The sequence below is a fragment of the Hemitrygon akajei genome, chromosome 11, assembly GCF_048418815.1.
Source record: "Hemitrygon akajei chromosome 11, sHemAka1.3, whole genome shotgun sequence".
NCBI lineage: Eukaryota > Metazoa > Chordata > Chondrichthyes > Myliobatiformes > Dasyatidae > Hemitrygon > Hemitrygon akajei.
The window spans coordinates 45,002,835-45,074,923 of record NC_133134.1 but is presented as its reverse complement, the minus strand read 5'-3'; the positions used below and the strand labels follow the sequence as shown (position 1 = coordinate 45,074,923).

General features: G+C 40.1%; 1 protein-coding gene and 1 non-coding gene across 2 annotated transcripts; one reads left to right on the top strand and one right to left on the bottom strand.

Annotated features, from left to right (window-relative positions):
* The first annotated feature begins 41,073 nt into the window (after positions 1 to 41,073).
* grifin (galectin-related inter-fiber protein) lies at positions 41,074 to 66,642 on the top strand. The gene is made up of 4 exons (XM_073059893.1): positions 41,074 to 41,178; positions 54,086 to 54,165; positions 61,809 to 61,971; positions 66,189 to 66,642. Exons 1-4 carry the CDS (start codon positions 41,167 to 41,169, stop codon positions 66,351 to 66,353), a joined length of 420 nt encoding a protein of 139 aa, XP_072915994.1. The 5' UTR covers positions 41,074 to 41,166; the 3' UTR covers positions 66,354 to 66,642.
* Positions 43,747 to 43,853, bottom strand: LOC140736397 (U6 spliceosomal RNA). Its single transcript, XR_012100931.1, has one exon. It is a non-coding gene; the product is annotated as a U6 spliceosomal RNA (small nuclear RNA).
* Positions 66,643 to 72,089: the final 5,447 nt, after the last annotated feature.

Below are 72,089 nucleotides of genomic sequence, written 5' to 3'. Positions count from 1 at the left end.
ATAGAGAATTACAGGGTAGCTAAGAAGGAGCTGAAGAATGGCCTTAGCAGTGCAAGAAGAGGTCATGAGAAGACTTTGGCAAGTAGGATTAAGGAAAACCACAAGGCATTCTACACACTTGTGAAGAACAGGATGACTAGAATGAGGGTGGGACTGATCACAGACAAAAGAGGAAAAATGAGCCTGGAGTTGGGGAGGTAGGAGAGGCCCTTAATTAACTTTGCTTGAGTTTTCACCAGCGAGAGGGTCCTTGATGAAAGTGAGGACAGTGTAGAACAGGCTGATATGCTGGAACATGTCAATATTAAGGCAGAGGTTATGCTGGAACTTTTGATCAGTCCCCAGGCCTGGACAGAATATACGCCAGGTTACTACGGGAAATGAGGGTAAAGATTGGGGCAGTTTGGTGATGATGTTTGTGTCCATACTGACCACAGGAGTAGTACCAAAAGATTTCAGGTGACAAGCGTTATTCCTTTGTTCAAGAAAGGTAATAGGGATAACCCTGAGGATTGTAGACCTGTGAGTCTTAAATCAGTTGTGGGAAAACTACTTGAGAGGATTCTTAAAGGCAGACTTTATGAACATCTGGAGAAGCATAGTCAGATTAGGGATAGTCAGTATGGCTTTGTGAGGTACAAGTTATGCCTCATGAGCCTTACTGAACTCCGTGAGGAAGTGACAAAACAAACTGATGAAGACAGATCAGTGGATGTGGTGTATATGGAATTCAGTAAGGCGTTTGACAAGGTTCCCCGGTGATAGGCTCATTTAGAAAGTCAGGTGACATGGCATTTCATGAAACCTGGCTTTTTGGATTCAAAATTGGCTTGCCTACAGAAGCTGAGGATGGTAGTAGGTGGAAAATGTTCTGCCTGGAGGTTGGTAACCAGTAGGATCCTGTAGCGATCTATTCTGGGACCCCTACACTTTGTGAATGAAGACTTAAATGAGGAAATGGAAGGGTGGGCTAGTAAGTTTGCAGATGATGCAACTTACATACATCATGATGTTGGCAGTGTTTTGGATAGTGTAGAAAGTCTACAATGTCTACGATGGAACATTGATAGAATTCAGATCTGTCCGAAGCGGCAGATGGCGTTCAATTCGGAAAAGTGTGAATTAATTCACTTTGGAATATCGAACTTGAAGGCAGAATACAGAATTAAAGGAACAGAGGAATCTCATGGTCTACATCCAAAGATACCTCAAAGTTGCTGCTCAAGTTTTTAGGGTATTTAAGAAGGCGTATGGTGTGTTGGCCTTCATTAGTTAGTAGATTGAGTTCAGGAATCATGAGATAATGTTGCAATCTATAAAACACTGGTTAGAACACACTTGGAATATTGCGTTCTTTTCTGGTCCCCTCAATATGGGAAGGATATGGAAGCTTTCGAGAGGGTGAAAGGAGATTTAGCCGAATGCTGCCTAGATTAGAGAGCATGAGGATACCTTGAGTGAGCTATGGTTTTTCTGTTTGGAACTATGGAGGATGAGAGGTGACTTGATAGAGGCGTATTAAATCATAAAAGGCATCGATAAAGTGGATAGACAGAGACTTTTCCCCGGGGTGGAAATTGCAGTACGAGGGGGATGTAACTTTGGTGAGGCTGTCAGAAGTAAATTTTCTCCACAGAGAGGTGCGTGGAACACACTGTCAGGGTGATGGTAGAGGAAGGTACATTAGGGACACTTAATCCTGATTTTACTGATTTTGTTTTTGGGGGGAATGTTTTCTCAGACACTGGGAAATTCTCCAGCCCTTCCTCAAGCAACGCCACAGGCTATTTTACCTTACCTTATAGTGCAGAGTTCAGTTTAACCTCTTCTTTGGAAGGTCTCATTTTCTCCATTTGCTGTTGGCTGACAGTCTGGAAAATAGACCAGAGCCTACTGGGAGTTGTCAATGGTTTTGTGCAAAGTCCCAAAATTGTTGGCAGAGTTCCCTGGCTGTGCTCTGCCTCATGGTTTTCAGCAGTTGAAAGTGAACCTATGCAATCTTCAATGGCAATGCAGAATCAGAATCAGGTTTATTATTACTGATATACAGTATGTCATCAAATTTATTGTTCTACAACAGCAGTACAGAGCAAGAGAGAAAATTGCAGACAGAGAATAAACTACAAGAACATTTATATGGCACAAAAGACAAATAATGAGGTGGTGTTCATGGGTTCATGGGCCAATCAGAAATCTGAAGCACTCTGAACTGTCAGCTTAGACCCTGCAGAAGAGCGACAACTACACTAATTTCAAGGTGGACATCCATTCAAGGATAGTTTTGATACAGTTTACTATTTTTGAATTGATGTATTTTTGAAAATATGTGACTTTTCTTTAACGTTTCTAGTGGTCATTTTATTTTAGTCTTTTCAATGGTTTTTAATAGTTTTCAGAAGTTTCTAAAGCCAAGTGGCTTAATTCAGCTATGGTCTTAAAAGTCAGTGCTTCTAGAAGGCAGCATCCAATTAACTCTTTAACAGCTGTCAAAACCGTGAGCATGGCTAGCCCAGTGGTCAGCTTTATTTTGTGTAGGGCTTGTTCAGTCACATACATGAAGGCATCGGAATCTGGTTTTTAATTGCTGATATATGTCATGAAATTTGTTGTTTTGTGGCAGCAGTACAGTGCAAAATGTAAAAATTACTATACATAAGTTACAATAAAAATATAACTAAATAGTGCAAAAGGGGAATAACAAGGTGGCATTCATTGGTTCATTGCTGTTCAGAAATCTGATGGCAAATGGGAACAAGCTGTTCCTAAATTTCAAAATTCAAATTACATTTATTATCAAAGTATGCATATTATATAGAAACTTGAGATTTGTCTCTTTACAGACAACTACACACAAAAAAAAGAAACACAATATAACCCATTAAGAAAGACCATCAAACACCCAAAGTGAAAAAAGATTAAATTGTGCAAACAAAAATGTAAACAAATAACATTCAGGACTAAGTTTCATACAAGTGAGCCTGTACAAGGAAGTTAATCATCACTGCAGCTGGGCCACAGCCTCACTTCAGTGCAAAGGTGAGTAAATCTCACCGAGCTGCGAACTGAACACCCTCGACTCTGGCCCCTCCATATCCACTCCATCTTGGCCTTTCAATGTTTGGTAGGGTTCAATGAGATCCCACCTCATTCTTCTAACCTCAGAGAGTATTGGCTCACAGCCATTAAATGCTCCTCATCATCAACCCTTTTATTCCTGGGATCTTTCTCGTAAACATTCTTTGGACACTGTCCAATACCAACACATCCTTTCTTAGATACGGGCCCAAAATTGCTCACAACTGTCCAAATGTGGTCTGACCAATGCCATATAAAGCTGCAGGATTACATCATTACTTTTATATTCTAGTCCTTTCGAAATGAATGCTAACACTGTGTTTGCCTTCCTTACTACCAACTCAAACTTTTGAAAATGTTCTCAACAGTGGGAGCTTGCGCCTATTATGATCTGGCTGAGTCTATAGCCCTCTGCAGCCTCTCTTGATTCTGTGCTTTGGATGCTCTATAACAGGTGATGATGCAACCACTCAAGATGCTCTAAGTGGTCTTTGGTAGCATGTCAAATCTCATTAAACTCCTAATGAAATGTAGAATATAGCAGCAGGAATGGGCCATTCAGCCCTTGATCCTGATCCACCAATCAATGTTCTTGGCTGACTACTCATTTTACGCAAGGCCCTGTTACATCAGAGTTTTGTCATTTTGAATTTCAATAGCTTCAGGCAGCATGCTGACACTAGCAGATCCACAAAAGGCAGCTACTCTTGGTACGTGGTGGGAAGGGGTAACTCACGACAGGAAACATCACTTTCTGATCTCTGGATGACAAATAACAACCAATAACCAGGATACATGATGGCTTCCATTTAGCCATATCTGAGGAACAAAATATTTAATGAATGACTGTGCCAGATTGCTGTCAAACAGGCGTGTTGTTTGACACATTCCAATTGAGAAAACTTCCTCAGCACGACAGTAGGAATAGACGCTCACAATGTCAAGGACAGTTTTGAACCCAAGCCCAATTTTGCAGTCATGTTGTGTTCAGTAGCAATTTGTAATGGTCTTACTATAGCCATAACAGTACAGTGCATAGCATTCTTGTCTCTGAACCGCAGGCTGTAGATATAACAATGACTTCAGGTCTTGACACTATTATAGTTTGATGTCTAGAGGGAGAATTCAGGGAATCCAATGTTGGTGAAGGTCTAATCCATTAAACTAAGTTGTTACTTTGATTGACTAGGCAGAAACACTCCATGTCATAAATGGCAAAGATCAGAGAGTTCATTTAGTGACTTGGTTAGTATTGGTTCATCAATTAACTCCACCAAATGCCTAAATTGACTTTTCATCTCATTTGTTGTTTGTGCACATGAACACAATGAGCTATGGTCAAAAAATTAATTGGGTGTAAAGTCTGGAAATCCCTGAGAGTTTGGACAAAAGCATTGTTTCAGAAGGGGAGCTTTAAGGGTAAGAAAATGCTATGGTTTAGATATACTGTATGGCAAAATATTTTAAAGGGTGTCAGGGTTAAATATCTAGGAAAAACCCAGGTGTGTATCTAATACATGGTGGTCCAGTTTGTTCTTAAATGCACTGCTAAGTACGGCATTTGTCTAAAATTTGTAAAGTGAATCCAAAATTAATGAACCATTGTCTTCTATACCCAGATGTGTGTGTGTGTGTGTCTCTCTCTCTCTCTCTCTCTCTCTCTCTCTTTCTCTCTCTGTCTCTCTCTCTTCTGTAAATGTAATGAAGTAGTTTCACATCAACTACTCTTGGAAATGAGTCAGCATTACACGTCTGAAGTCATGCCAGATAGCTTATCTCCACTATTATTCCATAAACCAATATGGTATTAGAACATATTATAGCACAGTGCAGGCCCTTCAGCCCATGATATTGTGCCAACCTTCTAGCCTACTCTAAGATCAATACAGCCCTTCCCTCCCACAGTATATAGCCCTCCATTTTTTAATCATCTATGTGCCTATTGAAGAGTTTCTTTAAGTTAATGTGTGCTTATTTGCAGTCAGATTGCTAATACCCCAAACATCATTTAAAGATATCTACCTCCTTGTTCTTCCAGAGTCTATAAATATAGCTGTTCTTTTGGACTAACTTGGGTGAAGGGGAGTAGAGTGACTCTATGCGATAGAATTTTAGGACAATTACCAGAAATACCCAAAATGAAGATCAGCATCTTTACCATTAAAACATAGGCCAAGCAACTAAATACACAGGGGCATTAGTGCAGTGGTTGTGTTACCGGACTAGCTGAGTGAGCCTGAACTGACATGCAGCACCTGTGGCTAACAGGGAACATGAAAGAAATAGCCTTAACAACAGTAACTTTGAATGAACTGTGAGAAAACGGCAATGTGCACTTTTGCTTCTTTTCAAAAGTTCCAATTCAGCTTGTTCATCTAATCTCTGTTACACTGCAGTGAGCCAGGGCAATAAAAATGTTATTGTACTTTTTAGAGCACATTCATAATCTGCTGCAGGTGCCCCAGCGTTATCAATGCTTCAGCTCGCTGCTGATGTTTGTTATCTCAAGAGTTTGATATAACAGGGTCAGAAATGCTTGGTTGGGCAGGTGTTAAGGTGCTATCAGAGCTGGCAGGTGTTGTGTTATCAGGCTGCAATCACGGCAGCACACAGTTTAATTAAACTTCACTAAAGTGAGATCGAGTTGGTATACGCCCTGTGGAACACTACGGTGAGTCAGAGACATTCAAATCTTATCAGAGCTAGACACACGCTTGGAGTCCGCTCAATCACTGCCACAGACATGACTACAGAGTGGCTGCCATATATAGATTATAGTTAACTATTAACATTAAAATTACTAATCCCCAAGTGGGTTATTACTAGACTAGAAGCCAAGGAATTCCACATAATTTATCGCTATTGCAATAATTATAGATCTACTTTACTGATTTGCAGATGTCAAGACCTGTTTAAAGCTACAGGACACTGTTGTAACTGAACTCCTAATTTAAACCACTACTCCCACAGCCATAGGTAATTACCAACATCTCTCCTTTCCCCAATCAACACTTACTTCAATCCTGACTGTTGGTAAAATTTGAATGATATATAAACTTTATATTATGGACCTTTACATATATGGACCATGTTATTCTATCTGTATCTGCGTATGTTGGTATTGTAATTGCAAGTAGAGAGGGGTAGTGTGTGTGGCCATGTAAAATGGTCATTGGTCTTTAAATTGCATATAAAAGATAAGTTATTTCAAAGCATTCAAGAAAATATTAAAATTGATGGCAAGGATGGCAATTCTACTTTGAGAAACTGTGAGATATTTGGTCGAACATATAGAACATAGAGCAATACAGATGAGAGGGGTTATTCAGACTATGATGCTGTGCTGACTGGGATGACAATTTATACTGAGCATGCACCCCTGTGTATCATTCATGTGAATACCTAATTAAATTCTATCAAATTTCTAGATTTTACCATTACCCCTGGAAACCTATTCTGGGTACCAACCACTCTGCATAAAAAACGTGGCCCTTACATTGCCTTTAAACTGCCCCCATCTAACCTTGTCCTCTTGTTGTTTGACATTTTTACCCTATAAACAGATTCTGACTAACTTATCTGTGCCTTCCATAGTTTGAAAACTGCTATCAGGTCGTCCCTTGGCCTCTGACACTCTAGGCAGTCCAAACCAAGTTTATCCAATCTGTCTTTATAGCTCATGTTCTAATCCAGGCAGCATTTGATAAATTTATTCTGCACCTTTTTTACTATCTTCACTTTCTTCATATAATGGAGTGATCAGAATTCCACACAACGCTCCATGTGTGGTCTGACTAACTTTATATAGCTGCAGCATGGCCCTGATACTCAACATCCCTCCCAATGAAGGCAAGTGTGCCAAATGTCTTCTTCATCACCTGATCCGCTTGCATATCCACTTTCAGTGAATTATGGACCTATATCCCTCTGTTTCTCAATGCTGTTAAGGTGTCTGCCATTAACTGTATACTTTCTCCTTCCATTTGACCCTCCAAAGTGCCACACGGGTCATTTGCCCTGATTAAACTCCAGCTGTCACTTCCCTACCCATTTCTCTCACTCCTTTATACTGTCTACAATTCCACCAAACTTGATGTCATCCACAAACCTGCTGATCAAACCATCTACATTTTTATTCAAATCATAAACAACAGACATTCCACCACTGATCATTTTGAATCATAGGCCTCCTGCCAGAATTACAACCTTCCACCCCTATTCTCTGTATTCAATGGGCAAGCCAATTATGAATTCACTCTGGATCTCAAGCAACACACACAAAATGCTGGTGGAATGCAACAGGCCAGGCAGCATCTATAGGAAGAAGCACTGTCGATGTTTCGGGCCGAGACCATTCGTCAGGACTAACTGAAAGAAGAGATAGTAAGAGATTTGAAAGTGGGAGGGGGAGGAGGAGATCCGAAATGGTAGGAGAAGACAGGAGGGGGAGGGATTAAGCTAAGAGCTGGAAAGTTGATTGGCAAAATGGATACAGAGCTGGAGAGGGGAGAGGGTCATGGGACAGGAGGCCTAGGGAGAAAGAAAGGGGGAGGGGAGCACCAGAGGGAGATGGAGAACAGGCAAGGAGTGATTGTGAGAGGGGCAGAGAGAGAGAAAAAAGGGGAGGAAAATAATAAATGAATTAATGAATAAATAAATAAATAAATAAATAAATAAATAAATTGGGTGGATGGATGGATGAATAAATAAATAAATAAATAAATAAATAAATAAATAAATAGGTGGATAAGTGATGGGGGAAGAAGTGGGGAGGGGTATTAACAGAAGTTAGAGAAATCAATGTTCATGCCAACTAAGTTGGAGGCTACCCAGACGGAATATAAGGTGTTAGCATCCAACCTGATGGCATGAACATTGATTTCTCTAACTTCCATTAATGCCCCTCCTCCCCTTCTTACCCCATCCTTTATTTATTTATTTATTTATTTCTCTTTTTTTTTTTCCCCCCCCTCTCTCTTCTCTCTCTGCCCCTCTCACAATCACTGTTTGCCTGTTCTTCATCTCCCTCTGGTGCTCCCCTCCCCCTTTCTTTCTCCCTTGGCCTCCCGTCCCATGACACTTCCCCTTCTCCAGCTCTGTATCCCTTTTGCCAATCACCTTTCCAGCTCTTAGCTTCATCTCTCCCCCTCTTACCTTCTCCTATCATTTCGCATTTCCCCCTCCCCATCCCACTTTCAAATCTCTTACTATCTCTTCTTTCAGTTAGTCCTGACGAAGGGTCTCGGCCCAAAATGTCGACTGTACTTCATCCTATAGATGCTGTCTGGCCTTCTGTGTTCCACCAGCATTTTGTGTGTGTTGCTTGAATTTCCAGCATCTGCAGATTTCCTCGTGTTCACTCTGGATCTCATGTACTTTTACATTCTGAATCAACTTACATGAGGGACTTTATCAAATGCCTTACAAGAGTCCATGTCGATACCACCCACTGCTCTACCCTCATCAAGCACCCTTTGAAACCTCCTCAAAAAACTCAATCAAGTTTGTTAGACATGGCCTGCCCTACAAAAGACCATCCCTAACCAGAGCCTACCTTTCCAAATGTGCATTTGTCCCATTCCTCAGTATCCTCTCCAATAACTTCCCTACCTCTGACGGGAAGTTCACTACTGGCCTATAGTTACCTGGATTATTCCTATTTACTTTCCTGAGCTAAGGCACAACATTGCTACTCTCCAACATTCCAGGATCTTGCCTGCTGCAATTGAGGACACAAGCATCTTTGTCAAAGCCCCAGAAATCTCCTCACTTGCTTAATTCAACGTGCTGGGATAAATGCCATTAGGCCCTGGGGATTTATCAATCTTAATCCTATACAGAAGAGCCAATACTACCACCTCCTTAATCTCAAAATACCCCAGCACATTGGCCCAAGCTGTTTTCACTATCCTCTTGGTTGTCTCTTTGATTAGTAAGGATGCAAAGCACTCATTTCGTAGCTCTGCCATTTACTCTGTTCCAAGCACAAATTCCCTCTTATGTTTTGTAACTCCAAGAAGAAAAGACAGGAGCCCAGGAGAATGAGTCTTAGTTTCATTTTTACTTTAAGTGAGGCACAAATGAATGACGCAGTGGTGTGATGGTGTGTGCCATTCACATATTTCGTACATATAACCATAATGAATTACTTAAAGAATGATTAATCAAACACTATACTTATAATATTAATTACTACTGAAATGTTAAATACACAACACTCCTCCCTGGTAAGCTATAAACTCCAACTCAGTACAGAATACATCTCAACTCATTTTCATCCTCAGCATAGTAAATTTTAAATTGGCCCATTCATGCCTAAAGATTTAATCGTTGTGGAGGCTTTCTTACACTTGTAGGATAACGTCTTTCCTGAGGAGGGGGATCACTCTGCCTGGCTGTGAAACAATCTCAGGTTCTGGGTTCTTCTCTGTGATAGTTGTAGGAGTTGACTGCTGTGGGCACCTTTCTTCTCCTTTTCATGGCTTTTCTCTCTGGATCTCTTTCAATCCGTGCTACTCTCCCAGCCACAGATTCTTTCTCTCTCTTTATCCCACTCTTTTTCTTTTTCACATTCCTCTTCCCTTTCACAATTTTCTCTTTCTCTCCTTTGCTTTTCAACTTCTGATCTTTTTTTTCTCTGAATTTGCTAATTTCTTGAGAAATTAGGTCTCCTTTATCTTCTTCCATTTCCATAGTAATTATGTCATCCTCTTGCTTTTCCTTTATCTTCTTTCTAGGATGTGCATCTTGATCTTGGCAAGATTCATTTAATTCGCTGGAGTATTTCCTTATTAATCCTTCTATTGCTCCCTTTATGATCTAATCTCTCCTCTTGGTACCCTTATCTACAACATCATCTGACAAATCCACTGTTTTCATATCTCTATTAACTTCTTTCCTTTTGGCTTTCCATCATCCAGCTGGGCTTTGGTCTTTGCATCTACTTTTACAAGTGTCTCCCACTTGAAGCTCATGAAATAACCTTAATGCATGCAGAGTAGATTCTGGTTATTTACACTCACAAAAGTTGAATGCTTGCAACTTTCTTGAAGTTCCTTGAACTCTCTTCCAGTTCAAAACCAATTAGCCACATTTCGCAAGTAACTACCTGAGAACATATCAGAAGCTTTCTCAGTTATGTTGCCTACCAAAACTGTTAGAAAACAGTTCATGGTATGTGGCATGGAGACAGATGTGACTGTCCAGTAGCTTTCTTAATTCACAATAATTTGACTTTATTACAGGGGATGTGGTGGACAGATCTCCAATCAATTTGTTGTTATCTCAGCCACTATGCTGGTGCTTCTATTTTTACCTCATACAAGCCCAACGTGGGTTGATGGTTGTTGTATTTCACTATTACATACGTCAATCCCACAAGTTATCTTTTCTCCAGTATAAGTTCTTGGTTGTACATCCGCAGGCTTCAGTTTAGTATCTTTGAAGTGCCATTTAATCTCATTATGTGGAATGACTAACACAGCTGAGACAGTGTCCAATTCCATTTTGAGTTCTTAGATGTTCACTTCTGGTTTAAGTCATATTGCTTGTCTCATATTAGTCTTCACAGGGTAAATCTCAAGGCCACTTCGTTCGGTGTCACTCTCCTCGTTATCAGATTTTTCATCAACAGCAAGAAGAATAGTGCTCTCTTTGAAACTGCAACTTGACTTTTTAACTTTCTCTCTTTCCTGTGAGGTCCATTCATTTTTGCCTGCCCAAAAATGGTTGTTGTGTCCTACTTTGTTTCATATTCTGCAAGTTTCACCTTTACACCCGCATTGGTCTGGCGGATGTGAGCCCCTGCTACGACGGTAACACAACTTGTTCAGCCAGGCTGCTTTATTTTTTGACACTGCAATTTTGCTCACACTCATTTTCAATCCTAACTGCAACTCAATTGCCCCTCTATCTGTTGTTTCCATTGATACAACTCTTTTAACTACTCTTTTAAATGTAAGTTGTGCTTTAGTGTTGTATTCTTTCTTGTAAGATTCCATAAAACAAAGATCTCTCAGTACATCATTAAGCTCATTATTGAACTGACAATGCTCAGACAATCTCTTCGATTGAGCTACATATGCCGAAGTGGACTCCCCTTCCTCTTGATTCCGCTTCTGAAACCTAAAGCATTCTGCAATCAACAATGGTTTTGGTTCCAAATGTTCCTGCATTGCTTTCACGATATCAGCAAAGCTAATTTCGGCTGGTTTGTCGGAGCAGTTAAATTTTGAAGTAAACTGTATTCCTTTAAATCCAATGCACTCAGCTAAACTGGTAGTCATTTCTCTTTGGCAATTTCATTTGATTTCAAATAACGCTCACTCCACTCCATATATAACATCCGCATATCTGTTGTGTAATAAAATGTTTTATGATTATTATCAAAGTTCAAAGTAAATTTATTATTGAAGTACTTATATGCAACCCCGAGACTCATTTTATTGTGACATATTCAATAAATCCACAAGAGATTAATAATCATAACAGAATCAATGAAAGACCGCACCAGCTTCGGTGTTCACTGAGTGTGCAAAAGACAACAAACTGTGCAAATACAAATAGAAATTAAATAATAATTAAAAAAATAAATAAGCAATAAATATCAAGAATATAAGATAAAGAAACCTTGAAAGTTAGTCCATAGGTTGTGGGAACATTTCAATGATGGGGCAAGTAAAGTTGAGTGAAGTTAAGAGCCTGATGGTTGAGGGGTAATTATTGTTCCTGAACCTAATGGTGTGAGTCCTAAGGCTCCTGTACCTTCTTCCTGATGGCAGCAGTGAGAAGAGAGCATATCCTGGGTGGCGTGAGTCGCTGATAATGGATGCTGCTTTCCTGCAACAATGCTTCGAGTAGATGTTCTCAATGGTGGGGAGAGCTTTAGCTGTGATGGACTGGGAAATATCTACAACTTTATGTAGGATTTTCCAAGGGCATTGATGTTTCCATATCAGGGTGTGTTGCAGCCAGTCAATATACTCTCCACCACACATCTACAGAAATTTGTCAAAGTATAAGATGTTATGTGGAACCTTTGCAAAGTAGAGGCAGTGTTGTGCTTTCTTTGCAACATCACCTGATAAATTCACTATTTATGAACCAGTGAATATGTCTGCATTCTGCCATCATTTAACTTGACAGTCTCTTTATGCTCCTGAAGAAGCACATGCTGGACTGTTTTTTTAACTCAACTGTTTCTCAATGGATTTCAACATGTTGGTAGTCATCTCGTATTCATTTAAAACTTACTCATCGCCACTGTCATGTTTTGTAACTCCAAAACATAAAACTAATTGCAAGAAAAAAATAGGAGTCAGAAGAATGGGTTTTAATTTCACTTCTACTTTAAGTGAAGCACAAATGTATGACACAGTGGCATGGTAACGTATGCCATTCACATATTTCACATATATATATAACCATAATGAGTTATTTAAACAAGAAAGAATGCTTAATCAGACAATATATTTACAATATGAAAAAAAATAATACTGACATATTAAATATACAACTGCCTCCTTTTTCCTTGAATGGACCTACCATCTCCTTAGTAACCCGGTTTTTCTGAATAATAATACTAAATGCTTTGGGATTCTCATTGACCCTGCTTGCCAAGTATATTTCATGACCTCTTCTGGCTTTCCTATTTGCTTGCTTGAACACTTTCCTGCTACCTTTATATTCCACAAGGGTCAAGTCTGATTTTAGTTTCCTAAACTTTATGTATGCTTCCTTTCCCTTCATGACTAAATTTAGGAACTTTCAGGTCATCCAAGGTTCCCTTAACTCATCATCCTTTTCTTAACTCCTTTTTGGAACATGCCTGAACTCTGATCAGTTGGTCTTTAAACAATTCCCACATGTCAGATATGGACTTGCTCCACAGCTGCTGCTTTTAATCAATGCCCCTTAGCTCCTATTATAACCTACCGTTATTTGAGCTCTTCCAGGTTAGTGGCCTTCTGCAAGAACTGCATTTACTGTTACTCATAATATCTTAAAACATAATGAGTTGTGATCACTATTTCCAAAGTATTCTCCTACTACCAGGTCTGTAATCCGGCCTGGCTCATTTCCCAAAACAATGCATGTTCTTTCCTCTAGTTGGACTGTCCACATACTGTTTCAAGAACTGCTCTTGGATACACTGAAGAAATCCCACCCCATCTAATCTTTTATATTCAGGAAGTTCCAATTAATACTATGGAAGTTAAAGTCCCACTATGATAACCTCGTTGTTTTTATACATTTTCATAATCTACCTATATATCTATTCCTGGTGGTCATTGGAAGCCTACAACATAATCTCATCAATGTAATTACACCTTTCTTAATTGTGAGCTCCACCCAAGTTGCCTCTGTGGATGACCTTCTGGTATGCCCTCCCTGAGTACAGCTGTGGTATTCTTCCTTAGCTATAGTGAACTGCTCCATCTCTTTCACTCCCTACTCTCTATTGCATCTAAGACAACAAACCAAGGAATGGTGAACAGCCAGTCTTGTCCCTCATGCAGTTAGGTGTCTGTAATGACAACATCATAATTCAATGTACTGATCCAGGCTTTAAATTCATCCTCGATCCTGCACCAGCAACTTAGCCGCATATTGAACTTCTCACCTCACTAACATGTGGGCCAGGTAATAAACTTGAGATTATTACTCTGGAAGTTCTGCTTTTTAACTTCCAACTAGCCCCCCCCCCAAAAAAAAATGTTTGCAGGTCCTCATCTCTGCTCCTACCTCATCATTAGTACCTATATGGATGACGACCTCTGTCTTCTCATCCTCCACTCTTTGAATATCCTGTACACACAGTGAGACATCCTTGACTCTGGCACCAGGCAACACATCTCAATTACAGCCACAGAAACACATACTGTGTCCCTTACTACTGGGTTCCCTGTCACTATCTCAAAGCCTGAGTTCTCTCTTCCCTTCTTTGCTGCACAGTACAACTGACCTGTTTACTGGTGCTGGCCTCTGAAAGGTCATGCCCCCCCTTCAAATCTATACAAAGGGGTGTATTTGTTAGTGAAAGGATTGTCACAGGAGAACCCTGCTCTCTATGCCTACTCCCCTCACTTCTTGTGGTCCATCCATCTATCTGTAACATGCAAGTGAGGTGAGGTGAGGTGTGAGGAATTCTCATCAATAGTTGATTACAAGTTGATTACAAAATGGATTGCTGTATCCAAACCAATGCTGAAATTGATTGCAAACTCCAAAGCACTCATGTAAATCCAAATGATTTCTTTTAGAGATCAATAAAGTTTGGATCTTGAGCAACTTCATCATGAAACTAAGTCTGAGTTGAATCCGACAAAAGTGAAACCCCAACTGCAAATTAGTCTGATAAAGAAATGAAATTTTCCTTGAGTTCATATTCAGAACCAGTCTAAAAGCAAATACAGCAACAAAATCTGCAAAGAGATCGGGATGATTCCAAACACCTGATTTATAGTTGTTGCTCAGTGTTTGTGTATGTTGATGTGTTACATGTTTCTCATTGCATTATGGTATATTTTTAAGCATGGCATATGCTATTCCTTTCATATTTATGTGTGTGGGTTCACGGCATAATCCTGTTTGGATAAAAATGACTTGAGATCTGCCTGTTTTGCAGCAATATAACATTATTTTAGAAACTCAGATTGCACCAAAGATTAAAGAATCAACATGGAGCTTAAATGTTTTGTTATAGATAATAAACCTATATATATATATATATATAAGAAAATCTGCAAATGCTGGAAATCCAAGTAACACACACAAAGTGCTGGAGGAACTCAGCAGGCCAGGCAGCATCTATAGAAAAAAGTTTCAGGACGAAACCCTTTGGCAGGACTGCAAAAAAAAAGATTTTTTTTTGTGATTTGATTACTACACTGTGAAGTCTCTTCCAGGGATGCCTACCCTGAAGAAGTTTAAATATTCTCCTCGACGGGAGTTCAGTGAAATGTTCTCTCACTGCCCCCCCCTCCCCCGCTGTGATCCCTGTTGCTCTCCCGCTCCTCGGCCACATGCTTACCCAGACCTGCTACCATTTTTTATATATGTACAGTTTATGTTATTTCAGTGCATTCATAAATTTGTTGCAATTCTAAAAATACAAAATTATCTATTTTACTTAGTTAGCCCCTCTGTGAGGCTGCTACAATATAATGGCAGTGGTCTGCCAGCAAGCAAAGGTCATGGCTTAATGAAACTATTGATAATACCTCAGATATTTTAGCTTAGATCAGAGAGTATCTTGCATTTCTAGTACCCTAGCAATAGATTCAGGCAGGCAGTACCAAAAGAATGAGGGAAGCGTCCTGGTCACTTCCAGCTAGTGAAGAGGAGCAAAAGATTCCTCCAGATCCACATCATGTCCTTGTTCCTGAAGGACTAATTAGTGTCTAATGATGCAAATTCATAATCCCCTGCCCCACTCATCTCTCTTGGTTGCCTCCACTTCCAAAATTCCATCCCTACTCTCAATCTATTTGCTTGCCTGATGATATTCAGTTAAATGAAGCCATACCAATCACCCATCCCTAGCTTAATCTGTCCTGTGTATTGATCCTACTTTTCCTGTAAATCCCATGCAAACCATCAGTTGAAAGAGTTGGAAGAGGGAATTGCTAAATTAAGAGTCTATCGAATGTAAGTTCTGCATGGATCATCCAAGTTTTCCCGAGTTTTGTTAACTGGTATGATTCTTGCCAGAAGACACAGTTTTCATTGAGGAATTGTTCTTGGGAGATGCATAGATAGGTTCCCTGTGACCTGCAACAAGTGGACTGCTGAATCAATGGCTGTGATGCCTGCAGTTGTGAACTTCGGTTCTGAATGCTCTTCGCTGCTTCATTGTTTGCATTATTTGGTTTTTCTCCTCTTTCTGCACATTGGGTGTTTGACGGTCTTGTTTTTGATGGGCTCTATTGGGTTTCTTTGTTTCGTGGCTGTCTGTAGGGAAACAAACCTCAAGGTCATTTTAAGTATACATACTTAGACAATGAAATGTACTTTGTACTTTGAACACAAGAACAAAATAATAACTATGTGCTACACACACACACAAAATGCTGGAGGAACTCAACAGATCAGATAGCATCTAAGAAGAGGAATAAATAGTCACGGTTTCTGTCTGAGACCCTTCTCAGGCTGCCACGGTAGTGTAGTGGCTAGTGCAATGCATCAGAGTTCAGAGTTCAATCCCAGCAATACCTCTAAGGAGTCTGTACATCCTCCCCATGGAATGGTGGCTTTCTCCAGGTGCTCTGGTTTCCTCCCACAGTCCAAAGACATACTGGTTAATAGGTTAATTGGCCATTGTAAATTGTTCCATGATTAGGTTAGGATTAAATCAGGGGTTGCTGGGCAGCAGTCTCAAAGGGTCAGAATGGCCTATTCTAAATAAGTTTAAAAAAATCAGAACCCTTCATGACCTACTGAGTTTCTCCAGCATGTTTAATGTGTTACTCTGAATTCCCAGTATCTGCAGAATCCCTTCTGTTAATAACTATGTGTTACCAAGGGTAATCACTTCATTAACTATCTAAAAAAGCTATACATGAACTGCTTCCAAATATTGCATATCAAAGCAATACTAAGAATCTTTTTTTTAAAGCCTCCTTATTTACAGCAACATGTGTACTATTGGCTGTTTCCTCATTTGGATTATCTATATCTTGGTGCTGTTATGTTATATATGCTTTTGGAAAAAAAAATTACTTCAGAATTTATTCAGAAAAAAATTCAGAAAAAATGTGGGTCTAACTTTTGTCCCATGCAAATAGGCTTGACCCTTAATTGTGCAGAACCCAGAAAGTCACCATGGCAACAGCTTTAAACAGGCCTCAGCTGTTATTATAATAATGGTGCCTCCTGCCACCTCTGATAAATGACATGGGTGTTTGAATCAAATGGGCAACTGTTTAACCAACGATAAATCTTAAAAATTTACCACTCGAAGTGGCAAAAGCTTTAAGCAACTGATGGACAGGTACAACAATGGGCTGACCCAGCCCATTCATCTCCACGTTGAAGGATGGTTTGGTATTCTTCTGGTCCTTTTGTACCTTCTTGGGATCACTCACAATCTTCAAGGCAACTCAGTCCTCAGGCTGTTAGTACCTCCCTGCAATAGACCTTTAGTCTCCTCAGTTGTGGTCACTAGAAGCCTGATTATTTTGCTACCCCGGCTCGTCTGTTCATGCACCTGTTGTACCGTGGAAATTCCAGCCAAGTGTGGAATTCCAGGTTGAGCAGGATATCAGATCTGGGCACTTCTGGCGTCATATCCTGCTGGACATGTCCTTGAGCCCAGTGATGGAGCAGAGACTGAGTGAGGAGTGAACTAAGAAGGAAGTTCACATCGTGCCTTTTATTTTACCCAAAGGAGGGCTGGCATATGAATGGCAATGCTATTCACCTGGATGTGGCATTGACCCTACGCAAAAGGTAGAAAAGGGTCAGAATCAAAATATATCTGAATCTTGTTAACTTAGCAGCAGCAGTTCAATGCAATACATAATACAGAAGGAAAAAATGATTCTTTGCATTTTATGCAGAAATTATTTTTTCAAAAAGTTATTTAATAACTGTTTTGTTTGTCCTGCTTTTAAATGACCCCATAAGGAGCATTTAATAACAGTTCTAAAGCATCTGCCCAAGTTTGTCCCAGAAGCAGGCCTAGCCACCAGTCAGAGCCTGTCCTGCCTTGGGGGCTGCCTCTAGGGTGCAGGAGGTGAGATCACTCAGATATCCACATTTGGAAAAGACCATGTAGGCACCACGAGTGTTGGGTCAGGATAGTGGGCTGAGGATAATCACTAATGTTCACCTCCTCCAGTGACACCACCTCACATTCCCGCTGATGCATGAGGAGCATGTGAGTTTACTGTCCCTTGATGCAAAGGAGCCAGTGGCTAGCCAACTTCAGCAACTGCACTTCAACTGTGAAGCACTTTGGCCTAAGGCTATGAAAGGCAGTAAAGTACTACAAGTCAGCAAACAACTTCATCCACCTCCCGTGAACAGACACAGCCAGCAGGAGAGAGCAGTAATTTTTTTTCTGGAGGGTGTATTTCCTACAGAATCCAGTGAATTCCCTTGTTCCAGGATACTATTAATGTCAGCAGAGATGAATCCGACTCTTCTGACAGCCAGCAACATTGCTGCTACTCTAGCAACATGATGTTGTACATATTTTACTACCCTTTCACAAAAGTTACTCAAGGATTGTGTCATCATAGATAATAAAATAAAATACTCAAATAACCATGCCCAGAACACAGGCACTCCTATGACTCAGGCATTCTATTATTTTACTTGTGCACAAGGAGAACAGCATGGCCCCTGTCACCCACACTATTCTGAAGTCTAAACAAAAAAACTAATGCTTTTATACAGAATTGGCTGATTAGTTACAAATATTGATCATTGTGAATTGCATATGAATTCCTTACAAGCAAGATCAATTGCCATTCACAATAGAGATGTTAAAGTTAATTGAGACTTCAAGGCAGCTAATGATATTTTGAACTTGGTAAAGACAATAGAGATTTGCCTTGTGTACGTTTCACATCAGGCTGTAATCTCTTCCGTCTCCGGCATCCCCATTGTGCAAAGGGGTGCTGAGTTTTAGGAAAACGGTTATGGGGAAGTCTCATCTATTTTTGTCATCTGCAGTCCATCTATTTGTCTGGCTTGCTTTTTATATGTGCTGCACATTCTGCAGTTTTCACCTTTAAACCTCTATGTGAGCCCCCGCCACAATGGTAACACAATTTCTTCACCAGGCAGGTTTCTGTTTAGATGTCGAAAATTTGTTCACACTCACTTTCACACCTGAATGCAACTCCATTGCCATTTCGATTAGTACAGTAATTTCGACTGCTCTTTTAAAAGTAAGTTCTGCTTCAGTTAGGAGCCATTTTTGAATGTTTTCTTTAAGATTTCACAAACTTCACAACTTCTCAGTGCATCATTAAGCCCATCACTGAACGGACAATGCTTGGAAAATGTCTTCAATTCAGCTGAAATGGACCACCCCCCTTTTGATTCCGCTTATGAAACCTAAAGCATTCTGCAATCAACAATGGCTTTGTTTCTAAATGTTCCTGCATCGGGTACCATGGTAGTGTTGCGGTTAGCGTGATGCTGCCACAGCTAGGGACTTTTCTGGAGTTTGGAGTTGAATTCCAGTACAATTCTGGAAGCAGTCTCTGTATGTCCTCTAATGGAATGCATTTCCCAGGTGTTCCACTTTCCTCCCACAGTCCCACTAAATACCACATAGGTTAATTGGTCATTTGGTCAAAATCATTGGCACTCGTTTCTCATTGGCAGTTTCACTTGCTTCAAATTACTGCTCAATTCATTCCTTATATCTCATCAGGTTATCTGTTCTGCAATTGAACATGTCCATCTTTCTGATGTAGCCAGCCATTTCTGTTTTTTGTTGTTTATTATAATTATCACTTGATAATTACTGTTTATGAATCTGTGGTCATACTCATTGCTTATTAATTTCATCCATTTTCTGCTTTATCTTTTAACTCCAACGTCTCTCTCTCTCTCCCCTTCCGAAGAAAAACGAGCTGCACTTCAACAGGTTGTCTCGAGTTCATTTTAGAACTGCCTCATCACCACTGTTACACTTTGTAACTCCAGAAATTAATTGAAAGAAAAACCCAGGAGCCAGGGATACTAATCTATTTATTTTTTATCCAAACTTTTTAGTGAGGCATTCATATATGATATGCTGGTATGACATATGCCATTCGTGTGCTTCTCACACATTACTTGTAATGAATTATGTAAGCAAACAAATAAGTCTTAATCAAACAATATATTACTCAAATATTACAAAAATATTAAATACACCGCAACTGCAACTGTCCCGACTATTATTGTCTTACTGCGAATTTCACAATTTCTCTGCAGACTTTCCTTTGTAAGAAATTCTGAACTCTCAGATTTTAAATTCCCCAGATTCTTGAGACTGCACATAAATACCTTTTGCGAATGGCTGCAAAAGCAATTAGAGCGTTGCAAGAGAGAACGACATTTGACATGAGCCCTGTAATATGATGTTTGGAGGAGCAAGCAAGGTGGAGAGTTGTAGGAATGGCTGGCAGATGAATGAAAATTTACTGCTGAAGAGGAAGCATTTCTTGTGAGGTTGTGCCCCCTAGAGGAAAATTCTGGGAATTTGTCCTGAAAAAAATCCAATAACATCCTGTCCTGTAAGTTCTGTTTGGATTTTGCCAATCTCTTGAGAAAATTATTCAGTGACAATGGGAATCTCTGCAGACTTGACGAGTACTGGTTAGTCAACTGTATCTCCATTAGGTAAAACACACAAAACTCTGGAGAACTCAGCAGGTCAGGCATCATCAATGGAAATGAATAAACAGAATTAGAGTCAGAATCCAGTTTAATATCAGCGGCAGTAGTACATTACAATACATAAAAATAAAGGCTGAAAATTACAGTAAAAAGTATATATATATATTTTAAAAGTTGAATTAAATTATTGCAAAAAGAGTAAATAACAGTGAGGTGATGTTAATGAGTTCAATGTCCATTCAGAAATCTGATGGTAGAGGGGAAGAAGCTGTTCCTGAATCATTAAGTGTGTGCCTTCGTGCTCCTGTACCTTCTCCCTGATGGTAGCATTGAGAAGAGGGCATTTCCAGGTTGATAGGGTTCCATAGTGATGGACATCACCTTTTTGAGGCATCGCCTTTTGAAGTTGTTTTAGATTCCTGAGAGGCTAACACCCATGAATTTTCTGCAGATTATTTTGATCCTGTGCAGTGGCCTCGCCATACCAGATGGAGATGCAGCCAGTTACAATGCTCTCCGTGGTACATCTGTAAAAATTTGCGAGTGCCTTTGGTGACATACCAAATTTCCTCAAACTCTTAATGAAATATATCTACTATCTTGCCTTCTTTGTAACTGCATTGCTATGTTGGGCCCAGGATAGATCCTCTGTGATTTTGATGCCCAAGAATTTGAAATTGCTCACCCTTTCCACTTCTAATCCCCGTTTGAGGACTGGTGTGTGTTCCCTCACTTTACCCTTCCTGAAATTCACAATCAGTTCTTTGGTCTCACTGACATTAAGTGCAAGGTTGTTGCTCGACACGACTCCAACAAGTTGATCTATCTCTCTCCTGTGTGCCTTCTCATCACCATCTGAAATTCTGCCAACAATAGTTGTGTCATCAGCAAATTTATAGGTGGCATTTGTGCTGAGCCTAGCCTCACAGTCATGGGTATAGAGAAAGTAGAGTAGTGGGCTATGCACACGTTCTTGAGGTGCACCAGTGTTGATTGTCAGTGAGGTGGAGATGTTATTTCTGATCCACACAGACTGTGGCCTTCTGGTGAGGATCCAATTGCAGAGAGAGTACAAAGGCTTAGATTTTGGAGCTTTTTGATCAGAACTGTAGGACTGATTGTGTAAAATGCTGAGCTGTAATCAATAAACCACAGTCTGATGTAGTAGCTGATAGGTGATCAGTGAAGATAGTTGGATGGGGGAGGGATGAAATAAGAAGCTGGATGGAAGGTGGGTGATAGGTAGAAATGTAAAGGGCAAGAGAAGAAGGAATTTGATAGGAGGGGAGAGCGGACCATGGGAGAAAAGGAAGGAGGAGGAGCACGGGGGCGGGGGGAGGTGATAGATAGATGAGGAGAGGAAGAAGCAACAAGGAGGGCCAGTGTTGGGAATTGAAGAAGAGGGAAGGGAAAGGGGTAAATGACCAGAAGATGAAGAAATTGATGTTCATTTCATCAGATTGGAGGTTACCCATACTGAATATGAGGTGTTGCTCTTCCAACCTGACAGCGGCCTCATTGTGGCAGTAGAGGAGGCCGTGCACCAAAATGTTGGAATGGGATTCGGGATTAGAATTAAACTGCTTGGCCACCAGGAAATCCTACATTTCTGCTGGTGGAATGAACGTGTTCCCCAATCTAGCAGCTCCCAATCTATGTCGGATTTCACTAATGTAGAAGAGGTTGCATTGGGAACACTAGATGCTGTAGATAACCCCCAACAGATTCACAGGTGAAGTGTTGAATGATCGTTTGGAGCTTAGATTGGAGATTTGTGAGGAGGGGAATGGGCGGGTATAGCACTTCTTGTGTTTGTAGGGTAAGTGCCAGGAGGGAGTTTAATGGGGAGGGATGAATGGACAAGGGAATCACAGAGGAAAGCAGAGAGTTGAGGGGAAGTAAAGATATGTTTGGTGGTAGGGTATTGTCGAAGATGGTGTAGGTTGTGGAGAATGATGTGTTGGAGACGGAGGCTTGTAAATGTAGGTGAAGATGAAAGGAATACTATCCCTGTTAAGGTAATGGGAAGATGGGTGAGGATGAATGTTTCGGAAATGGAGATGCAGGTGAGGTCAGCATCAACTTTTGCTGCTCTTCATTAGGAAGACTCTTTTGAAGGAGTAATATTGACAATTTATCACAGTAACTTATTATCTAGTGTTTCTGGCCTCTGTCACCTCCCCGAAATTCTGGTGCATATACCGTACATTTATTAATGGTCAACTTTATAAGTCTATACTCACCAGCAATGTATTTCAGAAAATCTATCACATGATTTTCTGCCCTTCCACATGTTGACCTTGAATGCTTGACATGCCCAATCTCCTCATCACCTTTTCCATTTGATCTGTCGTAGCTTCCTGGGATCTGAGCTGAACTTGCATTTATTGGCTTTGCACGTCACCTTGGATTCGTAGCTGCGTTTTACTGATTCCTTTTGCAAACCTTGGGCTTCCACTCGTCCATAGCACTGGTGACGTATGAAACACGTGGTTTCATTTGCCTCAAACTCTCTATCATGTAGCCAGAGTGTTCTCCTCAGGCCTGTGTTACTTAGCCTTCAAGAGCCGCCACTAGCCTCCCACAAGGAATTTTACTGCAGAATCCATACATTAACTAACACACAGTATTGCAAATTGGACAAAAGTCTTATGCATACCAAACCAGACAAATGTAACCAGACCAGTAAGGCTCTCCAGCTTGGTGCATCATTCATCTAGATGATAGTTGTCCTGCTCTTTAACCCTACCTTTCCTTCGTTCCTCAGTCACTGACATCCTTGCCTGTTACCAATATTTTTAAAAAGTTTTCTCAACACAAATCATCCTTTTGTAGGAAGGTGACTCCAGCCCCCACTATCCATGTTTCTGTTGTGATTCAATCCCTCCACTGTCTCTCAGTTCAGGATGGGACATCTTATTACACCTTTTGAGCATTGTAGTTGCCAAGTGCAGTGTAATGATGAAATAGAAGCACACTGCCATTTTATGACTATGATCAATAGATGGGGAACAATGTGGATTATCTGGAGTAGATAGGAATTAATATTTTTTTAAGCTTGTTATACAGGTCATTTTGCTTTGTCCAATGAGAAGGAATATAGTGGCAATGCTGGCAAAATAAGGAAATGGCATGGCCACATAAAGGTAACTAGAGTATACATACAAGTCATTAATCAACATATCAACATAGAATCAGTGGCAATAAATGGAGGTTAGGCTGTCGAAGTGTCAAAAGATTAAGTAGCATTAAGCCTTAGGTTTCTGAGTAAGATACAGCGTTCAACATTGAGGACTGGGGTGATGTGAGCATTGATCATTACTTGTATGTGTCAACATGCCTGAAAATCAGGGGAAAGTAGCAGGACTCTCAAAAATGAAAATAAACAAGAGATAAGGAAGTGAAGGTTATCTGAGGCAAATGCAATTGCTTGAAGATGGAAAAAGCTTTGAGGACAAACAACGACTAGTAATAACAAGGAATTTGTTACAAGGGGAACGCAATGTATTTTGCCATTCATACTGTATATGGCAGGACATATACTTGCATACTATCTTCATGATATCTGTTCCATCTTAAGCATGGGCTGTGTGAGAGACATGACTGATCACCTTACAGACTCCAATGAGTCATCTATCTCTTTGGCTCAGGCATGTTGTAGTAACACAGTTATTGATGAAGACATTTAATAAGAGGTGCATCTAATTTGAACCAGGGAAGGTTCATCCACTAGAGGGAGCTGTCAGAGTTTTCAACTTGCCTGCAAGATTGAAATTCCCTGGATGTACGAAAATCAAAACCTTAGCAACTCAACTGGACATATAGCATCTTCATTCCATGAGTTATACTTTTTTATGTTAAAATGCACTGCATAATTATTGATATTTGAAGGTTAGAATATTGCTGAATAATGGATCAATAACAACACAAATTAGAAACAGAATGAAAACTCAGTTACGTTTTGTACGTGGTGAATTGAAAACCAATATATATTACTTAATTAACTGATAAGATTGTGTATTTTTTGTGTGGCTTTGGGTTGATAATAATGCAAAATGAATCCTACTTTGTAATGTTGGTTTCAAACTAATTGAATTAATTTTCTTCCCTACAGCAGTGATAAATATATTTAGCACATAATGTAATTCGATAATATTCGACATATTCCAATTTGTGTCAGAGTTAAATATGAGACAGAATTTGGTTAAAACAATTCACTTTAATTCTGTCAATATTAAGCTACATCATTGGGGTAATTCAATTTTTGCTTGTAAGGAGCATAACATAGTGACACAAGAATGAAACGTACTGTGAAAATGGATATTAGGAGAAGATCAAAAAGCTTGATATCAGTATGAGGAGAAATACAGGATTATTAAAGTGGTAGCAGGCCACTTATAAAAATAACAATAAGATTTGGTGAATTCAACATAAATTTATGAACAGGAGGTTGTTTTGACAGATCTACTAGTGGTTTTGATATAACTAGGGAAATAGATAAGAGGGACAGCATGGTAGCATAGGGGTTAGCATAACGCTTTACTGTGCCAGCAACATGGGTTCAATTCCTGCCATTGTCTAGAAGGATCTTGTACGTTCTCCCTGTGACCTCGTGGGCTTTCTCTGGGTGCTCTGGTTTCCCCCTACAGTCCAAAGACGTACTGGTTGGTAGGTTAATTGGTCATTGTAAAATGTCCCATGATTAGGATAGGATTAAATCAGGGGATTGCTGGACGATGCGAATCAAAGGGCTGGAAGGCCCTACTCCACACTGTATCTCAATAAATAAAATAAATGAAGAAAAATCTGTCGATGTGGTGACTTGACCTTTCAGAAAGCTTTCGATCATGTGCCACACGAGAGATTAATTGAAAAAAGTAGAATGCACAGGATAAGGAATAATATATTTATGAATATTGATGATTGCTTAAGGAGTGGGAATAAAAGGGTTATTTTCAAACATTACCTGTGGGTGCTGCAGGGATCACAGCCGGGGCCTCATTGTTCACAATCTGTAATAATAATTTGTTTGTGTTGGGGGGCAAGTTTAAAATATCTAAAAATTAAAATAAATGCAGCAGGTAGTGGAAATAGAAAAAAAAGGAAGATGATGCAAATGCTCAGCAATTCAGGCAGCATCTGTTGAGAAAGAAACAGAATTAGAATTTCAGGATGTGTATTGTATACATTTCTCTGACATCAAATGTACTTTTGAAATCTTTAAAACTTTGAGTTCACATTTCAGGCCTACAACTTTTCATCAGAAATGTTTGATCAGTTCTGACAAAAGCTTATCCATCTGAAAGGTGAACCTTATTTCTCATCCCATATATGCTCTCTGACGTGCAAAATATGCTGACATATTCTGCTATTATTCCAAGTTTGTTGCTAATATTATGCTTAGGGGCAAAGCATACAGATAACTTTCAGGAGAATTAGTTAAAGAGTCCATCCCTACATGATTCACTATTTGATAGTCCACTCTCAATCATTACCAGTGGTCTAATATCTCCCAGATACAGCTAATTCCTTCTTCCTTTGAGGTATTCTTATCCTTACCCTGTGCATACCCTCTGAAGTGACAATGATGGAGCTGTATCCTTGCCCTTCCCATTGCATACTGATTCCAACCAAATCAGCCTTTAACTGGCCTGGCCACCTGAAGTAACAGTTCCTGTTGGGGACCACAACTTTACGAGCTACTACCATTAAGAGAAAATGTGGTTTTCACATTATTTAGGAAATTACTTTCAGCTGAAGTGTGTTAACATGCAGGGTACTGAAAATGTGTGATTCTAATGTGCATAACGCATTGCATTTTATGTGTCAGAAAATGACTATATTTTCATCAGGTTTGAAATTGGAGTGGTGTATAATGCTGTTTTAATAAACCAGATTAATTTTAGCTGATAGGCTTCCAACTGCCACTCAAAGTTTTCATCAAAGCTTTGTCACTGACAATCATCTGGCTGCTTTGAGAGGAGACCATCCACTGAAGTATTGTGGAGCTTCGTCACTACATGCAAACAGGAAACCTAAGCAGCAATCAGCAGTCATTCCCGGCACAAGTTTCAGCTCCTGTACAAGTGAGGCATTTCATGCTAAGCACAGCCTCTATTTGCTTTACAGTTTAGCTGTGCATCTTGACCGCTGCAGGGGCTCGTTATTGTCCTTTTGTAAACTTTATTCATCCGGGAAATGTGAACATCACCATCAATGTCTGTGCCTAATTGCTCCTGAACTGAGGAGACAGTTACATGTCAACCACATGGAGTGGATCTGAAATCAGTTCTAAGCCCACAGGCATAAAGTAGTCATCCATGTTGGAGACTGGCTATCTGTGATGTCCCACGGGAACTTCTGTCAAGATCTGCATTCGTTAATAGCCTGGGCAAAGGTTTTTGGAAGAACAATCTGAAAGTTATTACGATATCGCTGAGGTTGTAGAGCTCAAATGACTCCAGACATTGTCTTTGGAGAAGCACTGGTCTGCAATGTAAGCAGGACTAACATTAAGCATTGTTACACTTAACTTTCTGGTTACAATGGCTGGTAATCCACTAAAAGCTTAACTTAAACTTTTACTTAATCTAAACTAAAACCATGAACTATAACCAAAGCAAATTGGGAACAGGACTGAAATTTATAAGGTGAAAAGTGACATTTGATTTCATACTTGACATTTGTTGTCGACATTCAGGAAACCCTGTAAAATATTTGGAAAAAGTTCACAGTTGGGTCCTGGGAATGTTGAGCATTGTCAAAAATTTAGCTACTTATACTTGTTTACATAGCTGCATCTCATATTTTGGTAAAGCATGAACTTAAATGTGATATTAGTGAGGACTTTGAAAAAAGTTAAGTGGTGCATTATGTGAATTTTGCTAGAGTGGACTTGCGTACATTAACTACACATTGAAAAAGGAAAGTTAATATTCTTCTACAGAACAATATCATTGTTTGTATCCAGTTGCAGGATGGTGAAGCAAATGCTAATGACCACTGCACGTGCACCTGAGAGCTGGTTTGGTCCCGAGAGTGAGAATTGTAACTAATATGGCACTAGTACCAAAGCATGATCCACCTTGTTTCTCTGGATATGAGCATAATTTTCCAGATTGCTTATTTCCCCTGCATGACCTTGAAATTTTGATCTGCTGATTAGCCTCTCACCACTGCCCTCATCAGAGTTAGTGTGTGTCCTGATGCAGAATGTGTCACTACAGCATGGGGCAGGGTGGTCGGATCATCTGAGCTTTCCCCCGTCAATTGTTCTATGCAATTGTTTTATTTTGGGATGACAAAGCAGACAGTAGAAGCGTCACAACATTGAGATAACAGCTGCTGGGGCTGCAATCCCTTACTGCCCTGCAGTTTCCCAGTTAAAAAAAATGACACATTCCTTTCAAATGTTTTTAAAAAAGGCAATATTTAAAATATTTGCAAATCTCCCGAGCCATCTGCACAGCTACTTGTTTGCTTGAGGGTGAAATGGATTTTGACAGAGGGATACGGCAAGGTTACAAATCATTAGTTCCTCACACTGTGAAATTCTCCAAAAGATGAGTTTCATGCTATTTTGGAAAAATCCCTTAGCATTTATTTGTTTAGATTGAATTTATAACTTCCTTTTATTTTTGTATTAATTTTATATTCCTGGTGACTTTTAGTTATCTTCTGCATTTTCTTGCTTGTACAATCCTTCATTTGTGACCTTGGTATTTGTGGGACTGACATTTTTGACAAATACTTGTGACATTTTCATTATTATTCATTTATTGAAATAGAATAATTCCATGGGGATAGGGAGGAAAAGGAAACTGTGCAAGGACACTGAAAATAGCAAACATAGGTATATATGGAAACTAGAGAATAAATTCTTTATAGGTTAGTATTAAATGGGAATCACATTCTACTGAAACAGTTCAAACTTTAAATGTAAATATAACAAAAATGACAATTTCAACATATATTTGTTTTATAAAGCATTCTTATGGTCAACCATCGGGCACAAACAGTTTAAAGAAAACCTTTCATTTATATAATGCCTTTATCATCTGTAGGCTATTGGAACCATTGAAGTTCTTTATGAGGTACATTTATTGGTAGAGTGTAAGAATTGCAGTGACGATTTGCATGCAGGTTCCCCACAAATAGCAAATCATGATGACCAGGCAATTTATTTTTCAGATGTTAGTTGGTGTTATTGGGGAATAAGTATTTATCGGGTTGCCAAGGAATATGTTTTAGCTCCTTCTTTGAAATAATGCTGTGGTTTGAGTGCATCAATAAGGCTTCTATTAAACATCTCATCCGTAAAACAAAATCCACTGTGACTTTAGAGCAGCTACCCAGTAGAGAAGTGAAGTGCCATCCAAGCTCTAGAGCTGGACCTGAATCCAGAACTTTGTGACTCAGAGGTGAGACTAACACCAGTGAATCCCAAAATGAGACAACTTAAAACATTGCTAGAACACTGTGTGCATTTGAAGAGGAAGTAAGTGCATTTTTGTTTTATCAGGGAATTGAGGGCTAAATGGAAATGGCACAGAGGAAGAGATGAGGCTTGGCAGAGGTCAGCTGCAGTTACAATCACTGGCAGGGCAAGTTTGAACAGCCAAGTGGTCTGCCCCTGTTCCTGTTTACTTGTGTTCTGTTACTGCTAGATGTGTAACATGTCTCCCCAAACAGATCCTTTACACCCAGTTGAAAGAAGGTCAGTGAGCCCTTGGTGAGCAAAGGAACCTCTTCAAAATAAAACATCAAAATCAGCCTGAAGAAATATAACATTACATTGGAAAACTGGAAAGGCATTGCACGCAGTGCCTTTGATGCGTGTTGGTACGTGGCCAAGTGGTTAAGGCTTTGAGCTGGCGATCTGAAGGTCATTAGTTTGAGCCTCAGCCAAGGCAGTGTGTGTGTCCTTGAGCAAGGCACTTAACCACACACTGCTCCTGCAGTATAGCCCAGTGGTGGCGGTAGCTGCAGTATGGACAAGACAAGATGATAGATATACCTAGTGGAAATCTACTCAAGAGGGAATTGTGTTGCATGTGAACGACCTCTGCTGTGACAGAGCACAAGCGGCAGCTGCAAAAGGGAAGAATGAACAACCAAAAGACCCAAATACTAACTCCAGTCACCACTTACTCTTGCCTACACAGCATCAAAATGTGTGGATCACGGATCGGCTTTGTCAACTACCTGAGGGCCCGCTAATAGACAACCTCTTAGGAGAACATCATACTCAACTTGAGTGACCACACTACTACTGAGCTGGTAGTTTAGAGAACATGAATTGACCTTCCCAATTTAAGAAAAATAAACCTGGAAATATCATGAAAGTTTCAGATTGCTGTAAGAAACTCAGCTAGTTTCCAAATTTTCTTAAGGGACAGCATATTGCCTTTGTTACCATCTGGTTTCTATGTGATTCTCATCCTACTATTAATATGATTCACACTGAACTGTTCCCTGAAGCAAGCTAGTGGACACCACAGCTTGTAGTTAATGCTCAACATTTACTACTTGAATTACATTGTTTAGGAAGCAGGTGCCATTCTCTTTAAAGTGACCAGAGTTGGCCAGTGTTGATCTAGTCATCACTGTACAGATTCTGAAATGATTTTTTTTAAATCTAGCTCTTCTGTGCAAACTTTCATAAGGAGCCTCTTCTGACTAAACACTGTAACATAAAACAAGTTAGCTTACATTGCTTATCTTAGTTTTTATTTCCGTTAACTTTAAGCAAAAGAAAACACAATATAGTTTGAAGCAGACTGCAAGCAACATGCAGTGTAACAGCAGCAACGATATGCAGGTAATATAGCACGCAAAGGTGTTCCATACTGTCATGATGAAGCAAACTTTGAGCCGTAGGATATAATGGCGAAGGACTGTGTGTTAGAGCTCAGGTTCAATAGTTCAAACTGGTTAGTGCTGAATTGGGTGTCACAGCTTGAGAAAAGGACATGCACAAAGTCTTAGCTGATGACCTGCCTCACTGTATATTTTACAATTTGTGTGAAATAGAGAGAGAGATGACAGATCTAGCTACGGAGCAATGGTTCAGATAGACTAAATGCCTTACTTCTACTCTATTATTCCAGCTCCAGAGTTGTGCATTATGCAGCTATGTCCCCTTGTAGCCTATTGTAAAGATATCATCCTATCTTGATCTCACTTGTATCATGTCTCCCCTAGGCTGTTTATAGGTAAAATATATTTTGTTGCCAAAGGCAGAGTGTATTCTTTACATTTTAATGGAACTTTGTGTTCAGTATTCATTTGACGAGTTTGTGAAACCTGTTATACAGCTTTTACATAAATTTCTCTGCACTTCCTACATTCTAAAGACTTCCGGCTGTCTATGAGCTGCTTTTTTTAAGCTTAATGCACTATTAGTCTTGACATCAAATCCTTACAGACCTTTTGCTTTCACTTTTCACAAGCAGCTTTGTTAATCTTAAAACATGCCTTGATTAATCAGATAGAATATATCCAGGTATAAGAGTTATTATCTGAATAAGAAAGTCAAGTTTTCATTCCAGACATTTGAGCATGTAATCTAGGCTGACAGTCCTGGTGCAACAGTGCGAGAGTGAAGCACTGACAGATGGTGTTACCTTTCAGAAGCAGTGTTAAGTCATGGTCCTGAATGTTCACTCAGTTAAATGTAAAAACTTCCATGGTGTTACTTGTAGATTTGTAGAGTTTTCCCTTGGAGCCTTGCTCATTATTTTCCTTCAGTGTGACATCCCTGGTTATTACCCCTTTGTGGTTTGTGAGCATTTGTTGAGTACAAATAAGCTGCCACGTCTCCCTGTGACCACACTTCTGAGGTGCTTTGTCTGGAGTAAAACAGTTGGAACATGGTGAGAATGTGAAAAGCACTAAATAAATACAGGTCTTCTTTTATTTGGCACGTACTTAAGAGATTGGGTACTAATTATGCACTCACGAATGTCAGTGAGATTGTGCAGTTCTACCATCCTCTCTTGCTGTGTTTTCAGTCCTGTGTGGCTCCACATTAAAACAGTGAAAGACTAGGAAAAAATGCGATGTAAAGGTGTGTGAAGTAACAGGGAGCAGAATCATGATATAGGAGTGTTGCAAAGAGTTTGCAATCATTTAAAAATTAATTTACTCACGGGTCAGTTTCATAAACCACATAATCCAGGCCACAAATATCTCTTCAGCATTGACCATAATCTAGTAAATCCCAGCATTAACTGGGACTGAAATGTCAGAGGAGCATTCAATGAATTCTAGATCCTGGACTCTAGGAAAATGACAATTTAATGATTCATGCCTGGTTCCAGGTATATCATGAGCAGAGATACCACCTGAGTGCTGGATGCCAGCTCCTGGGTCATGGGGTCAGTGCCAAGCAAAAGACATGTCATCCAGAATGTTCATAATAAGAATTGGTGAACCATTAAACAAAAGTGTTGGTATCTGAAAAGAAGACAAATCAGACCTGGATCCCAATGTGGGCATCAGAGCCAGTTCTCCTGAAATTCCCATCCCTGTTCTGTTGGCCTGGCAACCCTTGTTCCAATATCAGGCCAATATCCATCCTGCCCTGGTCTGTGCAAGCAGCAGTTGGAGTTGGAGAAGCGGGTGGCAGACTCTCTGCCCACACCCAGGAGATCACAAGAGACCGGAAGCGATATATTCACTGCCCAGCCAGACTTTAGGCTGCTCTTCCGGAGTTCTGATGGAAATAACTGGAGTCTGTAGTCCTATGGTCTCTGAGACAATATCATCAATGAGTCTGTACTCAGCTCACTCTCAGGGTTACTTGCTGCAATCCAGTTAAATGATAATGAGACAGTTTGATGAGGTGACTAAGGTTTGCACAGTCCTGACTTTATACATTTCACAGATTAAAATGACCGCACAATTAAAAAAATGAAAATGATGATACTGACAGTCTACAGAAATAATCGATTTAAACTGTCTAACCTAAATATTTGATGACCACATCCTTATCTACAGAAGTTGCTTCGCAATCATATTAATCCTATAATATTCTGATTGGGAAAATATGTCTCTCAGCTTTCTTATTACAGTCACAAATTCTGGGTTCTTTAGGAATTACACCATCCTCGTCAAGGCGCTGCTGAAGAGAAATCTTTTCTTCAAGTAAAGAGAATAAAATGTCTGGGCCCTAGACAAAGTCCAGTATCCAGAAACAAAGACAGACTTGGGTAAGACCTTTATACTGGTGCTTGCCAGCAGCTTACATAAACAGGCCTTCTCTTCTTTTGCACTGGAATGTCACCATTTGCAAGCTGTAGACTGGATGCACCATTCTGTAAGACCAGCTGTCTGCCCCTTATCATTGATTTAAACCAGAATTAGCAGTCTACCCACTTGACGCTGTTGGGGAAGATTTTCCAGTCAGGGCTTTATGCCAAAAGAAGCCTTTATATCATTACTGAAAAATGAGTTCCACTAGGGGACTGTTGATGGAACGAGCTTTACAAATAATGCCTCTGTCTATACTCATTGTGTCAAATATCAAAGCTATTTCTGAGAAATTAACCAAACTATTTTTGGCTGCCTTCTGTTAATTAATCTACATTGAGACAGTCTCTCCTCCAATCCTTTGTAGAGACTCATTATTTTAATTTTCCTAATTTTATCAAACATTTGGATTAATATGTAATGGAATTTGAAATGGGGCATATTTATTTGATCTTTCAGGCCCTTTAAAGAATAGCAGCAAGAATTTATGCATCAGTAAAGTTAAGCTGACCAGAAATGGAATTTGATCATTGACATCAACGCCCTCTCTCCATAATGAATCCATCAGTAAAGCCAGTAAAGAGACAACTGGCCAGTAAAGAGACAACTGCTTTAAATTAATGATAATACAGAGTTTATCTTCCATTCTATTTCTCAATCTTTAGTCCTACAATCTCAATTGAACAACAACAATCTCTCACCCAAAGCTAGCAAAACCTAAGAACTGGTTATCAACTACAGAGGAAGAAGCTGGAGCTCCCCATTAGAGGACAGAGGTGGAGAGTGTCAGTAACATTAAGCTCCTTGCTGACAACATATCGTAGAATCTGTCCTGGGAGCAACACATAAGTGTCATCCCAAAGATTGTGTAGATTCTGCCTGTCACCAAAAACCTTGACAAACTTCTATGGATGCATAGTGGAGTGTATCCTAACTGGTTGCCTCACAACCTGGCATGAAAATACCAATGCTCAAGAATGCTAAAGGTGACAGAAAGTGGTGGATAAAGCCCAGTCCATCATTTACTATGGAGCATTGCCACAAGAAAACAGCATCCATTATCAAGGACTCCCACCACCCAAGCCATGCCCTCTTCTTACTACCACCATCTAGCAGCAGGCACAAAGATCTTAGGTGCCACACCTCTATGTTCAGGAACAGTTATTATCTTACAACCATCAGGCTCCCGAAGTAGTGTGGATAACTTCATTCCCTACTATTCTGAAGTGATTCTATGATCTACAGACTCACTTTCAAGGACTCTGTATAATCATCTTCTCAGTATTATTTTCAATTTCACAGTTTGTCTTTTGCTCAATGGTTGCTTGTCAGACTTTGTTTATGCATATTATTTTGGAAATCTGTATTGTATTTCTTTTTTCCTTGTAAATGCCTGTTAGGAAATAAATCTCAAAGTAGTATATGGTAAGATATATACGTACTTTGATAACAAGTTTACTTTGAACTTTGAACTTTGAAATCAGTGGCGTCTCTGGCTAAACTTGTGTAAAGTCTACAAGGTGATTCTCCAGGGTAATGCAAGGCAATATCAACAAGACTGGAACTTGGACATCACATGGAGTCCAGTGGGGAGTAGACTGTTACATTAATGCATTCCCAATCAATTAGTAAATGAAAGAAGGTGTATGCGCTGAAATTCCATGTAGAGCATCTTAAAGCAGAGATATTCATTAGCTTCTGACACATTTCAGTGCCTTGCTTGCAGATTTCATTTATGTATGCCGAGACCATGGCAGACTTTCACATTGGGTCTGTTTACCCACTTCAATGTGTCTTAATGGAAAACTGCTTCACCAGGATAACAACTGTACTGACTACTTCAAGTTTTTGATTTACTCATTATAAGGATCTCTTGGAACCCCTCATCAGCAATCAAACCTTGACCTGATTGCAAACTTGACTTTCTCTAGTGCTAAACTACACCACTGCCTCAAGCTCTCCGACCAGAATCACAATCAGGTTTATTATCACTGACTTACCATGACATGAAATTTGTCAATTTGTAAAAGCAATACAATGCAAAGACATAAAATTATGACAAATTACAAAATAAATACTGTGAAAGAATGAAATAATGAGGTAGTACTCAAGGCTTCAAGGACCATTCAGAATTCTGATGACAGAAGGAGAGAGGATATTCCTAAATCATTGAGCGTGGGTCTTCAGGCTCCTGTACTTCCTCCCTGTTTGCAATATCGTAAATAGGGCATGTTGGGGGTCCTTAATGATGGCTACCAATCCTCTTGAAGCAGCACCTCTTGAAGATGGAAGGGTGATGCCTGAGATGGAGTTGGCTGACCCTACAACCCTCTGCAGCCTCTTACAATCCTGTGCTTTGGAGCCTCCATTCCAAGCTGTGATACAACCAGCTGAATAGTTTCCACCCTACATCTAGAGAAATTTGGAAGAGTCTCTGAAGTAGCTGGACTTGGTGTGGATCATGTTGTTGCCTGAGTCAAAGAGACGGTGAAGGAGTTGTTTTCCGAAGGTGATGTGCAGTCTAACAGTAAGTGATCATCTTAGTCACTTTTTCTTGTGATTACAAGACCCTATTGGACATTGTTACGGTGGAATGCTGCAGGTCCAATACACTGGCTTATTGGCGGATGACCGAGGAGCTGTGCGGCCTTGGTCAAGGCGAGGATTAGGCCTCAAGCATGGTGCTGCCTGTTTACAACTGCCCAGAAGAGCTAGAGACTTTGGAGTCGATGTCCTCAACTAGAGAGCTGGAGGTGCTGTGGTATGGCATCCATGCTGGAGTCAATGTTTCCCCCTAGTGTTTGCTCAGCAGAAGACAAGCCGTATTGTGTTTGACTGCAGACTGCTCCAACATTCATGGACACAGGGAATTGGACTACATTTTTTGTGTGATTGTATTTTACTGATACCTTATATGTTCTTGCTGTCTTATATGTACCATATGTGCCTTGTGCTGAGTTTTGCACTTTGGCACTGGAGTAACACTGCTTTATTTGACTGTATTCATGGGTATTCATGTGTGGTTGAATGACAATTAAACTCCCACTTCCTCTTCTCTGAAGTCCATGTTCAATTCCTTGGTGTGGCTGACATTGAGTGTGAGGTTGTTGTTATAACATCTGTCAACTAGCCGATATATCTCATTCTTGTACACCCCCCATTGCCAACTAAGATTTTACAGTAGGGTCACCTGTAAATATATAGATGGCTTAGCCATACAGTCATGAGTGCAGACAGAGTAAAGCATGGGTTAAGCACGCATTCTTACTATGGTCCAGACCATTGATTCAAAGCAGTGCTGTGAACACTCCTCCACCTCTCTTGACCATAATTTCAAGGTCCTAACACTGGTGCTGCAGTTCTTGTTCTCTGCCTAAATGTCAGGAGTAGAAGCACTATTGCTACCTCGCCCATCAGTTCCACCCCCATCCTGCAGCTGACCATGATATCTCCAACTTCTTGACGTCACAACCCATCCCTCAAATTTATCATAACTCTCCAGCTGATGAACTAAACATTTCTACAGACTCCTTTCTCTTGTCCATCTTTAACTTAACAGGTCTATACGAGCCATGTGGAACAGGTGTTCTATCTCATGTACTCCCTGCCTCCCTTCATTACCTTGATATGTTCTTTTCGCCTCGATACTTATCCAGTTCTCATTCAAACAATAAAATAACATCTACATCCTCAACCACATGGCCATACACTAACCACACATTATGCCAATAAGTGTCCCTCATGTCTTTGTTTTCTTTCCCATCACTTTCATTATTTGTTCCCTAGTTCTTGATCTTTTCCATATCTCCTCCACTTAAACCCTGATGTTTAAATTCCTCTTTCAAATTCCATTGTAGCTTCCACTCATCCAACGCGGCTTGTCTTCTGCCAAGCGAACACGAGGGGGCAGTGCAGGACATTGACTCCAATTTTACTGCTGACTGTAAGGAGTTTGCAAGTTCTCCCCATGACCACATGAGTTTTCTCTGGATGGTCTAGATTCCTCCCACATTCCAAGGGAGTAAAGTTTAGTAGGTTAACTGGTCACATGGGTGTAATTGGGTGGCAAGTACATTGGGCTGGAAGGGTCAGTTATTGTGATTTATCTCTAAATAAATAAATAAATAGTTTCTGCACCATCTCCAAGACATTCCTATCTGTCCTCAAATGTGGGGCCCAGAAATTGACATATTATTCCAGTTGTAGCTCAACCAGTGTTTAATAAATCATGATTACTTTTGTTCTGGTATTTATAGAGCCTAGGATCTTAAATCCTTATTTAAATGTTCAAAGGTTCATTTTACTGTCAAAGTGTGCATGTACAGCACAATTCTGATATTTGTCTACTCTAGGTAGCCATTAAATACAGAAGCACCATGGATGCTGATGAAAGGAAAGACATCAACTCCCCCCACTACTGGCACAAAAAGAAAAGAAACAAAATTCATAGACCCCAACATCCCCCCTCACTTGCAACAAAAAACAGCCACAATAGAAATCAACGACCCCCTTCACATTACAATCCACGACCCCCTCACTCGCAGAAAAGAACAGCGACAGTAACACCAAACCGCCTCAGGCCCCCTCTTACACAAAAAAAACTAACAGATCACCCACTCGGCAATTATCCACAAGAAAGAAAACAACAAAAAACTGAAGGAAACCAATATAACGTACAGTCCAGCAATCACGTAAATCTCAGAATATAGGAAATGTCTTTTCGTCTGCATACGACAAGAGCAGCAGCACTTTCTCAACATTCTCTGCTATTTCCAACAAGGACTCTCTCTGTCCTTGTTACCCGATCTAGCACTGCATCTCTAATTTATTTTGCTTTTTCTCATTCTTCCTGTCAAATGTAATACTTCACACTTTTCAGCGTTAAATTTCATCTGCCACCTATCCAACCCTTCCACCAGGCTGTGTTTACCTCCTGGATGCCCTGTACTATCCTCCCCATGGTTCATCTCCATCTTTTGCATCATCTACAAATCTGGCAATTGTGCTCTTAACAAGTCTAAGTCATTAACATATATTCAGAAAATAACTGGCCTTCTAACCAACCCTGGGGACTCCACTGTACAATCCATCCAGATATTATGTAGCTTCTTGTATTCCATGGCCTCCAGCATTGACTTCAAGCCTATAAAATGGCACCCTTTCAATAACAGAGTCAATTTAAAATATAAGATTCAATGCACATTTTAAACTATTGTGAGTAGATCATTGTTCATTCTACAGGAATAGAAAAATGATTAAAGTCTCAGTAACTGGCAAAAGAACTTTGATTGATTTTGTTTACTTAGAGAAATTCTGTACTGTCAGTATATCTTATTTTAGCTTATCTATCATGGAAGCGATCACCACCTGAATCAGTTTGAAAGATCCAGAAATTCTCGGTTATTTTTTCATTCTTATGTATACAATACTCCTTTTTTTTAGAATTCATCTTCCCAGATATTAAGTTAACTTTCTTGGATGGCTGATTTTCTTAGATTCTCTCTAGTAACATCACCAAAACCTTCAACAAGAATCCCATCCATTTGCCGCTTAATTTACATCTTTATAAAAACATTCTTCTTGGAGATTTGACTTATCTCTGAAAGTATATATTTCCATGTATTATCAACTGATGTCACAATCATTGTGTTTGCAGAAAATGCTGCCCTAGATTAATCACTTCCCCTACACTACAGTTTGCATACATTGACTCCAAAATATATTAGACAAAACATGTTCCCACTTTACTCTTTATCTGCTTAGCACATTAGTGAGTGTTGTCTTTTGGTGAAGTTATTGTTTTCCTGGTAATCCTGGTTCAGTATAATTCCAATAAAATGGAGCTGGATTTGAATTCAAATTCCACAAATGGATTGATGAGATCTGAACCTATACAAGTGTCATTTCTCGAGAATATATAATGTTTGTCCCAGTTACTATGTGAAGATCAGGTTAAATGACTTAAGTATGTAATCTTTGTTTTACTGTGGATTAAGTGACAGTAAAACACCAAAGGAGAGGGCAGGGCAAAGAAGAAGTGGAAAAGTGGAAAAGAGAGGAGTCAGAATTAGATAAAGCTTTCAAAAACTTTGCGTTGACAGGATGAGCTGAGTGCCCCCTTATGTTCTGCTACATTCTAAGGTTTAAATATAAAAATTAGGTGCATTTATAGTAGGAGGCTTTCATGTCTGATTAAAATCTGATAACCAATCTCAGAAGTGCAGTATGCAATCTAGCTCAGCTACTAACACCATACCAGAATATAATTTCTCAATAGATCCTTGAACAAATGTTAATATGTTGAATGAATTTGTGCTATGCCAAAACAGACAATGGGGAACTTGATGCTGCATCATTGTGGCATCATATTCTGTAAGAATGGAAGACAATCAGCATAAAATACTGCTGTTGTGGAATTTGTGGTTGACAATAGTTACAAATATCAGGTTTTAGCAAGAATTTGATGCTCAAGCAATGGCATTATAGCGAAGCACTTGTGTGTAATGTTCAACAAAGCCAATCTGCAGAGTGGAAAATGTGAACAGACATTAGGACAATAAAGCATCTCTCAGAGAGAAAAAAAATCAACACAGTGTCAGGCAAAGAGCTCACACAGCATGATTGCAACTTTCATTAAATCCATTCACAGCACTGTCACAGAACACACGCCTATGTTGTAGTCTATTAGAGAAGCTGTAGTGAACACTGCCCTCTTGAGCAAGGAGTCACATAGCAATCAATCATGGTTAGTGCGTACAGGAAGACATTAGTTTAAAAAGTAGACAAGCTTCTTTCATGGCTCAGTTGGTAATGAACTATTCAGTGCAAATCTGAGGAATGTAAACTAGAAAGACCTTGCGTTTAATTCCCTGATCTGTGCTGAGTTAACAGTTCTCCACCAGGATGACTGAAGTCAATCAGTCTTGATGTTTTCCATCATTGCCCAATAAATGTTGCAAACATATTTCTTAGCATTGATGCAGGTCAGGAAAGTTTTGACTGACAATTGCTCACTCTATATTAATCTGCTGAAATACACTGTCTAGGCAGCAAGAAAATTCAATGTTCAAAGTAAATTCATTATTAAAGTACGTATAGTAAAGTAAGTAAGTCATTTGAGAAATAAGTTAACATCAAAGTCACCAAGTTACTTATGGCAAAGTTTGATGAGTCGTAGCTGGATGAATAATTTTAAAGGTCTATGTGCAGATTGTGAGCAAGCCAACTCCCATCACCCATGTCATGCCTTGTTTTCTTTGCTACCATCAGGAAGCCTGAGTTGCCATTGGAGAAGGTTCACAAGGATGATTTCTGGAATGAGGGGGTTAATGTATGAGCAGTGTTTGGCATCTTTGGGTCTGCACTCACTGGAATTTAGAAGAATGCGGGAGGATCTCATAGAAATCTATCAAATGTTGAAAGGACTAGATAGGGTAGATTTGGAGAGGATGCTTCCTATGGTGGGGGTATCCAGAACTAGAGGGCACAGCCTCTAAATTGAGGGGATACCCTTTAGAAAAGAGGTAAGGAGGATTTTTTTTAACCAGAAAGTAGTAAATCGGTGGAATGCTCTACCACAGACTGCAGTGAAGGCCAAGTCTGCAAGTATATTTAAGGCAGAGTTGATAGTTTTTTGATTGGTCATGGCGTCAAAGGATATGACGAGAAGGCAGGTGTATGGGGTTGAGTGGGATCCAGGATCAGCCATGTTGGAATGGCGGAGCAGACTCGATGGGCTGAATGGTCCAATTCCACTCCTATGTCTTATGGTCTTCTGGAAGGAGATACAGAAGCCTGAACACAAACACACACTCAATGATTCAAGAACAGATTCTTTCCCTCTGTCATCTGTCTCCTGATTGAACATTGAACCCATGAACACTATCTCATTACTTTTTAATTTCTATTTTTGCACTATTTATTTAATTTAACTATTTATTTTATATACCTACTGCAATTTATATTTTTTCTATTATTATGTATTGCATTGTACTGCCGCCGCAAAGACAACAAATTTCAAGACATGCGGGTGATATTAAATCTGATTCTGAACTAGTTAAGCAATGAGAAACAGCATGCAAACGAATCAAAAACTAAGCCTGCTTTTAAGCCACAAAACTAGTTTTGAACAAAATTATTTTCTCCTTTAGTAGATTAAGGGTCAAAAATTCAACTAGGATATAGCAAGTTGATGCATGTAATTTTATTTTATATACAGTATATTCTTAAATATTTTCAGGCCACCCTTAGACTACTCAAAGGAATTTTGGAATGAGTGAGAAGAGTATGAAGAGTTGGTCTTCAGTGCAAACATTCCTATCTACCATTCTTTTATGTCACATCTGAATCACAACCATGAGATCAGCACATATCACCATCCGCTTTGTCAGGTTACTAATCCAAGCCCACGTGGTCTTGGTCCTATTGTATATCTGTTTCCCAGCTGGAACTAATGTAAAACCCAAGTCCCCTGTGCACAGCTAGAACAGAGCAGATTCAATGGCCTTAAGGGTGAGTATGAAGTGTTTATTATCTTCTGTGCCACAAATGAATTGCTTACTGAGTGAAAAATGCATGTTGTCTGTCAGCATTTTGTCTCTTCATGCATTGTTAGATGAGTGAGATTGAGAGATATATTTTATGAAACAAAACCTTTCTTCTCATATGCCTTAGGAGAAATTACTTTAGTCAGAGGTGGTAAATCTGTGGAATTTGTGGCCATGAGCGGCTGTGGAGGCCAAGTCATTGGATATATTTAAGGCAGCGATAGATAGGTTCTTGATTAGCCAGGGCATCAAAGGGTATGGGGAGAAGGCAGGGGAGTGGGGATAACTGAAAGAATTGGATCAGCCCATGATTGAATGGTGGAGCAGTCTCGATGGGCCGAATGGCCTGCTTCTGCTCCTATATCTTATGGTCTTAAGGTCTATAGCTCAGTCAAACTGTAATTTCATTGAAACTAAAATCAGAATTTTGAAAATGTATTGCTATATTTTTAGAAATATCTGAATATGATTCAATGTGACAGGGGAAAATGAAATAAATGATCATCTGAAAATAGGAAAGCATTTAAGCTGAACTGGAACATACAGTATATAGCTTCAGTGAAGATTGCTTAGTAATGGTTTAGAATGTGAAAATGAAATAAACTTTACTAAGTTACCTAATAATGTGCACCCATGGGTGCAGCCTAGGAAATTAAGGTGTGTTCTGCTGCATCTGAAGGTCACCCCACAGGTCAGTACCTTCCAGCTAGGTGGTACTTCTGTACACCAAGTGAAGGAAAATCAAAAATAAAAGTGGCATATGTTGGAAATCTGGAATAAAAACAGGAAATACTGAGAAGACTCAACAAGTCAAACAGCATCAGTGAAAAGGGAAACAGAGTTAATATTATGGATGGAAGATGAAGGATCTTCAATCCAAAATATTAACTGAGTTGTATTTTCATTGAAGATGTCTAATCTGCTGAGTGTTCCCCATATTTATAACCTTTGTGGGCTGAAGGGCCTGTATTGTGCTGTAGGTTTTCTATGGGATTTTTTTTCGATGAATTCTCTTCCAGATTACTGATAATTCACATTCAGGTTTACAATGCATTCCTAATTTAGAGATTACAAATCAGGCTGAGAATCTCAGGCAAAAGATTTAGTAGTTGAACTACAATTAGATTAATTCCAGGCTGAATTTCTCAGGGAGAACACAACAGTCGTAATGGACATTTTTGAGAGGGAAAGAAATGTGGATGTGGGAGAATGCATGTGCGGGCATGTTTGAATTATATGTATAAGGGCATCCTCAATCATCTTGACGGTTTGGCCACTATGCTTGTATTCAAAAGGTCTCTTACCTGGGAAAACAACATGGGCCATTTACTCCAATAAACAAGTTGTTTTTGATGAAGTGCAGCACAGTTTTGTTTATTCAGAAGCTAAAATTTCACCAAAATGTGGTTTTGAAATCAATGTCTAACTCTTACTAAATATAGATGTCATTTTACAGGAATGTTTTCTGGATTTGTTGATTTAATAGTTACAAAATCTATGAAGCAATGCAAACTCATGGTGATTTTCAAAAGCAGCTCTGCAGACTTTGCTATTATATCCTATCCCCTATAGTGGCCCTGACTCTGTGATGTGTCCCACTTCCAGGAAAGAGAGATTTGAATGCCTGCACTAGATATCATGTGTGAGCCTCTGCAATATGCTGTATATTGGAAGGGCATTCAATAAAAGAGCCATCAGAGCTAAGCTAAGGCTTATGTTATTCATTGACTGCACCAGCGCCTGTCTGAGTGTCAACATAACAAAATATGTATATTACCAGGGAATCTTACCTTTAATGAAGTCTAACTTCCCATGTTCATTTACACGTGCTGAAACTCCAATACAGTTGTAGAATAACACACAGAAAATGCTGGTGGAACTCAGCAGGTCAGGCAGGACTCTGATGAAGGGTCTCAGCCTGAAACATCAACTCTGTATTCCTCTCCATAGATGCCGCCTGACCTGCTGAGTTCCTCAGCATTTTGTGTGTGTTACTTAGCATTTCCAGCATCTGCAGAATCTTTGTGTTTATCTAGTTGTACAATCTAGTTCGCTCTCAGTAAAGCAACAAGCGTTTGGGACACACACTTTAAATCTGCCTTTTCTCCTGAGTGGCATCGGTGTGGTAGAAGTGAATAATGTCCACATTGCTGTCCGGAACAAACAGTGCCTCCACCCGAGGTTAGAGCAGTATATGTAACATCACACGGTGAAGTCAAAGTATAAAATCTCTGAAACATTGGGCTGAATTGAGCTCCGATATAGGGAGCGGATCTTAGGAAACCACCCTTACCATCCTTCCCCCAATGTGCAGCATGTCTTTAACTTCTGCACCTGTGCACTGAAATGCATTCCCAGAAGCACCCTACTTCTGTCTTCCTCTTCTTGAGTTTCCTTCTTCCACCACTTACATCGCGTTCTTGGTGAATGGACCTAAGTTTCCCCTTGCCAGATAGAATGCTCCAACTCCATTCTGAGTGGCTGCAGTCCAGAGAGTCCTACAAGTTGGTAGAAATGTTACCCTATTTTTTTTTAAAATATGGAACGCTTCACGCATTTGCGTGTCATCCTTGCGCAGGGGCCATGCTAATCTTCTCTGTATCGTTCCAATTTTAGTACATGTGCTGCCGAAGCGAGCACACCCTATTTTAAGAAGGATTATAAAACATCAATATTTCTCTCTGTCTACCTGGCAATGACTATTGACTCACCATTACACACCAAGCCCTTCAGTTTTACATCACCATGCCAAAGAACAGGAGACAACCACATTCATTAGGAGATGATGAGATCCATGAAAAATTAAACAAGGTTAAGCTTTTCTCTTTACATCAACTTATACTTTAATTAATTCACAGAAGGCTGATATACTTTTAACAACTCATTATTTTTGTTTTGAAAATAATTACTTCTTAAAACTATTTAAACTCATTTGAAGTTTCTGAAAGAAGCTTTTACAACCATTGAAAGATGCTTGACTGTAGGAAGTTGTCAAAGGCCATCAGGTTGGCTGTGAGAAACAGGACTCAGGGTGTGCCAGGGAAGTTGTCTGTTGCCTCAGGGGAGAGTGACAGAGTGAAGATCACCAGTGTGATGGAACGTAGAGGTGTTATAACAGACAAGTGTAGTTATAGGTGTTATGTACAGATAACAGGATGGATCAGCCAGGATCCAGTTCTTTAGCTCAGCCCATTGGACTGGTTTACATATTACATTTAACACGGATTTGAATATATTCAGTCTGTAGGAAGTGTGATTTATCTCTTCCAAACATATGTAGGTGCCACAGTAGCGTAGCAGTTAATGCAATGCTGTTACAGCTCTGGAGTTTGGAGGTCAATTCTGGCACAATTCTGCGAGGAGGCTATGAATATCCTTCCCCTGGAATGTATGGAGCTTCCCCAGGTGCTCTGCTGCCCTCCCACAGTCCAAAGACGTACCGAGTAGGCTAATTATTCATTGTCCTGAATTCCATGCCGATTCCGTGTTGTATCATTAAATAAACAAATAGATATTTTGCACAGTATGGGCCAGAACTCACTAGGAGCTGTCAGTGCTTCGGAATTGAATGGTTGCCACTTCGATCTCCTCCAGGAAGCTTAGGAATCTCACACAAGCGAGGAAGATCCAAGTTTGCCAGCTGAGCTCCACCAGCAGTTTTGTGGCTGCACTGTGAGGATTGCACGGAGCCGGTGCAGACCACAGTCTTGCTGGAGATCCCCAGCAGGAACCTGCCCACTGAACCTGTGGCAATCAAGCGTTGACACAGGAAGGGCAGACCCATTGCACGGAGACAAAAGGCAGTGAAAGAGAACAAAGAGTAAAAAGCAACGTACACTTCTTTGCAATAACTGCATTAGCACTAGTTTCAATTGTTTTAAAGTGCTTTAGTGTTTTCATTCTATAAATTTTTAATCATTTTAATTGTCAAAGGCAATCAGAAGCATTCAAATCCTTAGTAGGTTTAACAGCTGGCAAAGCCAACCGTAGGTGATTTTGTCAGATACCAAGCTCATCCAGTTGTTCCTTAGGCAGGTTTTATTGTCAATAACGGATCTAGAAAACACGTTATTGGTGAGTTAGCAAATGGTGAACATAGATAGTTCACAATTGACAGCAAGTTTCAGCTCATTGCAATTTTTCAGAAGTTTATATAGGGAACACACACTCTGGTCCCACCAAACCCGTGAGATTAAGGTGGCTCTCCCACCCGAAATCCCGGTCTATGTGGATGCTGTGTACTTTGCTACCCTGTTACAACTCAGTGCCAAGAAACGACGAACAGCACACTGCATACGATTAAAGGAATTATATTTACAAATCCTACTTAACTAAAGGATTAGAAAAGAAAGAAAAAAAAACAAAAAGGGCCAATTAATTATAAACAGTCAAATGTGGACAAGTTGGAGCTTTATCTTGAACTTCGCCGTCACTCATGCGTAACAGAAGTTCCTCCTTAAAATGTAATAAGGAGAAGTTGTTGTGAAAGCAGGAATGAATGCGAAGTACCCTGTTGTGTCTGACACATGGACAAGAAGTAGTGCAAGGATTATATTGGAACATTTTGTTCTGATAAACACATCTGGCTGGTGCATTATCCATACAGGCAGTGCGATATGCTCAGATGTGTCCTGCAAACAGTTTACAAAATGAAAGGGTATGAATTGGGTGATGGAAGTTCCACTCATATGTGCATGACCAAGGACATCCTGTATTCATGTGTGGCTTGGATCCAGTATCAAACATCCATAAAGCAGGCAAAATTACGTTGAAAGAATTGTTTAAAGGAGGCCAACAAGCCCTGAATTCAGCAACAACTCCAGGGACCAACCGTTGCAGAAGAGGCAACCCCCTTCTCCTGAGACAAGGAGAAGGGGAGACTCCTTGAAGACCTGACCACTTCACATGTATCACAGCTTTGTAATGAAGATAGGGCAGATGATAAGAAAAGAGCCAAATGAAAAGCAATGAACTATTAAAGACAAACATGAGGAAATCTGCAGAAGCTGGAAATTCAAGCAACACACACAAAATGCTGGTGGAACGCAGCAGGCCAGGCAGCATCTATAGGGAGAAGCGTTGTCGACGTTTTAGGCCGAGACCCTTCGTCAGGACTAACTGAAAGGAAAGATAGTAAGAGATTTGAAAGTAGGAGGGGGAGGGGAAAATGCGAAATGATAGGAGAAGACCAGAGGGGGTGGGATGAAGCTGAGAGCTGGAAAGGTGATTGGCAAAAGGGATACAGAGCTGGAGAAGGGAAAGGACCATGTGACAGCAGGCCTAGGGAGAAAGAAAAGGGGATGGGAGCACCCGAAGGAGATGGAGAACAGGCAGAGTGATGGGCAAAGAGAGAAAAAAAAACAAATATATCAGGGATGAGGTAAGAAGGGGAGGAGGGGGATTAACGGAAGTTAGAGAAGTCAATGTTCATGCCATCAGGTTGGAGGCTACCCAGCCGGTATATAAGGTGTTGTTCCTCCAACCTGAGTGTGGCTTCATCTTGACAGTAGAGGAGGCCATGGATAGACATATCAGAATAGGAATGGGAGGTGGCATTAAAATGTGTGGCCACTGGGAGATCCTGCTTTCTCTGGCAGACCGAGCATAGGTGTTCAGTGAAACGGTCTCCCAGTCTGCGTCGGGTCTCACCAATATATAAAAGGCCACAGCGGGAGCACCGGACGCAGTATACCACACCAGCCGACTCACAGGTGAAGTGTCGCCTCACCTGGAAGGACTGTCTGGGGCCCTGAATGGTGGTGAGGGAGGAAGTGTAAGGGCAGGTGTAGCACTTGTTCCGTTTACAAGGATAAGTGCCAGGAGGGAGATTGGTGGGAAGGGATGGGGGGGATGAGTGGACAAGGGAGTCGCATAGGGAGCGATCCCTGTGGAAAGCAGAAAGGGGGGGGAGGGAAAGATGTGCTGGGTAGTGGGATCATGTTGGAGGTGGCGGAAGTTACAGAGAATTATACGTTACGGAGATCAGTGGGAAGGGATGGGGGGATGAATGGACAAGGGAGGCGTGTAGCAACATGGGAATGATCAAAAAGATGTGAAAAAGCATTCAAGGAAACAAAGAGACCTAATCACATCCGATGAACTGCACACCCATTATGACCATCAGATTGGAATGCAACATGTCCCCTTATGGCATTGGAGCCATTTTTTCACACATTATGAAAGATGGATCTGAGTGCTTGATTGTGTTTGCTTCAAGATCACAGCACAGAATGCAACTATGCACAAATCGACTGAGAAGCCCTTAGTCTAGTATGCGGAATAAAGAAGTTCCACCACTACCTCTACGGACAAAGGTTTACACTAGTGACAGATCTTCAGCCCCTTGTGTCCATTTTCAATCCCAGCAAGGGAATTCCGGTGATGACTGCTACCCAGTTACAAAGTTGGGCACTATTCCGAGGAGCCCACCCTTTTGACATTGAGTCCAATGGTACCAAACAACACAGCAATGCTGATGGCTTGTCATGTCTTCCTCTATTGGCAACTGAAGAAGAAAAGTCTTCACACTGTGGCCCAGCAGAAGTGTTCCACACCGCACTGGCGGACCAGTTGCCGGTAACAAATTCAGAAATACAGAGGAAAACAAGGAATTACCCAACATTGTCAAAAGTCTATGAAATCACCATGCAAAGATGGCCAGCTAATGATAACTGTATGTTTCCAGAGTTCTCAGCAAGGCAAGACCAACTGTCAGGATGTCAAAGAATGCTGATGTGTGGATCTAGTGTTGTGGTACCTTCTAAGCTGTGCACCAGAGTGTTTGCAAATCTGCAAGAAGGACACCTGGGTACAGTCAAGATGAAGAGTCTCACTTGGAGCTGTGTGTGGTGGCCAGGAATAGACAAACTGATTGAAGACTTGGCCAAAAGCTGTTCACGATGCCAAAAAGTTCAAAATGCACCCCTACAGGCACCGTTACACCCCTGGGAGTAGCCATCATCACCCTGGCAAAGAGTACATATTGACTTTGCTGGGCCATTCATGGACTACATGTTTCTGATTTCTGTTTCGAATTGCTCATTCAAAGTGTTGGGAGTTTACACCAATGAAGTCAACCACCTCAGCAAAGACTGTCTCCATTCTGAGGACTACCTTTGCCATACATGGCTTACCAGTACAAATTTGAGTGACAACAGGCCACAATATATGTCAGAAGAATTTCAACTGTTCAACGAAAAATGGCATCAGATGTTTCAAGTCAGCTCCTCACCGCCCAACAATGAATGGGTTAGCTGGAAGATTTATCCAATCTTTCAGTAAGTCCATTAAAACGATGGACAAGGAGGACATTGGTCTACAGCACAAGATGGACAACTTCCTTTTTGTATGTCGAAACTCTGTTCATGTGATGAGAAATTAGACACCTGCAATGCTGTTCGTGAGCAGGAATTTGAGATCTTCCAACGACCTCCTGAAAGCACATCTACAGACACAAGTGCAGAATTAACCGTTCAGTCAGTTGCCAAGTGCAGCAGCAAGGAGCTTTGTGATTGGACAGGAAGTCCTAGTGCATCATTACTGAGGAGACAAGTGGACACCCTGTAGGATAGGTACAAGAACTGGATTACTGATGTACACAGTGGATGTTAGAGATCAGACATGTGAACCAAATACTGGATGCTCAACCAAAGAACACACCTGAGTTGATTGCATCCAACAAGATGGATACATTAGTCACCAGACTTACCTCTCAGTGATGATGTCACTGACAGCAACATGACACTGGAACCCAAGAACATTGTCTTAGACAAGACACCTGCCAAACCTGATGCCACACCACAAGTCCAGAGGCACTATCCTGAAAGAAAGAGATTGTCACCCAAAAGACTGAACCTTTAGAACTGTGAAGTTAGTTATGGACTGTTATTGTAAAAGCATGTTTATTTGGAATATGGGTTTATGAAAGGGAAGTTGAATGTTTTGTACATATAGAGCTTTATGTTGCATTAATCTAAAGGGGGAGGAATTGTAATGTATGGATCTATTTCTTGTACAGCAATGAATCGCACACCTTAGCACTACGTATTGATCTGTTGTCTGCGCATGCACTGTTGTCTATGCATACACATTGTTCTCTCTCTCGTTGCAATGTGAATACATCAGTTGAAACCATCCCTCATGTGCATGCTTTTATTTAATTGATACATAGCTGTGCATAGACACAACAGTCACCATTCAACCTTCTAAGCTCCAGTGTAAAATGCCCCAGCCTATCCAGTGTTTCCATAAGACCATAAGATATAGGAGCAGAATTAGGCCATTTGGCCATTCAAGTCTGCTCCACCATTTCATGATGGCTGATCCATTTTTCCTTGCAGCCCCAATCTCCTGCCTCCCCTCCCCCACGTACCCCTTTATCCCCTCACCAATCCAGAATCTATCAACCTCTGCCTTAAATATGCATAAAGACTTGGTCTCCACAGCTGCCTGTGGCAGAGAATTTCACAGATTCACCACTCTCTGACTAAAGAAATTCCTTCTCATCTCTGTTCTAAAATGATGCCTCTCTATTCTGAGGCTGTGTCCTCTGGACTTAGACATTCCACCATAAGAAACATCCTCTCCACAGTACTCTATCTAGGCCTTAGCTATTAGATAGGTTTCAGTGAGGTCACCCCTCATTCTTCTGAAATCCAGTGAATACAGGCCCAGAGCCATCAAACGCTCTTCATATGACAAGCTATTCAATCCTGGAATCATTTTCATGAACCTCCTTTGAATCCTTTCCAGTCTCAGCACATCCTTTCTAAGATAAGTGGCCCAAAACTGCTCACAATACTCCAAGGGAGGCCTCATCAGTGCTTTATAAAGTTTCAACATTACATCTTTGCTTTTATATTCTAGTCCTCTTGAAATTAATGCTACCATTACATTTCCTTTCCTCATCACAGACTCAACCTGCAAATTAACCTTCAGGGAATCCTGCACAAGGATTCCCAAGTCCCTTTGCACCTCAGATTTTTCTATTGTATCTCCATTTAGAATATAGTCAATCTTTTCATTTCTTCTATCAAAGTGCATGACCATACACTTCCCAACACTATATTCCATCTGTCGTTTCTTTGCCCATTTTCCTAATCTAAGTCCACCTGTAGACTCTTGACTTCCTCAAAACCACCTGCACCTCCACGTATCTTCATGCTGTCTACAAACTTTGCAAAAAAGCCATCAGTTCCATCATCCAAAACATTGACATATAAAAGTTAAAAAAAATCAGTCCCAGCACACACCTCTGAGGAACACCACTAGTCGCTAGCAGCTTGATGCAAAATATTTATTCAGTTTGCCCATCGTTTCCTTGTTCCCAGTTATTACCTCTACAGCATCGATTTCCAGCGGTCCAATATCCACTCTCACCTCTCTTACCCATTTTATGTATGTGAAGAAAATTTTAGTATTCTCTTTAAAATTATTGGCTAGCTTACTTTTGTATTCTATCTTTACCTTCTTAATGACTTTTTTAGTGGCCTTCTGTTGGTATTTAAAATCTTCCCCATCCACTAACTTTCCACTAATATTTGCTCTATTATATGCTCTCTCTTTGGCTTTTATATTTGCATTATGTTCTCTTGTTAGTCATGGTTATGTCATCTTTCCTTTAGAATACCTTTTTCCTCTTTGGGATGTATATATCCTGTGCCTTCTGAATTGCTTCCTGAAATTCCAGCCAATGCTGCTCTGCCATCATCCCTGCCGGTGTTCTTTTCAATAGGTTTCAATAGGTCCATTTAATGTCAGAGAAATGTATACAATATACATCCTAAAATTCTTTTTCTTCGCGGACATTCATGAAAACAAAAGAATGCCCCAAAGAATGAATGAATGAGTTCAGGTGTAACCCATTCCTTTTGTACAGGTGATACCTTCGCCAGAAGAAATTCCAGTGATCCATAAATCTGAAGCCTTGTCCTGTGCATCACTTCCTTAGCCATGCATTCACCTGTGATACCATGCTATTCCTACTCTCATTAGCATGTGACACAGGCAGCAATCCAGAGATTATTACCCTGGAGGTCCTGTTTCTCAGTCTTCTACCTAGCTCCCTAAAATCTCTCTTCAGAACCTCCTTGATGTTGCATGAATGAAGTCACCGGAGCAAATTACTGGCAGATACAAAGCAGCTTCTTTATTCGACAAAACAAGGTACAGCAGGCATCGTATGAAGACGCTTTCAGCCAGAAGGTCTGCTGGCCTGATGTGGGATTCGATACTTTATGTGCCAAACATCAAAGGACAACTCCATATTTACAATGTTTTCTTTGAAACTGCATACAACCTTCACACCTCCTGATACACATCCCTACCACAGACATCGAAATGAATTTTAGTCAGCATTGTTTAGTCTGGGATTCACAGATTTTAGGAATCCATTGTTCAGAGCCGCACTCCGAATTAAATGCACAATACATTTTCAGATGTGAAGATTGGTAGCTAAAGCCAATTGCTAAATGTATATGTCCTAGACCCAAAAATCGCTCTAACACTCCTCACCTTTTCTACCTATGTCATTGGCACAAATATGTGCCAAGACTTCTGGCTGCTCACCCTCACCCTTGAGAATGCCAGGGACATAATCCAAGACATCCCTGATCCTGGCACCAGGGAGGCAGCGTACCATCCGGGTGTTTCTGTCTTGCACACAGAATCTCACCTCTGTTCCTCTGACAAAGGAACCTCCTATCAACACTGCAGTCCTCTTCACCTCTCTGCTCTTCTGAGTCACAGCACCAGGGTCAATGTCAGAGACATGGTCACTATGGCTCCCCTTCAATAGTATCTAAAGTTGTATAATTGTTATTGAGCAGAATGCCCACAAGTTTACTCTGCACTGGCTGTGTATTTCCCCTTCTTCTCCTGACAGTCACCCAGTTACCTGTTGTAGCTCCTGTCTATCACCCCCTTATTCTCCCATTTGGGTTGAAGGTCGTCGAGCTGCAATTCTAGTACTTAATACATTCTCTCAAATGTGGCCAAGTGGTTAAGGTATTCATCTAGTGATCTGAAGGTCGCTAGTTCAAGCCTTGGCTGAGGCTGCGTGTGTGTCCTTGAGCAAGGCACTTAACCACACATTGCTCTGCGACAACACAGGTGCCAAGTTGTATGGGTCCTAATGCCCTTCCCTTGGACAACATCGGTGGCGTGGAGAGGGGAGACTTGCAGCTTGGGCAACTGCTGGTCTTCCATTAAAAAAAAACCTTGCCTAGGCTTGCACCCTGGAAACTTTCCAAGGCGCAAATCCATGGTCTATGGAGACTAATGGAGGCCTACAACTACTACATTCTCTCAGGAGCTGCAACTCGGTGCACCTGGTGTAGATGAGTTTACCTGGGAGACCTCCAGTCTCCCAGACTTCCAGCATCCCACATAGTTCAAAACACAGTCCCTGGAGCCAATTTCACTAAACTACTATGCCCTAATAGATGAGGAGTGAACAAATAAGAACAGAGAGAGAGTAACTTACAAGATACTTTATGAGCCAAAGCCACTCTAAAGTCTGGCACACTCAAAGTATGTCTGTTCCAAGAATGGCTGCTCCATTTGCATTTGTATTATTTTTATTGACCCTTTCTAATGAATCCCTCTTGCTGACTGGTCACTCCTCAACTCAGAGAAAGTGCCGTGAAACTCTGCCTTTAAAATCTCGATATCCGTCCTGATTGAAAGGTAGCCCTTTTTATGCACATCTGACGTGGATTGTCCAACTCAAAGAAAACTGGTTCAGAGCCCTGCTTTTTAAAGCTTGAACATAGACCTGACTGAAAGGTAACTCTTTTTACACATTGCCTTATAATTCAAGCTATCCGGTCCAAGTAACATTTTTGTGTCTCCTTTCTTCCCCCTTTCCAGCTTAGTGTCACCCTTCCTATAGATGGATGACCAGAGCTGCCCACAATATTCCAAGGGTGGTCTCACCAACATGACATCCCACCTCTTGCTCCCAATTCCCTGACCAATACAAGTGTGCTGAGCGTCTTCTTAACCATCTTGTTTTGCTGAGAAATTTCTGAATTTTGTTTAGATTTCTTCATTTTTTGTGGAAAATAAATTCTATTAAGGCTTTTCTTCACTGGCTGTGTAATATAGTTTTATTCATTTAGAAATACAGTACAGACAGGCTATTCTGGCTCAACGAGCCTAATCACAGGACAATCTACAATGACCAATTGACCTACTAACCAATACACCTTTGGACTGTGGGAGGAGACCAGAGCACCTGGAGGAAACACACATAGTCATGAGGAGAACATGGTAACTCCTTACAAATAGCACCGGAATTGAACTTTGTACTCTGATAACCAAAGCTGCAACTGCACCGTGCTAACCGCCATGCTACCGAATTAGATGATGCAACTAGAAATGGGACCCTTCCTCCCTTCTTGCTCTGCTATACCCTAGTCCTTAGCTACATGGGCTGAGCCAATATGATAGCCACATTGAGGCTGTTGTGATGGTTGGGAAGTGGGAGCCAGCCTGTGCCAGGAGAACATACACTCAACACTGACCGTTTACTCAATAACATTGCAATTGGTAACACTGTTGTCATTTTAACCACATTCACCACATTACAGTGGAACAACTATAGTTGGCAATAAATTAGTTCAGTCAAATCTGCTTTGGTCCTTCTGTATTCTCAGGCACCACCTCACAAACTAAAAAGGTGGGAGGGTTGTACAGGTTCAACATTCGCAGAGAATTTCAGAGTCACAGTTATCCTTCTGCATGTAGGAAGATGAATGGCTGTCAACCAGCAATATCGGAAAGAATGATATGCTTTTTGATTTACTTATTTAAGGATAAGTGGATTGTTTTAATAAACCTGCATTAATCTTTATCTTCCTGTTTGTGAGCAGTTTGAGGCTGAGCTTCCCGAGGGCCTATGCCCTGGCTGGAACGTGACAGTGAGGGGCGAACCGACCTCAGGAGCCAAAAGGTAATTGAAGAGTCTGTTGACTGCCTCAATATTCCTGCGTTCTGACTGGGTGCATGCCTCTTGAAGCACTGCCAAAGATCTGCACAGGTTTCACGGAAGTCCGCTGGATGCGGGCAGGTGTGCCCAGACATCAAACAAGGGCAGAAGGAAATCAGAGCCTGGAGCTCCACCTACCAGCTGAATTGTTCAAATAAAATCCATGAATTAGACTCACACATTTCCTCCGTCCTTTGTCTCTCCAGCTTCCACTGCCTTTTCAACTCATTCCTCCGCCTTCATTTCCTTTATATTTTGATCAGCCGCTCGCTCATTGTGAAATGCACTGAAACACATCAGAGAGATATCATTCAATACTAACTCGTGGGGCTCTCATTTAGGGATATGGCTGCAACACCATCACTGCCACTGATGCAAATATATTGGAGGCAGGGGCAGAGAGAGTGAACATCCAGTGCAATCTGATGATAATGAAATCAATGCCGATTCCTGGAACACATCAAATCTTGGAGATATTTGCATATGTCTTTTCCTGTATAGCTTTAGCTTTACTTAATGGCTTTAAAAAAATCTCCTGCCCATGTGTACTCTTCTGCTTGTCACATTATAGGAAAGGTGTAAATCCACTGCAGAACATAGAGTAAATTCACCAGGATGTCATAGAGTCAGAGACACAGAACTGTTCAACATAGAAACGAACTCCAGACTCATGCTGACATTTTGCCCATATTCGTTCATCCCATATGCATGCATTAGAACTATGCTGCAATGTCCTGCCTGTTTAAGAATCTGTCTAAATTCAGAAGTTGTATCAGGTAATGGCAACACGTTCCAGATATCAACCACTCCCTTGGTAAAAACCTTATAAAGAAAGCAAATGCAGGCTGTGCTACTGTCTTTGGGGGTTGATAGTTTTCATTTAAAAACTTTAAGTTGTGAAAGATACTTCAATTTAATTCACAATATTTTCTTTGATTATTTACAATCTGTAGGACTTTTTGGGGGTAATTCAGTTTTCATTTAATGAAGAACTAGTAGGGCTTTTATTTCCTAACTCTGTACACTACATTTCAGTCCAGTTGGTGGTGGTAATCCACCTTTAAGTTGGACTGCCAACCACCAATAAAAGTCAGCAGAAGATCATCTTTAAGACTCCTTCCTCTCACTTTAAACTAAAAACCCTTTGTCATTGATACTCCTAATAGGGGTAAAAGGTTTTGACGACCCTATCTATGTGCCTCATAATCATATATATTTCTATCAGGTGACGGATGATGCCTGGGGTGGATCATTTCTGTAATGAGGAGACGAGACCAGCGATCTGCCTACGATCCTATTTTTGTGCTACACTGTTTAAATGAGATAATTTCACTTGCCCTCAGCAAGGATGCAAGCTCTGTAAAACAAGAGCAGTCCCTGTCCTACTGTCTCCAGCTCATTATTTAGCATTTTCTCTCTGCCTGTCATTAGATCTGGATGTGCTTTGTACATCTCACCCCATTAAACAGCCCTGGTCAAAGTACAGTTGTTAATTGGTTAATGTTGATGCAGCAGCATGATTTAGGAGGCACCAATATTTACATTTTGCTTAATTTACTTAACATCAAATGGCAGAGAGCTACTACTGGGAATGTAATGTTGCTCTGGAGGGGGGAGGACAGGAGAGACTGCAATCTTGTTCTGTTTGCAAATACGCACTGTGCATTGTCAAATAAACATTTGGCTGATTTGGGTAGTTTATGTTCAGACCAGCTACCTCATCTGGCCAGATTTCTGTAACTTTTTCAGGGCAACACTGAACAGTTTAAATACTGATTTCAAAAGTAATTTCATAAAGCATGATAAATAGTTTGCTCTGTTATCCAAGGCACCTCTAATGTTTCGAGTGAATTTTATAGCCTTCCTCCCTCACCAATATTGGAACAGAAGTGGAAAGATGGAGCAGGTCAATGTTCCATCCAAGGTGTGTGTGAGTGTGTGTCCGCACTCATCTTTTGCTAATAGCACACAAAGGAACTTAAATTGTGCACAAAAGGTTGTCACCCTCCACCTCGTTGGCATGTCAAATATATTTCACAATCATATTTCCCTTTCTGGTTTCTGATGTGGACGGTGTTGACTACATGGAGTTTGTGATGATCTGTCTGCGGATTTTAGAACTGACCTTATTTATACTGTTTTTATTGAAGAAGTTATTGATTCACCATGTCAAAATCCAAAGAAGCAAAGGGTGTGAAGCACAGAAGAACTGCTAGGTCTTTTAAAGTGGAATGGCTTAATGAAACAGTAGAAACCGCTACACCGAGAACTCATGAGGTCAGGAATGTGCAGCTACGAGATATATTTATGTACAATACAGAAACCGGTGTTACCTGCGTGTATTGTCACGATGCAGAAGTTGCTGGGGAATTTGCAAGTGAGAAGAAGTGGAGTGATATTCTGAAACTTGATCTACTAAAGCATCATTTAGCAAGCAAGTCATATGTGGACGGTATGCAAAAACTCCGGCAAGAAAATCTTGCATTACCCACCACAGGCCTGCTACACACACAAAATGCTGGTGGAACGCAGCAGGCCAGGCAGCATCTATAAGGAGGAGCACTGTCGACGTTTCGGGCCGAGACCCTTCGTCAGGTCTGCTACGTATGTTTTATGAGCGAGCAGATGAACAAGAGTGAAAATGATCAAACCCAGAGGAGATCAAAGTTCTTATTGACAGTGTTTTGCTAGCTGTTAAAATTAATACCTCTATATATAAAATTCAGTGTGCATTTGTTGTCACTGGGCAAAACACTGCACAGCACGATATTTTTGCGCACACAGGTCATTACAAATTAGAGGGAACACTAGAGCCTGTAATGTCACTAAACTCACTAATTCGGTATGTTCTCAAAGACTGAGTTTGCCATTGCTGCTCTGATTGCTGAAGGATTATTTTGTTCTTTTGCAGTTATTGGATAATTATCCAAAATCATTGATATTTCACGGTGTTCCATGGGTAAACTAAATTAAATATTAACATTACACAATAATAATACCTCAGGAAAGTTTAAATAATCTCAAATATATTCATTTAGATTAATGTTGAATTGAAACTAACTTTAATAAAAATGTACTTTTCCAACTATATAAAACTTGAATCCAAACACAACAGAATATTTGTATATCAAAGCATTGCCTTTATAAATCAAAGTATTGAGTGCAGGAGATGGCATGTTATGTTGAAGTTGTATAATAGATTGGTGAGACCTAATTTGGAGTATTGTGTGCAGTTTTGGTCACCTACCTACAGGAAAGGTGTAAATAAGGTTGAAACAGTACAGGGAAAATCTACAAGGATGTTGCTGGGTTGGGAAGACCTAAGTTATAAGGAAAGATAGAATAGGTTAGGACTTTCTTCCTTGGAATGTAGAAGATTGAGAGGAAATTTGCAAAATTATGAGGGGTAAATGTAAGCCGGCTTTTTCACTGAGGTCGGATGGGACAATAAACAGAAGTTATGGGTAAAAGTGAGAAGTTTAAGGGGAATATGCAGGGAAACTTCTTCAGTCAGAGGGTCATGAGAGTGTGGAATAAGCTGCCAGGACAAGTGGTGAATGTGAGCTCAATTTTAATGTTTAAGAGAAGTTTGAATAAGTACATGGATGGTAGGGAGCATGGAGGGCTATGGTCCTGATGCAGGTCGATGGGAGTAGGCAGTTTGAATTGTTTGGCATGGACTAGATTGGCCAAAAGGCCTGTTTCTGTGCTCTCCATTTCTGTGACTCTATGAGTCTATAGCATTGTGGTTTAATTAATGGATAGTTAACCCAGACCACTGGACAAATGAGACAGGTGAGATAAATAAGTTGAAATCCTAGAACGTCAGCTTGAGTATTTAAATTCAGCGAAAGAAATAACCCTAATAAAACAAAACTAGTGTCAGTAACATTGAGCATTAAGTTCCATTGTTTTATGAAGTTACTTGGTTTTCACTAAAGTCCATTAGGAGAACAAATATTACCTGGATAATCAAGATGTGAGGCCAGACAACAATAATGGGGTTAATTCCAAAATGGCCCCAGGAAGTCATTCCATTTCTCCTCAGCACAAAAACCAGACAGCTAACTGTGGATTAGAATGGTTTTCATCACCATCTTCTTATAAAATTACCTTGACAGTTGCACCCACTATTGACAAGTGAATATTTTAAAACCTTTGATTACTATACCTATCTCATAAATATTGTATTTTAATTTAGTGTCAATATACCTCCAATATTAGATTATTCCTCACAGCACTTTCAACTCAGAAATCAATCTAAGACCAGTTTCAAAAAGTCTAAAATCCCTGCTGCCAACAATTGCATGTGTCGCCCCTTTCAGTAAATGCTTTATAATAACTGCTAGATATGGATGGGTTTGATTTTGGCAATGGTGAAACCAATGACCTATGCCTGGTTATGGACTAAAAGGTCAGGGATAGGTTAATACCAGAATGTATCTTTGGATGCTAGAGTCATGGGATTGATAGTGAGTGCAGTTAGCCAAGAGGGAACAAATGAAATCAGAAACGAAAATCTGCAGGTGCCCCAGATTTTAAAAGAAATTCTGGAAATACCCAGCAGGTCAGGCAGTAGCTGTGGAAAGACAAATAGAGATGGTTTTTTTTCCATTAACTGAGGCTTCCCTTCTACAACAGTTGACAGAGCCCTTGACTGTAAGCCAAATATTTCTTTTGCCTCTAATCTTAACCCTTGTGTTCTCAACCACCAACCTTTGCAATCTCCATCAACTCACCTTTCCCTCCCCCTCACCTTTCAACAGGGGCAATTAACCACATTACTTCCTCCCTTCCATCTCTAATCATTCCTTCCTATAGCATGCTGCTTTGCAACCCTATCACGTTACATCATCCCTTCCCACCATCGAAATAGTCCTTTCAAATGATACTGTTATTGACTTGTACATCATGCACTGAGGTCTATAGCAAGTTGTGCTCACAATATGATCTCCTCTGCATTGAAGAAACCAAACACAAATTCGATGACCACTTGTCACCTGAGCTTCCAGTTGTTTTTATATTCATTTTGTCATGCTCTGATCCAACAAGTTCCAACAAATGCTTGAGGAACAACTCCTCTTTTTCTGTTTGGGCAATTTTCAGCCTTTTGAACTCAACATTGCAATAAAAAAATGGTTCTTGTGTTTAATCAGAGTTTGTCATCTCTGTGGTAATGTTATCACAGAACTGCTTGACCTGCTGAGCACATTTCCGACATTCTCTTTCTGGCTTGGATTTCAGCAACAGGTCAGACGAGTACTTTTCAGCTTTAATGGTCAGCTTTTTTGTCATCTCTCTCTAACTGCTTCATTAACCAAATGGCACATTAAACACTGGAATCAGCTAGACAACCCTGGCTACAGCCTACTGAAGATATCCCCTTTGCCCCATGTGGTGAACTACATATACCTGTCTGGACACGCCCCCCCCTGCTGACTGCTCCTGTGGCTCCTCCCATAGACCCCTGTATAAAGGCGATTGGAGGCCCTGCTCCTCCCTCAGTCTCCAGGATGCTGTATGATGGTCTCTTGCTGCTGACTGCTCTCTTCCAGCGAATAAAAGCCTATATCTCGCCTCAATTCTCCAAGAGTTATTGATGGTGCATCACCCCATTCCTCCCTTTTTTGTAACTTAAGACTAACTGATTCTTCATTTTCCCAGTGCTGATGAAAAGTCTTCTATGTGTAACGCTATTTGTTGTCTTTCTTCCACATATTTCTCTCCTGCTGAGTGTTTCTTGCATTTTGCTTTCAGGTAAATAAATATGGGAGCCGGGCAGCAGGGTAGGAAGAACTCCTGTTTCGGCTGGTCCATAGTGGTGGTGACCTTTTTCTAAAATTGCTCTAACCTCTGCTGACTTACAAGATCACATATCCTGGAAAACCCTGTCCCAGAGGATTAAAAGAATGATGGATTGAATATGATCGTCCCAAACTCATTATATTATTCAACTCTAGCCATGGATGAGAGTTAGTTACCCCTTATCCCTTAATCTTGAAATGAGTATTTGTACTTGCTGTTGAGATTTACATTTTTGGAATTCACTGACTTCAATGTTATGTTAACTTCAACCAGACTCCTGAGGACACAGATTAATCTTCTGGTCAGGAAAAGCCTGAAATACATGTTAATGTCTCCAGGAAGGAAGCAATGACAGGGGCATTTATTCCAAAATTGTGTTCCAGGTATAAAATGATCTACAGGCCCATCAGCACAAAATTTGAAAATTTTATGTTATTCTTTGGGAGAAGATTGATTCTGCAGCAGAGACTATTGATGGCATATGCTGTCAGTATATATTTTATTGGTTTTCTGTGTGGAATATTATACTTAAAAGTGTTCACAAGATCCATATGTTAACAGAGTCTCCATTCTCCATGATGAAGCATCTCATAAAAAGTAATTTTGTATATAAAAAATTATCTTTTTATCCCTTCCATGACTGACAAAGTCTTTAAGGATTGGGATGAACTAGGTATTAAGTGTTTTTGGGATCTGTTTATCTCAGGATCTCTTGCTTCATTCGACCAATTGTCAACTAAATTTGCACTCCCAAAAACACATTTTTACAGATACCTTCAAATTAGAGATTTCTTACGTTTCCAATTAACTACTTTTCCTATAGGTCCTGATAAAAATTTACTGGACGATCTTTTAAATTTAAAACCTTTTGTTAATGATGAAGCATCTCAAGTGCTTGTCACAGTGTTTACTTCGGAATTTTTGAAAACGATCATTTTACCTGTGCAGTTCTCCCAGAGTTTCAAAGGGGATGACCAGTTTTATCTAACTGTGCTGATGTCAGAAGAAGCTGTGGTTAGGATACTGGCCAAACTTTATGTTGGCTTCTAAATTGCATTGGTTTATTTTTAATGTTCCCCTGGCTATTAACTGCTAAAACTGTGACAGATGGATGCCAGTTTAACATCTCACACAAAGAATAGCATTTAAACAATTAAGCCCTCTCTCAGCGTTATGTTATTAAACCATTCAGTGGAGTTCCTCATGCTCTGACACGAGAGCAAGAGCACTACTAACCGTGCCAAGTTTGCACTTAAACCAAGAGATGGTGTGGTAACATAATCATCAATTTTATCAGTTATGTCTTCTGTCTGCTAAACTTATTTATACATGAAGTGTTGAATTCCCCAAAATCTTGAGGGAAAAATGTCATTAGAATATGGATATTCATGCTGTGTCAATCCATAATTTACACTGCTTGTCTTGTTGATGGAAGACCACAAATAGCTTTATGCCAATGAATCATAAAAGAATAAACCAGTCATGATTGCCTATCTTAAACACTTTGATGGTAGATGTTGGATCAGGTTTGTGGGTGAAATAAATTAACTACCATTACTCAAGGTCAATATTACATGTGGCCAAGATACTGGCCTTGAGAGTTGGTAAATTGTTGAAAGCCAATGGTGTCACAATCAATAACCCTGGAAAGGTATGCTAACAAGTAAGCAATTGTGAGTTGGGAATCAAGGAAAGAGAAAAATTACATTTTTGCCCTCGGTGAAGGATTAGCCTGGTTAAATCAGCTTAGACAATAATGTATGGAATTAAATGCAATCTAACTATGGTTTCTTTGCCAATAGGTTTGATATCAATTTTCTGTGTGACAGAAGCGAAGAGATAGCTTTTCATTTTAACCCACGCTTTACGGAATCATTGCTTGTGTGTAATTCCTACCTTGCAAACAAATGGGGTAAAGAGGAACAGTGCACGACATGCCCATTCGAGGCCGAAGAGCCATTCCAGGTAATTATCCATGGGGTATTCAGTGCACAGCTTAAACATAGCACTTTTTTGGTGAAGCTCTAAACTTTGCAACATCTCTTTCTTTGGAAGACGAACCTTCACCTTTGGTGGTCCTTTTATGAAATGCATATCAGAGCTAATGCCTCATTATTCATCCTGCGTCAGACTCAGTGAGGGTTGATTATCGTTCAGAATAATTCATACTCACTGTGACCCCTCTCTCCTGTGTTTTCATTCATCTCAGTAGAATGCAGCTATATTGTTCTCTTAGGGAGAGTTCTCATAAGGTCCAAACCTCTTTCCAGCGACCAGCATAGCAAGTCAGAGCTTTAAATGCAGCTACCATCAGGATCTACGCATCCCATTTTAACAAACAAATCTGGATATAAACTGCCACTATTTTGTCTTTTAAAATTTGTTCGGCCAATTTCCTGATTTCTTTTTTGTGTGGTGATTCCAGTTGGGCCTTACTCCTATAGCCAGTATAAATTTATTGCTCAAAAAAAAAGAGAAAATTTGAATTTTTAGGCAGGTTTCTTACACATGAAGTGATACAAGTTGAAGTATATAGAATATAAGAATAGAGTACAGATCAAAACCGGAACAGGCTCTTCAGCCTACAATGTCTGTGCCAGCCATGGTGCCATTCCAAACTAGTCCCACCTGCCTGCACATGGTCTATCTCCCTCCATTGCCTGCCCGTTCATGTGCCTGTCTAAATGGCTATTAAACATTACTGTCGTATCTGCTTCACTACTTTTCCTAACAGCATGTTTTGGGCACCTGCCACTCTCTGCATGGAAAAAAAATTGCCTCTTTAAATCTCCTCACTTTAAGGTGATCCCTTTTAGTATTTGCCTGTTTCACCCTGGAAAAAAGGCCGGTGACTTTTTTATTTATGTTTCTTATGATTTCAGATACCTTTGCTAGGTCTTCCCTTAGCCTCAGGAGCTCCAGAGTAAATAATCCAAGTTTGTCCAGCCTCTCCTTAAAGCTCATGCTCTCTAATCCAGGCAACAACCTGGGGTACCTCAGCCATACCCGCTCCAAAGCCTCCACACCCTTCCCATGATGCGGGCCACCAATGGTTACAAATCTCCATCACTCCATCATTATCCTTGGTTTTGTATTGCCAACCCAATCTACCAAGTCTCCATGGTTCACATGTCCCTTCGTTTTCTGGATCAACAGACTTTTCCAAAGGATTTATTAATATGTTGTATACATATCCATTGTACTACTCGCATAAATAATCTTTGGCAGCTATTAAAAAAAACTCAATCATGTTTGTAAGACATGACCTGAACAGTGTAAAGCATTGCTGATTGTCACTATTGCTATTCCTGGTTGTGTTACATTCTGCATCTGGTTCACTTGCTTGCTAAACATATCGTGAGCTGCATCCTCACAGAAGCAGTGCAGCCTCAGTGAAGAAATCAGTCTGCATTCAGACACTGAAGGGGAGTCAGGGAAGCTGGAAAGCTTTGTTTTTCCATCCTCTGTCTGTTTGATTCACTCTAGAAATTCCCCAAGCTGAACAAAAATGCAGGAACCAAATGCAGTCAGAGGCCAGCTGTGCTTTCAGAGAACATTGAAAGTGTCCGTTCTAATCATAGGGATATTAATTTTTCAGAGGAACATCTTTTAACACATCTGGTAGAGGTGAGAGACAGACTGCTCTAGCACTATATCATCTTAACAAAGTTAAAAATTGTAGCCTTATACAATTGTGCCATGGGTTCTCTCTATTTTTTGAAGCTGAGCTATTTTTGGATATACTGTGGAAGGTTGCACCTGGAGGGTTGCTGCCTTCTGCATGCTGCTTTATTTTCCTAGCTGTTTTCCTCATCCTTGATAGCGGGAAAGAGATGTATTCCCCTGGAAAACATAAATCATATTTCTGCTGCCACATCATATTGTTCATCATTAGAACCCACCCAATTATAGTTGATTTACTCCTACAAGAAAACACTTATTTTATCTATATGAAACTAGAGTCTTAATGATTTTACATTATGGACAATTATACTCAAAAGAACCAGCTAAATGAACTAGCTAAAGGTCACTTTCTCATACCCCTACCAAGATCACATCTGAAACACCTAAGCGCATTTTTGTCTATAAATATATATATTTTTTACTCCTGCAAGATTTTTAAAACTGTATGAGAATCTGCCAGTTATGTTTCTGTAGCATCAAATCACTTTCAAAGTTTGGAGGATTAAATGGTTAGCAGTTAACATGGTGTGGAGAGGCCTCTGTGTGATTGGAAATGGTCACAACGTGAATTATACAGGGTGTCCAGCCAAAATTCGGTTATGCAAATTAGAAAGGGAAAGCTTACTTGTACACAGCAGTTCATTTACCCCCTGTTCCATTTCATACCTGATGGATCACCTTTGAGCAGTAGTTCCCATTACAGTGCTGACAGTTATGGTAGCCAATCTTCATTTAGGAAAGATTAACAATTCGAACATCAGAAGAAGAGTTTAATTCCTTTAGTAATGTTGTTCAGGAGACATGATGAAGGCTTTGCTTTTTTGGAATTGTACTGTGGGATTTCAGTAGTACATCAAATCAGTCAGGTCTGTAGTTTAGCATTGTAGATTTTCAGGAACTATAATATACACATATATATATATACACACATGGATTAACCATGCATTACAGAAGCTATCGACACCAAAGAAAATGATATTCACAATATCGTGTTATTCGTAAGTGAAATCCAGTGCAATGATTTCAGTGACACAGATACCTCTCCACACTGCACAAAGGTATTGCCGTAGACTGCTTTCAACCTCAGAAAGAGGATTTTAGATGAACAAAATTTTAAACTTGGCATTTTTTGGTAATAAAATGGTAACTGAAGACACATAATCATGGATATGGATTAGAATATGACAAACAGCATGGAGCAGTTGCAGAGGAGGCATCATTTCCCAAAGTGTCCAATGTAAAGCCCTTTGAAAAGGCAAGTCCAATGGTCAACGTGGATCCTGAGACTTATTGTATAAACACTTATAATTACCCTATCAGTAACGTCAGCCGTTTATACTGTAAAGACATTTGCTTATGAACACAGAGGTCATAAAGGTACAGTCCAATGCTCAACTACAGTGCATGGTCTACAATGCCTGTGAAGGACAGCATGAGATTCAGTGGTTGATATAGAAAGTGGCTTCAAGTGAATTAAAGTAAATTGTTTTCTTCAAAACCGTGCCACATTTTATAGAAAGCAAAGGTGAGGACTGAATTGGATAAGAAGCATAACCGCCCAATATCCTGATAATAGTACAATCAAATGAGGAGCTTTAATTGCTGATGATTATTTGAAATTGTTTGAAATGCATAAGTTCACTCACACCTGAAAACAAAAGATTGGATTCAAGGCAGGCAACTACTGTAATAGGATCAATACAAATTCAATACAAACAAATGATGAGATAACAAAAACATGAAGGGTTCAGGTATGTTTCCAATTTCCAACATTTCGATTGCCTGCTCAACTCAACCTTGTTTATTTCAGCTCCAAGTTTTTATTCAAACCGTGCAGGGATCCTCTCCAGACAGCTGAATGTGAAGCCCAAGCTGTTTAACTGTCAGGCTTCATTAACTGTTATCTGCACTGCCTCCCACATGGGACCCACAGGAGTGACAACGTGGTCAATGCGAAGGGGCAGGAATGAAAATGTAAACTGACACATTCAGGGATCCGAGTGAATAGTCAATAATAACCTCTAAGGAGGGGTTTGAGAGGAAAATAGGTGATAAGAAGGAGAAGCTGGCCTAGGGCCTGCGATTTTCAAGGACTCCATATGGGGATTTGACAAATTACTTTTCTTTCTATTGGCACCCAAGGGGCTTTGGCTGCTTCTTGCTGTTGTCTCCTGACCCTGCCAGTTCATGCTCTTGAGTCTGGCCCAGGTCCTTTCAAGTTCTGCCAACGTCAGTGGTAGAGTGCAGACATGCTTACTTCAATATAAAGTAGGCCTGCATCTGACTGCGATGAGCTGCACTCCTCCGCTTCATTTTCCTCACATACAAATGCATTGAGAATGTGAGTAATCATCTGACTTCACTTTATTAAGCGCCTAGTCAAAATACAACCTTTAGTTTTTCAAGCGTAAGTTCAGCTAAGTTACACTTTGCAATTAAACCAATATAATTTCCATGGGTTCAAAGAGTTCAGCTATTTTATTCTGTTTTTATGACAGATAGAAATTTATTCCGACGAAGAATATTTCCACGCTTTGCTTGACGGAACTGCGGTTTGTCAGTTCAAACATCGTGTGGAGAATCTCCGCTCCATCACCAGATTCCAAATTCTGAACGATGTCAAAATTTCGTCAGTGGAAATCACCAAAAACATCAGTATGTGATATTGTGAGAAAACTTAGCACTCAGAATCCTCCCATCGTTGCTAGGCATGCTGGATGGAAGAACTAAACGAAGAAACTCAGCCTATGCTGGCAACCTTAATGAAGACCAAAAGCAAATCACAGATCCAATACCACAGTGACCATTCCAGAAGGTCTAGAAACTTCTGTGAATCATGAATTTATGATGGAATTCCCACATGTGATTTAACAAATCTTACTGTTAGCATAACAAAATTATGAATTGAATAATAAATAAATGGCTTTGAATAAAATGGCATTAAGAGAAAAATGTCTTCTAATTACCTGAAAAGGAACAAGATCTGCAACACATGCTTACAAAATTATGGATAACTTTATGAATAGGATGTGAGTAAAGTCATTAATGAAGAATCTGAAGTAATCTGGCCTTAAGATACAGAGTAATAAACTGGGGCAGAAATTATTTAGATTCAAGAATTCTACACTTCACTACTGTTGGGAATGACTGCAGCCACTGAAGATATCTTGCCCAATGAATTTGCATTTTTTGTTTGAGTTCCTTATTGTTACATACAGTCAATAAGCTGCCTTGATATTGAAGGCTAACGTTCTCACCTTAACTGTGAAGTACAGCTCTTCATGCCAGTTTTGGACCAAGACTTTAATGAGATTTGAAAATGAGTAGGCCCCTGCAGGTTACTAACTCACTGTTGGCTGAATTAGGTTTGACCATTCTTGTGAAAAGGATAATTAGTAAAGTATTTGCCAATGGGATAACTACGGTGCATAGCAGTTAGCACAGTGCTATTACAGCTTAGGGCGTCAGAGTTCGGAGTTCAATTCCGACATATTCTGTAAGCAAATATGTACATTCCTTTCTGTGTAAACATGGGTTTCCTCCAGGTGCTCCAGTTTCCTCCCAGAGCCCAAATATGTACCAGATAGTAGATTAAATGGTCATTGTTAATTATTCCATGATTAGGAAGGGGTTAAGTTAGTGGGTCGCTGGGTGAAATGACTCGAATGGCCAGAAGAGCCAGTTCTGTGCTGTATCTAAAAGAAAAACTGGAGCAGGGAGCCTGAGCATTATCGGGCAGACCCACAGCATTATTGTACACAAGAGGCTTTGGTCACATCTTGCTGTTGACTCCAACCCCTGTCAGTTCACATTTGTGAGTTTTGCCCATTGCATCAGTGTATTCAGTCAATTCTTGTCAATGCCTGGACAATGGCTGTACATTGGCACCTGCAATGGTGGAGATCTGTAGAGCAGACCAAAATGCAGGAATATTCTGGCTGAGAGAGTTTCGGAATAGTTCAGTCATGTCTTTTGCATTAAAATAAGGAACACCATAAGAGCCTAAAAGTCTTTTTAAAAACCAGGAAAAGGCCATACAGCACTTCAGGCTTGCCAGTCCTGTGTCATATGCACTTTTCCACACAATTCCTATAACCCTTAAATATCAAAGACTCTGAATCTGAGCCTTGAATATACTTGATGGCTGATTACTGCTGTCCTCGCCGGTAAAGTAATACAAAATATTTACTAGCCTCTGAGCAAAGTAATATAAATTTCTTCTCACAACAATTCTAAATGGACAATCTGTTATTCTAATGTGACTTTAAAATGGAAAAGAACAGTCTCTCTATATCCATGTTGTCAATCCCTTCCAGAGCCTTATTCATTACAATGAGATATCTCTCATTGTACTAAATTCCAATCAATGAAGGCCAGATGTGTTCGAGTATACATCATGTGGAAGCACATTAATCTTAGAAATCAATTAAATGAATGTGCACTCTACCATTTCGAAGAACGTAACCTTCCTTAGGGATGGCAAGAACTGTGTATAATGCTCCATTTGTTTTCTTATCAAAGTACTGTACCATAGCAGCAAGATTTCCTTACTCTTAATTCCCTTCCTCTTTGCTTTATACTTGTGATATATCATCATTGATTCAATAGGAACAGACCCTCACTATTTATTCTACCCAGACTCATCATCATTTTATGTTCAAATCTTTCCTCAACCTTCTCTTAAAAAAGAAATCTTATCCTTTCAGGAAACATTTTCATAACTCTCTGAATCTTCTAAAAATCCTTTAATATAACAATGAAAATTGAACATAATACTCCAGCTGAGGCCAAATCAGTAGGCACAGGAACATGCCCTTCACCCACAATGTTGTGCTAAATTAATCAAATTAATAATCAAAGTTCAAAATAAATTTATTATCTAAGTGCCTATACTGTAAGCCACCATATAGCTTAGGATTCATTCTCAGATTAAATGCCCAAATAAACTAATCCCTTCTGCTCACACATATCTTTCCATTTCCTGCACATTCATATGTCTGCCTAAGAGCTCTTGAATATCTCTATTTTTTTGCATTTGCCTCCATCATCATCCTAGGCAGCACATTGTGAACACCCACCACTCTGTGTAAAAGTCTTGTTCCATGCATCTCCTTTGAACTTAGTCCCTCCACATTAAATGCATGCCCTATGGTACTAGACATTTCAATCCTGGGAAAGACATAATGGCTGTCTACTCTATCTATATCTCTCATATTCTTACAGATCTTTATCAGAACTTTCCTCAACCTCCACCATTCTAGAGAAAACAACTGCTCACTATAGCACATGCCCACTAATGTAGGCAGCATCCTGCGAAACCTCTTCTGCACCATCGACATTCTAAGTCTCGACATCCTTCCTGTGACTGGGTGACCAAAACTGAATGCAATACTCCAAATGCAGCCTAATGAAAGTTTTATAAATCTACAAAGTAACTGCTCAACTCTTGAATTCCTCAACTAATAAAGGCAAGCATGCCATTTGCCTTCTTAACCACCCTATCAAATGTGTAGCTGCTTTCAAGGAGCTATGAATTTAAACACCAACCCCCCCTCTGCTCATCATCACTGTTAAGTATCTTGCCATTAACAGTGCCATCACTGTTTTATGCTCTCCACAGCACCACCAATTTTTGTATCATCTGCAAACTTTCTAAATGAACATTTATGTTTGCATCCAGGTCATTTATATATATATATATATCAATATCACAAACAGCAGGGGTCCCAATATGGATTCCTGATGGTAACTAGTCACGTACCTCCAACCAGAGTAAGTTCCATCGACCACTACCCTCCGTGTCTTCTATCGGGAAGCCAATTCAGAATCCAAACAGCCAATTTACCATGCATCATAGGCATCTCAATCTCTGGATCAGCCAACAATGAGAGACTTCATCAAATGTCTTACTAAAAATCAATGCATACAACATTCACAGCTCTACCATTATCAATCACCTTCATCACTTCCTCAAAAGTCTCAATCAAGTTATGAAGACATATCTTGCCTTGAAAAAAGCCATGTTGACTGTTCCTAATTAAGACCTGGTTTTCCAAATGCGCCACTAATAATATCCCTAAGAATCCTTTCTAGCAACTTCCTTACCAATGGCAAGAGACTCCTGGATTGTCTTTGTTTTCCTCCTTCAATAATGAAACTACATTAGCTACCCACCAGTCCTCTGGGACCTCATTTATGGCTGTAGGGGACAGGAAGATATTAGTCAAAGCCCCAGTAGTCACATCTCATGTCTCTCTCAAGAACATGGAGTATATCCCATTAAGATCTAGGATGTATCCACCTTTATGTTCTTTAAGAGACCCCAGATTACCTTCTTCTTAATCTTGAAATATCCATGCAAATTAGCCTGCTCCAAACTAATTTCTCTATCCTCCACCTCTTTCTCCTTTGTAAATATTGATGTAAAGTACTAATTTAGGATCTCAGCCACATCCTCCTTCGCCAAGCACATAATCCCTGTTTTTTTCTTGAGTGGTCCTGTCTTTTAACTAGTTACCCTTTTGCTCTTGATGTATGTATCAAACATTTGGGGTTCTCTTTAATCCTACTTGCCAAGGACTTCATATGGCCCACTCTGTCTCTCCTAATTTCCTTCTTAAGTTCTGTATAATTTTCAGGAGCTTTATTTCATTTCAGCTTTCTATGCCTTACTTGCACTTTCTTTCTCTTCTTGACTGAATTCACCACCTCTCTCATCATTCAAGGTTCTCTTACCTTACCATTCTTGTCCTTCCTTCTTCTTGGAACATACCTGTCCTGTACTCTCTATAGTAGGTCTTTAATCACTACCCGCAAGGCAGATGTGGACCTGTCCAGAAACGGCTGTTCCCAATTAACTTTCCCAAGTTTCCCCGCCTAATACTCTCGCAATCTACCCTGCTCCAATTTACTATTCTTCAGGAAGGACCATATTTATCCTGCTTTATAACTATCTTGAAGCATAAGGAGTTGTGATCACTCTTCCCTAACTGTTCACCCACTGAAAGATCAATCACTTTGCTGGGCTCATTACCAGCTCCAGTATGGACTCTTCACTTGTTGGACTATATATAGGTTAATTTAAGAAAACCACTTGGATGCACTGAACAAATTCTGCCCCGTCTAAACTCCTTGCTCTAAAAAGATCTATATTAGGGGAATTTAACCCACTGATTATTATAACCCTATTGTTCTTACACCTTTCCCTAACCTGCCTGCTTATCTGTTCTTCAATGTCCTTGTAGGCACTGGGGGATCTGTCGTATAATCATATCACAGTGATTGCACCTTTCTTATTTTTTTACAGAGATTGAGATTTACATTGTGTATCTCAATTGATGCATTTCAGAACTGTGCTTGCCTTAGAAACTGTTTTTGCAATCAGCCCTGCCACTTTCATTGCTTTGTGTACCCAGAACCCCATTTCCCTCCCTTCCTGCATCCTTTTTAGTCTACATTGCCTCTCTTCATTCTTTCAATAAATCACTTCAAATTTGTCCAGTAAAATTTATTGATTGTGGGTCCATCCATTCCACTGGCTGGTTAATAGCATCACTACCATCTTTGGAATTTACGATCTTGTAAAGTTTTGTGTCATCAACAAGTTTAGAGTTTGAGGGTTACTACCTCGACTCTGGGTCATTAATATAGATCAATAAAAGCTATAGCCCCGTTAACAATGCTGGAAAATGCGACTAATCACCTTCATCTAGTCCTAAAACAATCATTCACTATGAGTTACCACTAGTTGATTTTAGCCAACTGTGTATTCAATGTCCCTATGGTGCCATGCGCATCATCTTAGCTGACAAGCTCGTTACACAATATGTTATACACCATAGCAAATGCAATACTCTCATCAAACCTAACTACTATATTATCAAAAAATTGTATCAACTTAATTAACTCTTAGTTAAAACTCAACAAATCCAAGCTGACCTGTCTGAAGCAATCCATTTTCCTCCAGATGACTATTAATCCTGTCTCAGGTCTATGTTTGAAAAGCTTTCCCAGCACTGACTGACCTGTAGTGGCTGGCCATTCTTACTTCATTGTTTTTTGAACTACTGAATAACATTCACCAATCCCCAGTCCTCTGGTATTATCTGTGTGCCATCAGAGCGTTGTAAATTTCCCCATATTGTCCCATTTTTAAGTTCAGGCAGTTTTTAAAAAATATTTCTGCACAATCAGTTGCAGAAATGCTGTCTGTCTGTTGGATCAGACTTTAAATGAAATGGGACATGCACAAGGATTATGATGTTGGACCTTGGGATGTTGGAAGAAAGTTGGAATCTTATGACTAGAACAATATTTGGCTGCACCTTGAATGGACTATAGGATACTCCCAACTTCAGTACTAGTGACTTCTGTAAGTGAGTAGTTTTTAAAAGGTCAAC

What these genes read in the sequence shown, in the direction of transcription:
- grifin (XM_073059893.1), top strand. An exon ending in CCGACCTCAGGAGCCAAAAG is followed by an intron (nt 54,166 to 61,808) that starts GTAATTGAAGAG and finishes CTTTGCCAATAG; the next exon opens with GTTTGATATCAATTTTCTGT. An exon ending in AGGCCGAAGAGCCATTCCAG is followed by an intron (nt 61,972 to 66,188) that starts GTAATTATCCAT and finishes TTTTTATGACAG; the next exon opens with ATAGAAATTTATTCCGACGA.